The following is a 72,089-nucleotide window of genomic DNA, read 5'->3' on the forward strand; positions in this document are numbered from 1 at the left end:
AAAGTGCGACAACATCTAGTGCCTAGGAGATGAAATTCAGCAAGTTCAGCTGTAAGATGTGGTTACTATAAGATCTAACTTGGACCACGTTACAGTCACATTTAGACCACCTTACCATTTAAAAAAGGTCCATCTTTAACAAAGGAATATTTTAGCTATGATTGCATATTTTTAAAAAGAGTCTTTAATTGAAAACCAAACTTGAATTTGTCTAGTGAAGCATAAAGATGTGGGATATTCAGAACAGCTTATTAAATAAGCATCTCTTCTAGCTTTTTAATTAATAGAGTATAAAGCCAAGGCTGATAAATGCTAACAATTTATTGATGGCTAGTTGCAACTTTGATCCTAATTGAATTCACTTACTTGTCAAATGATACATGAAAGAGTGGCTATGTCTTCAGATGACTTCATTATACATGGGGTTTATGAGAGTACCACTAATAATTCTGTCTTTCAAGACTCAGAGAGGAGAAAAAGGATTCGGTTCTTCTTTAAGATCAACAAAATATAATTACTCAATTCTTCATCACATTCTGGTTTTAGGGGGTATTGTCTTTACTGACAAAGCATTAGTCAGATAAAAAGGGCTGGTAATTTCAAGAAAGAATTGTTTTGGAATCCTCTGTAAGCTAAGCCAAGACAGTTTCTTCATGTTCTGTATGCCTATACTATGTGCCTATATTAGGAAATAGTTCTGTTAGGAAGAAATGGTTCAGCTTCTGAGTTCCTGTAACATCAGTATTTGTTGTCTACCAAGAATGTGTCAGTGGTACTCCTTGTATCATTTCTGCTGCACCTGCCAGCTTCTCTGAATATCTGATAAAAGTTCTTATCGTAATTCATTGTCTTGAATTTCACACTGTAAAGTATATCATTACTGCATCCATATAAATTCTTTGATAAAAAGATTGTATTACTGATTTCTCTTTAAAAAATTTTTAGATAAGTAGTTTATTAATATTTTATTAGCAACACATAAGTTTCACTTTTAAGAATCAGGAACATAGCATTGTGGTCCAAGCCTACCAGCATAATCTAAGCAAATGACACTGTTAATCTGTCTTTAGAAACAAGTTGATAGCTGAATCTTCTGGTGCTTTTATAACTAAAACTTCACTTGGTCCATTATGAAATGATTTACAGCATATTTCTTTTGTTGCTTTTTGTTCCTTCCTCTACTCATCATGCAATTCTACTTGATTTGCCTATAGGCAAGTTCTACTTCCAATGCATGGCAATCTGTGTGTTTAAATAAGCTTCTGTTTCAAGCAAAATTTATTTTTTTTTTAAATTTAGGTAGCAACCTATTCCTTTTCTCTAAAGACACTTTGAACACATGACTTAGCATTCAGTTGGGATAAGTGAAGCAAAAAATTACATGCTCAAAGAAACAGGAGAATAATTCTAATGAAAATGTAAATAAAGGATTATTGCTCTGTAGTTGTGCCTATGAAATATAGTTTACATGCTACTTTTTTGCAATTTATCAGACTTTTTATGAATTCAGGGAGAGGGATTTAAATTACTTTCTAATGCACTATAAATTAAAAAAAAAGTAAATGCCTGAGGATTGTTTCTGTGCTACAAAAAACCATCTTTTAACAGCATTTCCTGCCTGCTTTTGCTTTCAGAATAAAAAGAAAACTTAGAATGAGGATGTCTTGGGTTTAAGCGCAAAGGTTTTAGTGGTGGGTGACTGCAGGGGAGCAGCATCTATGGGGAGAGACAGGGCTACCCCATGATGGACATAGCCATCTCCAGACCGTTCCATCTAACCTGCTGCAGGGCACAGCTGAGCCCCTCAGCCAAGCTGGTGGCACTTCACTGAAAATTTATTAAAGAAAGGGGAAAAAACACTGTGAGAGAGAGGAGTGAGGAAAAAATGTGAGGGAACCAGCCCTACAGACACGTGTGAAGTCCATGAAGAAGAAGGTGGAGGAGGTATTCAAAGTGCTGGAGAGGAGATTCCACTGCAGCCCTTGGAGAGGACCATGGCATTACACCCCAGGTCAGAAGCTCCACGCTTTTACCAGTTGTACACCTTAATCTTAGACTTCAAGAAATTTTGTTCACATGAATCTTTGCAAAGTCTTTGATTCTTTGATACTTTGAATTCATGTCCAGAGAAAAACTACGCATTTTTCTCTAAGACATTTCTTTTAAATTGGTGACAAATTAATTTGGCATTTTGGCAAAAAGGATTTTACAGAAACAACACGCAACTTCCCAAAAGCATTACAACAGATTACTCGGACTAGCAAGCATTGCTATGGAGTAGAAAACCTTTGTTACACCCAGCAAACATAAACTCCATACAACTTAAGTGAAATACCCACAAATTAAGTGAAATACCACAAATTAAGTGAAATACAGAAAATAGGTATTTGAGTTGTCCACAGAAGTAAAGGAAGAGAGATTAAGAGAAGAAAGAACAAACAGAGAAAGAGAGGAGAGAGACATATTTACCACTCTGGAGGTCACAGGTTGACAGGTCAGGAGGACAGAGGCCAAGGGAAGATGGAGACCATGTGTGTCTGTTTATAGACTCTGGTCACTCCCACTAGGCGGGACCTCTGACTCGCTGTCCCCCCAGCCAAAGTGAGGGGTTCAACAGCCACTTAGAGGCTCCAGGAGGTGTGGTTTGGGTGGGCCACCAGGTGGCCTTGTTGATTGACAGCCTAGCCACATGGCTTTCCCTGCCATGTGCTCTTCATGGGCACAGCCTAGAAGTTAATATTGGAAAAGCTAGTCAGCTATAATTCCTTCTTAAAGAAGTTAGTATGTACTGAGTGTAGACTGTGTGGGATTCCTAGACAGTCAAAGAATAGATGTTATCTTTTGGTAAGGTGAATAAAAAAACTGCAAAAACAACAGCACAGGTCTAGGATAGTTAAGACTATTCTGTACAAGCTTTTGAGAATAATGTACAGCTAAAAGTTTTTGCCATGTGGCTTGTCACACTCTAGGACAGAGTACAGACCTAGATGGACTTTTAGTAAAATCCAGTATAATTGGTTCTGTGTTCTGGAGGTGTTTAGATTTTTCCTGGATTACAGCCACAATCAGATAACTAAGTGGAATAAGTGAAGTTTGTAGACTTCATCTGTTTGGGTGATTAAGTTATTAAGTGCCAGATGTTTTCATTTTTTGAACAGAATTTCTTTGGGATTTTATTGATTATGTTGTCAGAACTGAAAATCATCATAACTCAACAGAATTCAATTGATCGGTTCTTTTCAATTAAGTGTAGCTGCTATGTACAATATGCATAAATTTTCCTAGATGGATTTTAGGGAATAATGCTGTCTGAATCTAAATTATATGACACAGATTAGACTAGTATACACAGTTGTAAAGACCCAACATGAGGTAATTAGCCACTTACTTATATCCCTGCAGCTCTATTAAAACCACTAATACTCACTTACTATCTCTGAAGAGATCATTTTACCAGGTGTCAGCTCAAAAAATATTCATAGCATGAAAACAATAGCTGGAAGCTAATTCTAATATATTGTGTGTGATTCTTCTCAAAAGAACATGCAGCGAATATTTCCATTGAAATCTATCACGGCCAGGTTGGACGGGGAGTTGAGCAACCTGGTGTAGTGGGAGGTGTCTGTTCATGACAGAGGGGTTGAAACTAGATGATAATTGAGGTCCCTTTCAAGCCAAACCGTTCTATGATTCTATGACAAGTACATAGGCATTACTTGTGAGAAAAAAAATAACTCATTATACATAAGTCTAAATGAAGCAGAATTTACTAAGAGTTTAGTTTTAGTATTTTTCCCATATCATGATAAGCTCAGCCACTATTTGTAAGTTGGGTAATAGATCATCTCTACATGACTGTATTGTGGTCCTGGTATTGCAACATGTCTCTTAGATCTTCTAAATTGGGATATAAAGCCGTTCTGTAGACCGATGAACTGAGAGGATACCTCTCACACTCAATGTCTATTATCCTTTGTCTTGGTTGAAATTAGTGTAAGAAATAGAATAGAATACCTCTATTCCTAGAGGTATGACTAAAAACAGTTTGTAGTGGATTAAAAATTTAAATGGAAAATATATTTGACATCTCATTAAATGCAGTTTTGCTTCTCTTGTGGAGGTGACATAAAATGATGGCAGGTATAATGCCATATTTTCTACTCAGTTCTCTCTGAATCAGCAGGTTGCATTCTCTAATCAAGTAGGAGAACGTGAAATTGGTAGTACTTACCTAGGAAAAAAAAAGGGTTAGTTCTTTGCTTTGGCCTAGAAGCCAAGGTCATCAAAAAGTATTACACTGTAGACTTAAAGACATCTGATTTGAAGAGAATAAGATATTCCTATTAAAGGCAAATTGACTGCAGCCCCAGAGATGAAAGGCAAGTGACTAATCATCTCTTTCCCTGAGTTTATTTTTTTAAACTATTAGTAGAGAATCTGCACAGCATAAAAGCAATAGCAAAGATGAAGGTCAGTTGGAATATTGTTATACCACCACTTATAAAGAAAATAGCTCCAATGTATTTTAAAAAATCAAAGGCTTTTATACAGTCACTAATAAAAGATGCCAAAGTGCTGTTAGTAACAGATTTAAAGTGACTTTTGCTTGTGGTGATTAAACCCAGCAGGCGTGCTTGTTTTACAAACAGTAGCTTTTGTGTGTAATTCGTGGAGACACATAATGCATTTTCTATCACAGACAAAGAAATACAAGAGCTTTAGTATCTTTCACACAACAGATCAGATTTAGGAGATGCTTATAATGGAAGGTTTTCATCTGACTGACCAAACCTATTAAAGTGAGGCTCTAGTCTGCTGTTAGCTTACATTCTTCTCCTACTTTGAGATATTCTAATGGTAATACTGAATTAAATTAGTGCAGACTCAGAAATCTTAAAAAAAAAAGGAAAAGAGTGGATTTTGAGGAAATAGTACTTAATTCACCCTGTCTTTTCACTGTGTCTCTGCTGACCAGAGATATGTAAGTAATGTTGACTTTCATCTCTTCACCTCAGAGATACAAGAGGACAGACACTTCTTTGCTGTTTAATTTCTGCCAGGGTATTAAAACGCTATTACTGAAGAGGAATGTTCATAGCATGAAAGTTATAAAGAACATTCTCAATATATTAGGTACACAGATACACTGGCTTTCCAAAAATAGTTCTCAAAAGTAGTTCTCAGATCCTACTCTGTCTTTGTAATTTGCTGTACTGGCTTTCACCCTATATGACTCTTTCTGTTCTTGACTGCAGACCATATGGTTCATGTCAAATGTATGCATTACGGAGCACTGTGTTTGCCTGTCAGATTCTACTTTATGGATTTTTACTTCTAATCAGAAGCATATGTCTTATGTGAATAATGGCATTTCACAACTATTTGAATGCTGTCTATAAAATCACGTCTTTTTGTTATTTTAAACATATGTTAAATAATCTAGCTCATATTTTAAGGGTAGATATTGTATAGCCTGCTTCTTGAGATGCACACATGTACAGGTTTCAGTGTTCAGAGCAGGCTTTCATGCCCACTGCAGTGCATTAGTGTCTTAGCTGCCACAGTTGTGCTCATCTATTTCAGTGGCATATGTGTTCACTCAGTGGTTGTTCCGCAAAAGTAAATTAGATTGTTAATTCTGTTTCTGGATTCTACTCTCTTTTACTGCTGTGCATTAATTCTATTAACACACCCGTTGAGAAACTTTGTGGCAAGATGAATAACAAGCACAAATGAAAGATAGTTCTGTAGTTCATTAAATAGGTGATAAAAAGGCAGACTGTGTGGTAGGCAATAACAGTGAGACGGGAAGTAAACAAACAATGTTTATCTTGGCAGAGTACTAGCTGATACTGCAATCTTTACACAGTCTTTCCAATTTATCATGATAAAATCTGTCATACAGATCTCAGAAAAATCAAGGCTACATTTACAGAACTTGTTAGACACATAAAAGATACCCTTCTGATGTGTAAAATCCGGTGCTAGTCTCCATGCTTACGCACTCTCGTGTTGTTCCCAACACTCCCAGTAACTGTAAATGGCAAGAAACAGACCAAGCACGAGACCAACCCCAGATCATAACAACCCAACATTTAGGATCAAGTAGAACACATGGTCTATGAACCAACCTCATACATGCTGTATGTGTATTCCCTGAGAAAGGACAGGTGGCATACCCTGCATGACTAAGAAATTCACAGGTTCCCATAACTCAGCTTTGAGTATGTAATAAAGCCAGGATTCCTGACCTAGTCAGGTGACTCCTGAGATGCAGAAAACAGAGTAGTCTCTGTGGGCTGCTCTGGTCAGCTGCATCCATCCTGGGGACTGCTGGCTATGTTGCATTTCACATTTTGTAATGGGGAAAAAGGTCACACACATTTTACAGAAATTCAAGAACTTGTTAGGGTAAATTCAATCTTAACAATCTAAGCAAAACCCAACATTACAACAGCTAGTCTGATATGGTGATACTGACATTCACAATCCAAAATATTCAATTAATGCAAAATAAATACTAATATTAATGCAGTTAAAAACTATTGCACAATTTTTTCCTGCTGTATTGCTTTTCTTTGATGTCGTGCTTACTGTCCAGGTACACACTACCAGTATTCCTCAAGAAGAAAGAATGAGGAGTTACATCAAGGTGTCAGCATCCCAAATTCTTCACCTGGATGAGTGTGGTGTTGATGATGGCATTTTCTCTTCCTTAGTCCACGATTCAATTGGGACTATTTGTGTGTATTTGCTAAGACAGTTTTACACCTTGCTTCACACTTTGCAAGTCTAAAGGTCTACATTACAGACTAAGTTACTATGTATGGTATATTTTATGTGTTAGGTACTTGCTCTTTGTTAATTTTGTTACCCTTAAAAACCTCTTTGTCCAGATCTAATATCTTTAACTGACTGCTAGTGAGTTGTTTATATTCCCAATGTCTTGGGAATCTGGGGAGCTCCCATCTGACTGAAAGCTGGCAAAGGTTGTACCAATTTTCAAGGAGGTCAAGAAGGAAGGCCCTGGAAACTACAGGCCTGTTGGTCTCTCTTCAGTGCCTGGTAATGTTATGGAGAAGAATGTTCTGGGAGGTGTTGAAAAACACCTGGAACACAAAGCAGTCATTGGTCACAGCCAACATGGCTTTATGAGAGGAAAGTCCTGCTAATCTAACCTGATTTCCTTTTATGACAAGGTAATTCACCTAGTTGATCAATAGAAGCTAATTGATATCATTTTTCTGGATTTCAGTAAAGTTTTTGATACTGTATCTCACAGGACCCTTCTGGACAAAATGTCCAGCACACAGCTGGATAAACACATCATGTGGTGGTTGAGCAATTGGCTCACAAGTTGAGCACAGAGGGTAACAGTGAATGGGGTAACATCAGACTGCTGACCTGTCACTAGTGGGGTTCCACAGGGCTCCATCTTAGGCCCTGTGCTCTTCAACATTTTCATAAATGACTTGAACGGAGGACTGGAAGGGATACTAAGCAAGTCTGCAGATGACACAAAAGTGGGAGGAGCTGTTGACTCCCTTGAAGGTAGGGAGGCCCTGCAGAGAGACCTCAACGAATAAGAGGACTGGGCAATCACCAACCAGAGGAAGTTCAGCAAGGGAAAGTGCTGGATTTTACACCTGGGATGGGGCAACCCTGATGTTTGTATATACTGGGTAATGAGATGCTGGAAGCAGTACCTTGGAAAGGGACCTGGGGGTCCTGGTCAATAGCAAGTTGATTATGAGTTAGCAGTGCCCTGGCAGCCAGGAGGGCCAACTGTGTCCTGGGGGGCACCAGGCAGAGCATCATCAGCCACTCGAGGGAGATGATTTTCCCACTGCTCTGAATTGGTGCAACCTCACCTTGAATATTGTGTGAAGTTTTGGGCACTGCAATATTAGAGATATTGAGCTCTTAGAGAGTGTCCAAAGGAGGGCAATAAAGATGGTGAAGGACCTTGAGGGAAGCCGTATGAGGAGGGGCTGAGGTCACTTGGTCTGTTCAGTCTGGAGGAGACTGAGGGGAGACCTCACTGCAGTTACAACTTCCTTGTGAGGGGAAATGGAGGGACAGGCACTGATCTCCTCTCTCTGGTGACCAGTGACAGGACCCAAGGCAATAGCCTGAAGTTGTGTCAGGGGAGGTTTAGGTTGGATATTAGAGAAAGGTTCTTCACCCGGAGGGTGGTTGGGCACTGGAACAGGCTTCCCAAGGAAGCAGGTCATAGCACCAAGCCTGACAGAGTTCAGGAAGCATTTGGATGATACTTTAAGTCACATGGTGTGGCTCTTGGGGATGTTCCTGTTCAAGGCCAGGAGTTGGATTAGATGATCCTTGTGGTTCCCTTCAGCATATTCTGTGATTCTGTGATTTACTTCTGGGGAAGTAAGGGAGAGGGAGAATTGCTAGAGAAACACACATTAGCATATTACCAGGCTAGTTTATCTCAAATGTTAACAAAGAACAAGATTTTTTTTTCTTCAGAGAAAAAAGTCTCAAAATAGTCATAGTTGCAATGTTTGCAAAGACCTGTCTTAAGCATATGTCATCACTCATGGAGATGCAGATATTATGATGCACCTTGCAGATAATTAGCCTGTGGAGAAGCTGACTTCTTAGCAAATACACAGAAATATATCTTTTTGAAGACACTTGCTAAAATTGGGAGCAAGGAGAGGAAAATAGATAATATTTTGCCTTTGTTATTTTCAAGAGAAAAAGAACAAAAATATGTCACTTTTCACAGGCTTAAAATCCCCTGTATAAAGGTTGAAAAGTGCATTGCAGTGTTCCTTTTATCTTTTTAGGAATGAACACTTGTGCCCATAACATAACATGAAGTATTGCAAGAAACTATAAAGAAAAGTCAATATTATAATTGAAAGGGAAGAAACTTAGCAGGGAACCAATATCAAAGATGTAAGACTTTAAATTATTAGTGCTGGAAGCATAGAAGTAATGTTGATCTGTAGACAGGCCTCTAGTTGAACAGTACGTTCCTCAGAATGTAATGGAAACAAGAACTAAATGAAAGAAAATGAACATGCTGAACTAGTGCTTTTATTGTGTCATCTAACCCTCAAACCACTAATAGTCATTACCTTATTTTTGCCTCATCCTGTGTCACATAAATTTAAAATCCCATACAGGTAATGTTCCTGTGAATGGTTGACAGAAGTTATACTTTTAATCACCATTGCTTTCTAAAGGTGATCTTAATCCTGGAGCAGCTCTGAAATGACATGCCAAATCATACATGTACCATTTTTATAGCTGCATATTTTGCATATAATAACAAATCTAAATTACCATTTCAAAAAACAATACCTATAAAGAATTAATTAGATTATTTTTGTGAATATATGCTGTGTAAGTACTGTGTCTTTAGGTCACTGAGGAAAGCCACTTGGGAAAAAAGAACAGACATCTATTCGATAAACAGACTGAATTAGACTCATATTGCTCATAGAAAGACATCACAACAAACAGAAGATAGAGCCACATAAATAACTTCAGTTGTTTGATTCCTTCCATTTTTTAGTAATTTTACAGACAAAAATACTTTAAAAAAAAACCTAAAAGAAAATAAAATATATTTCAAATAATTTTATTTAATGTATTAAAAATATATTTAAAATCATTTTAAAAACCAAAACGTATGGAATTTAAAGTTTGGAAGTAAACTTTGAAGTTTCCCTGTGTAGTCATTGGATTTAAGAATTTTTCCAGGTTGTCAGAATCAGCACCATGCACAGAAAGAGTACATAACCCTGGTTTTGAGGAAACAGGTTTTAAATTGACAGTGTGACTGCAACAAAAATAGGAGAACTCTAGTAATGGAGAAGACCTTGGCATAAATGGGATTACTAACATAACTGGATTGTCAAGAATTGATACTGTATTACCTGAAAAAAAAAAAATATATATATGTATGTATGTATATATACATAAGTATACACAACTGTCAGTGCATTCCTTTTTCAAAATATCTAATCATATAAAATTTCATTATACAGTATTTAATCAATTCTGGTAAAAATCCTCTTTGAAGAATGCTATTGCATGCATTTATAGAAATAACTGGCCCAATCTGGGGAAAAACAGAGTTGAAGGAAATCAGGCAGTAAGTAAATAAAAGTAACAACATATTAGAAGTAGTTAAGTATGAACTAAGTATTAACTAGTCAAATACTAGTTAAGTATCGCTAGAGGACAGGGTCTAGGCAAGTAACTATTTCACAGCTTAAAAAAATTATATTTCTGTGGTACAGAAGACTAACAACATGACTCAAAGAGGAAGTTGTATTCAGGCCACTAAATAATAGGCAGCCAGACAGATCAATCAATCAAATTATTGATCAGTTCTGTACAGTTGCGACAATTACCAAAATAGTTAACGTTTCTCAGAAGTTAAAAGGTTATATTATTTCATGGTGAATATTCACTTTGACACCCCAAAGGGGAAAGCCTCCTAAAGAAAAAGGACACTGAAATGTCCCCTTACAAATATACTCTCTGATTTATAATTAAGGCAGAAAAATATACTACCAAATGCTATTTTTTGAAGGAGATATTTCCAAAAGGAGATGTTTCAAAGATGTCTTATATAAGTTGTGATAAAATGTGTGCTTGAAAAGCCTGTAAGGAAAGAAGTAGGGTGCAGCCTGATACCTTAAGGCAAATCGTTTTTGCTGTGGTGTGGAACAGCCACAATTTCTGTTAAGCATCTGCAATGACATCCAAGAGTCTAATTCCCTGCCAGTCAGTCTTGATGCTGCCTGCAACCACATGACAGAAATCTGTCTCTTACATAAAGGACACATGCTGATGAAAAAGACTTTCTTCCTGAGCTCCACTGACAGAGCAGAGTAGAAAAGATGACACAACAAATATACATAATTTTATTTTTGACACCTTTCTTTAATATTTGGTATTTAAGGAACTATACCTTAAATAAAGAACCTCACATGAAACAAATGGTGTAGGGTGATCTCTTAGAATCATAGGATTCATCTAAGAACCAGAGGATTCTCCTTTTCAGTATCAGAAGAAATTGCCCAGGGAGGTAGTGGAGTCACCGTCCTTGCAGGTGTTCAAGAAATAATGGGACATGGCATGTGCATTAGCTTCTTACATGAAGCAGCAAAGTTACACATAAAGCTGGAGTATCCACATTTCCAACACAGGTGCATACAGGTAGGGGACCACACGAAATGGGATGTCTGCTTGTAGCCTATATATTCTGTAAGATCTTGTGTGTGTGTGTGTGCACATCTGTGTGTATGTGCGTGTCCTGATAAGCATTTCTTGGATTTATGAAGTGCTTAGAGTAGTGTTTAGAAGCTTGCTAACACTGTGTTACCATTTCAGGTGTCATGGCTTGCTTGTTCCATTACTGAAATTGATTCTGAATGTGTTCAAAACTCAGTTCACTGATTCCCAGTGATTTATGTGCCATAATAAATTAAGAAACAGCTTCAATCCTGAGTTGGCTTAAATTACGTGACTATTTTATGTGAATATTTATGTGAATATTTTTTTATTAAGGAAGACAAATAGGAAAACCCCTTGATATTTTCAGAATTTAAGCCTCGGTAACTCCTTTTTAGTCATATATATAACTTTTATCCCTTTTAAAGAGTTTTTTATTTTTTAGTACATTACTTACTTAACTGAACAGTGTGAGAGGGTACAGATAGCACTGATATTGCATTTTTTACTCCTGTAGTAGCAACCTTGTTTTTTAGAGAGTCACAAAACAAGCTCCATGGCAAACACAGGAGCCTGCTGTTTACTAGCTAAATCACGCTAAAATATATACGTTCAATCTATCACATCCCAATCAAATCTGTTGTTAGCCTTGTTGTTAATCCTTCGAGCTCCAAATTGGGCACCAAAATGGACTGTCATGGCTTAACTCCAGCCAGTAACCAAACACCATGCAGAACTCACTTCCCCACTGGAGGGATCAGGAAGAGAATTGGAAGTGTAAAAGCTAGAAAACTTGTGGATTGAGATAAAGAGAGTTTAATAGGGAAAGTAAAAGCCATACAGACAAGCAAAGCAAAACAAGGAATTAATTCACTGCTCCCCATGGGCAGGCAGGTGTTCAGCCATCTCCAGATTAGAAGGGTCCCATCACATGTAACAGTTACTTGAGAAAACAAACTCCATTACTCCAAACTTCCCTACCTTACTCCTTCCCCCCTCCTCCATTATATACTGAGCATGTTGCCATGGTCTGGAATATCCCTTTGGTCAGTTTGAGTCACCTGTCCCAGCTGTGTCTTCTCCAATGCACCCCCAACTTCCTCACCAGTGTGGCAGTACGAGAAGCAGAAAAGGCCTGGGCTCTGTGTGAGCACTGCTCAGCAATAACAAAAAACATTTCTATTATTCTATTATTATGTTCAGCACAAATACAAAACACAGCCCCATATCAGTCACTGTTAACTCTGGTTAATTCTACCCCAGCCAAAACCAGCACAGTTCTGCTTCTGGAAACTATGCTAAAATTATTTTTGTCATCTCCTTTGTCTGCATACTGTTTTATATATGACAGCCATGATGAACAGTAAAGAAACATCTTTGTTCATGAAAATTACTAAATCATGCAAATCCTTTATATTCATGGGAAATATTCATAGGAAAGTTACAGAAAAAAAAGAAAAACAAAACCCAATAAACCTCCAAGAAAAAAACACATTTCTTATCTTTTACCTAAGTTTTGAAAGGACTGTTACTACTGCAGTCATCACCAAAAAAGAGATGCCCACTTGTTATTGAAACGTCCTGCTTCAGGTTGTGATTTTTGTTGTTCTGCACTTATGCACTAAATATAGCTAGACACAATTAACTACACATTACTTACCTTAAAAGGTTGTATCTATACTGCAATCCAAATACAAATTACTTTAGATAAACCACAGATGCTGTTTAAAAGTATCTTTTAATGTACTTTTTTCCAATTTCAATGGCAAAGTCATTATATAATATCCTTTAATAATGACTAATATATATATATAATATATAATATATTTATCTTTACATTATATATTCTATATATTGCATATTTATACTGTATAATGCATATTTTTATCAAAATTATATATTTTTTAAAACTACAAAAAATCCCCAAACCCTAATCGATCAAGAAAGACTTAGTATTCCTTGATTTTAAATATGTTATAAAATGTAAATAACTGCTCTTTGTGATTGTGCGTTCATCTTAAAAAATGATATATTTTAGGTAAAATGAAATACTTTCAAACATAGCTGTGTCTCTCATTAATGCCTACTCAGGACTAAATACTCACAAATATTCTTTCAGTTATTCTCAGAGCTTTACATCATTCTGTCAAGGTTTCTTCTTGCTAGTCTCGCAAGAGAGTTTGGAAAATTGTAGGACACATATTTGTTCCAGTGCTTAGAGCTATAAATTGTGTACATAGCTATTGTACCTCTGAAGTAAAGAATATTCACTCTCATACATGGACAATATTTTCAATATACTGTGAGGGGGGCATTGTACTGGGTTTGAGTGGCAAGGTTTTGTAGTGTGGGGCTACCAGGGTTGGCTTCTGTGAGAAGCTGCCAGAAGCCTCCCCCATGTCTGACAGAGCCAATGCCAGCTGGCTCCAGGATGAACTTGCCACTGGCCAAGGCCGAGCCTATCAGTGATGGTGGTAGCGCCTTCAGGATAATAGATTTAACAAGGAGGGGAAAACATCTGCTGCACAACTGCAACCACAGAGGAGTGAGAATATATGAGAGAGAAACAGCTCTGCAGACACCAAGGTCACTGAAGGAGGGGGAGGAGGTGCTTCAGGAGCTGGAGCTGAGATTCCCCTGCAGCCCACGAAGAAGACCATGGTGAGGCAGCTGTCCCTCTACAGCCCATGGAGGTCTACAGGGGAGCAGAGATGCACCTACAACCCTGTGGTGGACCCCACACCAGAGCAGGTGGATGCCCAAAGGAGGCTGTGACCCATAGGAAGCCCATGCTGGAGCAGTCTCCTGACAGAACCTGTGGCTCCATGGAGAGATAAGCTCCTGCTGGAGCAGGTTTTCTGGCAGAATATGTGACCCCCATGGGGGACCAAAGCCAGACCAGCCAGTTCATGAAGGACTGCATTCTGTGGAAGGGACTCATGCTGGGGCAGTTTGTTAAGAACACTGGAGAATTTCTTGAAAAACTGTCTCCCATGCGAGGACCTCACACTGGAGCAGGGGAAGAATGTGAGGAGTCCTCCCCCTAAGGAGGAAGAAGTGGTAGAAACAATGTGTGAAGAACGAATGCAACCTCATTCTTTGTCCCCCTGCACTGCTCTGGCAAAGGAGGATGAGAAATCAGGAGTAATGTTTAGCCCATGAAGAAAGGACGGGTAGAGGGAAAGTCTTTTTAAGATTTGCTTTCTTTTTCTCTTTACACTTCTCTGATTTGATTGGTAAAAAATTTTATTACTTTCCCAAGCCAAGTCTGTTTTGCCTGGGACAGTAAATGGTAAATAATCTCACCCTCTCCTATCTCTCCTTGTATTTTCTTTCCCCTGTCTGGTTGAGGAGGGAGTGATAGAGCAGCTTTGGTGGGCATCTGGCACCCAGCTAGGGTCAACCTATCACAGCCATTATAGTGAACCATTTTCTCTTGTATTCTTTTCCCTGTCTGGGTTTCAAAGGACAATCGTGAACAATAATCATTATACGCTTTAAAAGTCAGTAGTTCAAACATGAAATACCAGTCATGCCCCTTTTGTAAGTAATTCAATAGTTCACCATTAGAAAAATACAGAAGGAAAAAATTAAGGCACTGGCTCATTTTTGCTAAATCAGTCGGAATTCTACACTGAAATAATGTACTGAGAGCTAATACTGCTCTGCAAAGTTTTGACTGATTCACCAGTATCATCATGACCCAGTTCAAACTCTTACATTCAGGAGAAGCACAAAAGAGAAAGTACATTCCTTACAACAGAACAGGCAGACATTTAAATTAGCAATTGAAAGAAATAAGTGATCCCTTAAATGGGAAGTGTTTGGCAATTAGCATGAAATTATGTATCATAGAAATATATTTTAATTTGATGGAATTGCCTGCATTCTGTTAGGGTCTGCATTCTGTTAGATTGTCTTCTTTGTCTCTGTTGAATGATCTCCCACTGGTGGCAGGAAAAGCACCTCAGTTCTCTCCTGGTCACAGAAGGAAGTTAGCCATATCAATGATCAGATCAGCCACACATTTGTCTTCCTGTTCAAAGCTGAACTGTTTGAGAGGAAGCACTGAGTAGCCTCAATTACATGGTTTACTTTACCTTACAGTTTCGCTTCTCCCAGTCCTAAAAAAACAGCTGATCCTCCCTCTGTCCACTGACCTTTGTTTTACTGATTTTATATCCAGCATGTCATAAATTCCTAGTAAGCCAGCATTGAACCATGCCCTATTTGTCACATCCTTCTCCCAAGTATTCCACTTCACCATCTGTGAAGTCTGAGTGTTTCTTTAGGTTTTGTCTTACTAGTTTAGTCCCAGGTCAGTCTTGACCAATCAGTTTTCCCCTTCTATGATCTATGAGTTTCTCATATTATCATCATCTTTAAAGTTTAATTTATGGTCATGCACAAGTGTTCTTACTATATTAAAGTCTAAAAAAAAAAAGTGTGTACTTGCATATCAAGGGAATGGAAGAAAGCTAGAGGAAACATGAGACATTTTACCTGAGAACTGGGTAACATCTCCCTCATCTTCCCTACTTACCTTCTGGCTTACTCATTCAGTTCTCATCACTGACATGTTCCAGCTCTTCTCACGCTGCTTCAGTCTGTGTGCCCAGATATGGAAAGCTACTTCTTTTTCTGTCTGAGATGCAGCTCTGCTTCCAATTTTACAGTTCTTGAGAGAATTGAGCTTTCCATTTGAACTAAAAATAATGAATATTCTGAAGTGATCGGGAATCAAAACTTATCTCCATCATTTGCTATAGCTCATTTTATTTCTCACTCTTCAAACAATGAAAAGAGGTATTTCAATTGTATTTCTGTCTTTTTCATTATTACCTCATGCTTTTGTCTACATGACAGTGTTCATTTAAAGACCACAGAAATTCACATTTTCCTTCATGTCTCAGCTAGTTTCCTGAAATATCCTGTCTTTAACCCTCATAAATCCATGACTTTTTGACCCACTCCCCATTGGACTCAAATGTGGGGTCACCTTAACTAAAAATCCGAACAATCTAATTAAAATAGGGTAAATGGTTATCCTTAGTCAAACTACCCTTTTTGTCTCAAGTTATTCCCCCCATTGCAGCAGCCCTCTGAGTCCTGAGTCAATGGAGGTGGCTTTCCCCAGACAAAATGCAGCACCAGGACTAAGCAAGCTGTCAGCAGCCTCAGGGCTCTGCAGGGCGAGGTATGTCAGTGTTCATGGAGGGAGCTCCCCCACTTTCTCCTGAGTCAGCAGTTCTCAGGAAACTAGTAGGGTACTGGCTTTATCCCAGCTGAAGCCTGGAAGCAGATAAGAGCCAGACTAAACTGAGAACGGTGCAATGGTTTGCTGTGCCATGACTCCCTCTGTTGGTCAGACTTGGCCACAGACATTCACAGAGTTTCACCTCAAGTGATTATTTGACTGCCAGCCAGTTGAAACAAACTAAACCAGCTCAGGCCACGGCAAGCCCAGACCTACCCTGTAGCCCCATGCCCGATCATTGCTAGAAAAAGGCAATGGACTTCTATATTTTGACAGAATATTGCCTGGCGTACTCCGCAGTGTATTCATATATATAAAAGCACAAGTACTGATGTCCAGACTAAAGGAGGAACGAAACAGAAATGTTGACTTTCAAATAAATGCAATTACTGTTAAGTCAGTATCTTTGTTAATTAGTTGTTAAACAATTATATGCTTATTACTGTAAAGGCAAGACAGCTATACCACAGATGAAGGAAGAAGGAAATGTATCAAGGTTTTCAAGGAATTGTTCGGATAGTACAACAAATTCTAATTCAATCACTAATTTGTGAAGTTAGTGATTCCTCCAATTTCCTCCAATAATTTCATTCAGAGTACATACTAAGACAGAAGTCCTGAAACATCAGTCTTGTACTCTAATTCTCACTTTGAGTCATATTGCCGAATTTCAGAACCTTTAGGTCAGCCTGAGGTGAACACTGTTGAGGTCCTTGAGGTCTTGGTGCACTTCCCTTGCCTTATCCTAGTTTTTATTAACTTTCTGTTTTATTCCTATTTCTTACTCAGCTTGAGTGATGGCAGCCCTACTAAAGATTAATTCTGCAATTGCTTTAAGTTTGTTGTCCCTTCAATACCTACCTTTTCTGTTCTGGTGTTCCAAAACATCCATTTGGGCCAGTTAAGTTCAGAAACATCCACATCTCACTTAAAACCAGAGATAAAACAAACAATTCCTCTGTGACTAGTGCCACACTACATACCGATACCTTCCTTTCGTCTGCCACTTCTTTTCCCTCATCCTCCTTCCACACAGAAATTCCAGCTCTCTTAGCCTTTGAGAAGCTGCTTCTCCAAGAAGTTCTCACCAGGCTACCTAGTTATTCACAGCAGATTTCTTTCTTAGCTGGTTAGTTACTTTTAAAAGTTCTTGAGTCTGGAGTCTCTTTGTATCTTCTCCCTCTTTAGCATTCTCCATATGTTATGCTAGTTGTTGCATACTATATATGCATACTATATGCATATTATATATGCATTATCTTTGGAATAGAAAATAGAGTGTTATAAAATTGAGAGTTCATTTTCTGAATGAGAATTATCAAATGTGGTTAAAGATTTTGTACTTCCCATTTTTGGTGGTCAAACTGTAGTATTTCAAAGTATGGAGAAAATCTTAATTTCAAAGTCTCAGAAATTCAAGTCTATTAAGATGTTTCAATTTGAAAGAAAAAATCTGCAGTGACTTTTTAAAAAAATTAATTCTTGCAACAGAAATGCAGTTCTAGATAGGTTGCAAGATGTTATAATGAGTTGGTCACAATAGTAACTGCAACTGCAGTAACTAGGAGTTATTTTTTAAATTTTTGAGCTATGTCAAGATTTTTTTCATACCATGAAAAGGATCTGAGTTACTGGTTACTATTTTCCTCTTTTATCTGTCATAATGAATTGAGCTGTGGAAATGATGTGGTCAAGGTTAAGAGCTAGTAACATAACTGATATGTAAGGAAAATTTGAAAAGAAAAATTCAAAAAAACGCACAAAGCTTCATCAGCTTTTAGCTCTTCCTAATTTACTGTTTGTTTACTAAAGAAGAATATGTTATAACTTATAGTAATAATAAAATTAAGAAAAACAGACATCACTTATGTTGATACAGCAGACTCTAAATATGCCATTTTCTCTGTGCGTTAAAACACTGATCAAGAAATTTATTTGGCAATTCTTTGGGAAATACTGTACAAATAATCTAATACATAAACAGGATGGATGCTATCAAAAGTCATAATCTTTTTTTAAGTTCCTATCACAATGCCCAAAGGCAAACATTTGAACCTCTTCCTTTTTTTAAATTTTCTCTCCTAAAAAATAGACATAGTTTTTGAAGAAAGGGAGAAAACAAAAGTTTTCTTTTATTAAAATATAGAAAAAATAATGTATTTTTAAAACTGAATTTAAGGACTTTAAAGAATAAACTCAGAAAATATTTTCTGGTGATAAACATTTCTATGCAATATATTTGGTCTGTAAAGCAATTTTTTCTGCTTAAAAAATACCTTATTTTTTTTAAGATAATGATGTGAATGCAGAAGTGATTCAGCTACTACAATACAACTGGTTGAATATTAATGAGTTGTTTCTTTGGATTCAAGTTTTCCACTTGTTTCAGCTACACATTAGTGGTACAATTAATTTCACAACACTAGGTTTTTGTCACCTAACACTTCCTGAGGAATTCTACTATGGTAAGTATTCTTCAATTAAACCTTTAAAATGTCATCAATGTTGCACACTACAGTTGAAATGTAAAAATACCTTCAAGGTCCACAAAATCTTTAGTTTCAGTGAGGAAAGTATTAGGACACAGACATAGCCTCTAGGCTGATGATTTTTAAGTCTGTTTGGCTTGAAAATGCTGCAAATAGTTAATGAAGTGCTTTTTACAATTTTACTATGAAAGCTTGGCATTTAAGGATTATCAAGGTGAAACAAAGCAGCTAATCTTTTATATTCTTAGTGTTGAAGACTATCAGATACTTCAGATTTCAATTGAAATCTGAAAGTCTAAGCATGGGACTATTCCCATTCAAACTGTGATATTCTTTGAAGGTGGGAACAGAAATTAAATCTCCATCTGACTGTGCTGTGAAGTGCAGGCTGCATATACCATTTGTAAACATAAAAATAGTTGCGGGTTTTATTATTTTTAAAAATATATCAAGTTTTATGACCTTAACCTGGATGTTATAATAATTTTCTCTTTCTTCCAGACAACGGGAAAAAATTTTATTAACTGTACTTCCATGCTCAGCAGGTCAATGGAGTTGATTCTCCCCCTCCACTCTGCCCTTATGAGATCCCACCTGGAGTACTACATCCAGCTGCAGGCTTCCCAGCATAAAAAAGGACATTGACTTGTTGGAGGGGGTCCAGAGGAGGGCCAAAAAGTATTTCTCCTATGAGAAAGGTTGAGACCATTGGGATTGTTCAGCATGGAGAAGACAAGGCACTAGGGAGACCTAATAGCAGCCTTTCAATATATAAAGGGGGCTTATAAGAAAGATGAAGAGAGACTTTTTATCAAGGCCTCCAGTGACAGTACAAGGAACAGCAGTTTTAAACTGAAAGAGGGTAGGTTTAAACTGGATGTTAGGAAGAAATTTTTTAAGATGAATGCAGTGAGACACTGGAATAGGTTTCCCAGAGAATTTGTGGATGCCACATCCCTGGAAGTGTTTAAGATCAGATTGGATGGGTCTTAAATACTAATGGTGCTATTTTTTCTGTGTCAGTATTTGGTTAAAATATCTGAAATACTGAGCACCACCTTATTAATTTATTTATTTTATTATTTTCTACTTTAAATAATTTGTCTGAACACTGTTTTTCTTTGGATAGAACAGCATCAGTCCAGAATGTAATCAAGTCCATTCTTATTCTAAGAACCCTCTATTTACATATTTGGTTACATCTTAAAGATGGGACTACTAAAGATGAGACTGTTATACACCTTATCCCACTTTGCACTTAAAACAAGTTTGTTGCATGTCTTTCCTAGCCCACCTCTACCAAATGTGCCTACCATTAGACAATTAACACGGCATGAGTTGACATGGATAATATATGAGGTATTGAAGTGTTGTTCTTACCATATGGAAGTAAAACTACATTAATCCCTGTTACTCAAATCATCAAAACAGATTTATTGATATTCATATCTCATTCTTTTACTCACTCTGGTCCCTTCCAACCTGACTGATTCTGTGAGTCTGTGACTGTGACTTTCAGCATAGACTCTCTCAGATTCATTGTCTGAAGTGTCTGGGTAAGAAAATCATATCTTCAGATTCAATGGTGTCAAGGAGTTGGAATGTTAATACTACTAGATGCCTAAAATTTGGGTCCAAATATTATAAAGATAGAGAAAAGGTAGAGCTAGTGCATGAAATATTATCCTAGACTGGACCTGTCTTAGTATGATCTACAAGTTTTTAGAATTAGGCTGCTATTTCTATTAGACTATGGCAGATAGATGCACTTCACAAACAAAACATTTGCTAAACATCTAGATTTCCAAATGTTTTATTTATATTCATACCTGAAAAAGAAAATATTCGGAAATAAGAAACCAGGTAAGAACTACGAACTCTTTGGATAGAAGACTTCTAACCAGACAGATATTTTCTGATCTTTCCTCATCCTTACTCTAGGCTTCACATATCTATTCTGTTCTCAGTCACAAAATGCTCAAGCTTCAAAAAGACTTCTTTGAAGCAAGCCTTTGAGATAACTAGAATAACTAACTTTGAGGTGGTTATTTGGTCACAGAAGAGAGAAAAGTGGTCACATTCTTTTTCTTATGCCTTCTTTTTCTTTAGTCCGTTAATATTTCAAAGCTTGAAATACTGTTCTTTTTGTAACTTACTGAGTGAAAGATTCATGGCTTTCATTTGAATGATATCATTAGTCATAAAGGAAAAAAGTGACTAAGACAAAAAGAGAGATAGTTTCATGGGGAATAAAATGTCATTATAACCTAGCCACAAACTTTTCTAATCTGAAAGAGTACCTACAGTACCCTACAGAAATGCTTGTGAAGTGCTCAGTCCTATCAAATCTCCCCATGGTTGTCCTTTGAATTCTTTATTTTCAGCTTCTCTTGTATGCATATTTAATCAGACATCTCACTTCTGTATATGCAAAGGAAATTTTAAATAAAATATGCTCTATAGAAAGGCAAAGAACCCATTAGCTCACTTTCAAAGCTGATGATTAAAAATTCAGAAAATACCTTATCTGAAATGGAGCTAATCATAATAGTGTCCCATCAAAAAGATTCATGATCACCATCTTGTGCCACTGAACAACACATTGCAGCCACTGTCTCAATGTTTAACTAATAAGAGTAGTTTTATCTAAATATTTAGTAAATATTTTACGCAGTTTTAATGAATACTAATTATCCTGTGCAGTTTGCTCATTGTCATTTGTAGATGGCTTATAAAGCGAAAGACAATACAGAAGATATAAACTAGACTTTTAATACCAAGGTGATTCATTTAGAAGAACTATTTACCTTCATCACCAGACCAAAGTCCTCATGATATCTTCACGTATTTATCCTTGGGAAGTCGTTCTCCATGGTATTTGACACAAGTTAAAAGGGAAGCTGAATAACACTTCTTGTCATTCACAGAAACTTGAATAGTTTTGAGATTCTACAAGAAAGCACATGGAGCATGGTCTAGTAGTTTCCCTTCTTTAGACCTGCACTAAAAGCTATCTCTCCAGGTTCTGAGAAATCCTCATATCACATATAATCTCCCATCAAATCCCTTTTTTTCTTAAGTGGAATTGGAGGATGATAGGATAGTTCTGTTTGTCCTGATTTTCTTAGGTATTTTGCCTTTTAGCTACACATCTATTAGAGATCAGAAGAGAAATGTCCACTGCACTTCAGCAGTTTAGAAATTTTACTTTGAGGGGGTAGACCCATACCTAATACTTCTCTGATCATGCTGTCACAAATATAAGGCCAAATTTCCACCAAGACTCATTCTGAGTAACACATTTAAAATGAAGAAGGTGATAAGATCCTGGTTGTAGAGAGGAGAGAGTATAGAAGTGTTTCAGGTTTTTGGACAGGTGGGTGTACCCTTCATAATCTTCATACTTCTAGATTTGAAAGCAGCACCTAGGTTTCTTGCAGCTGACAAATCCTATGGCTACAGAAAAAGGAAGGGATAAAACAGCCTTTTTAGTAAAGATTTAGTGACATTAGACCAATTTGCAGTAATTTTGACTATTTTTATGAATGAACTATTCATTCACTAAGCATTCTAAGTGATGCCGATTTGGCAGCAATGAGATCCAAATACTTCTTCTTTACAGTGCATTACTTAGAAACTAGAAAATATATAAAGGTATTTCAGTACTTTTTTTTGCTAGTTTATGATATTATAATCCCCACAAATACTGATTCTCTAATTTATTCCTATGTAGCACTTCATTAAATTAAAAATTTTCTATGCAGGATCACACAACCAGTTCGAGATACACTTTTTTTTTTAGATTTGCTCAGTTGAAGAGCCTTGTAGTCCTGAAGATGAAGCCAATGAAGAACAAAGCCTCAGCAATAATAATAGTGCTGCCTTAGACTAGTAGAGTCAGCACCTGTGGGAACATTACTTGTCAAACTACCATCACAAGACCAAGACAGCAATTTCCATATGAAATTATTTGCTGTGCTAGGTGTATTGTATCTCGTCCTGTCTTTCAGTTAAGCAGTCTGCCCTTTTTGAGAAATCCAAATTAATGTATAATAAAATAGGTGGGTTTTTTTTTCATATAGACCATCTGTTTAATATTTATCATGGACTGCTTTCTTCAGCACCCATGGAAATCACTCACAGTCACTGTTCATGTCAGTGAAAGATAGAATTAAGACTTATGATCCATTGATGTCTTCATTTTCAGTGGAAAAATGGAAGTAAAAAGTAATTTCTGTAATTTTAATAAATATATAGGGCCAAAAGATATTGTTTATCATCTGGTCCTATTCCCATCTATCCTAGTTATGTATTTCAGCATCTATACCACCTACTACTTGTTCTATGTGAATTTAACTGGTTGTAACTGACACACTTGCAAGTTTGTTATTGATCCTGTGCTATTTTTCTTTCAAGCTGTGGCAATAATTTTAGTTCTATTTTCATAAGAGTTGTAAGAACTTTATATAATGTCCTTAATAATATTTTATTAATTCCTCACCTTTTAGTACACTTATTTTTCCTTTTAACACTATTCTTGTCTTTTTCTCTAATTTTTATTCTACTCAAGTACTACAAATTTACTAGACTATTAGTTAGTTACTGGTTAAAAGACTATGGATACGGGATTAGTCTCTTATCTACAATTTCTAATTCTTTTGAAATTTAAAAATTATTTTTGCCTTAAAAATGTCAATAAGTTTGCATAAACAGCCACCTTCCATAGCTTCCAGAATTTTTCTGTGCCATTTTTTTACCAGATACTAATTCTTTAATCCTGTCATCATTGCTAGCAGAACTTCTCATGTCACAAACATTAGAATATTTATAGTGTAGGCAAACAATTGTCACCATGGTAAAGGCATTGCTGATTTCATGTTGTGGAAGAGCGAATGAACTGCTCTTGACACAGTCTGTCATTATTATATGTGATATAATGGCACCTTTATTCTGGACTTATAGAGGTGTCTGATATTTCCATCATGGAGTGCTGAAATTCGACTAAAAGAAACACTGTATTACTGAAAACTGTAATCAGTGGTTGGTATAGAGCTAATATTACCAGTCTCTGATAGTGGTATTAGTTTTTCTTTTGTTTAATGTGTGCTCTTGTCATGTTGTATACATGCAGGTGTTACCTAATGTAAAATAAATTGACACACGTTTTACTTCATTTCTAATCTTTATTTAGTTACAGAAAAGGAATGCATACATAGATATGTTGATCTGCTTTCAGGAGTACTTGTCTGACATCACTAAAAGAACAATTGTTATTGCAATACATTAAAATATTACCAAGTTTTGGAGAAAAATGTAAGTTTACTAGAGCCTGTAGCTTCTGTAAAACAAAGATTGTGGGAACTAGACTTTATAAGTCATTGCTATTGTATCCTGCAAATAAATTAAAACAAATAGTTACAGTAATAGCTAATGTCAACAAAACAAAACAACAAAATAGTAAAAGAAAAGTGCAATAGTCATAATTGAGTACTAAAAAGATTTTAAATTATTTTTTAAAACATTTTAATTTATCCAATTAAAGTCTCACTGCCTACAGTGATGACTTAACCCCATCTCAGATCTTACATACTGGTAAATTTCTAATAAACTGTATTTATGTGAGTATAGGTATATATTCCACATTCTTTAAAAATCAACCACTTTTCCAATTATTCATTAAGAAGTTGGGAAGTGTGATTTGAAGGGTCATACAATGTGCCTAGTCTATTTTTTACAGCTATAAATAGTAGTAATATGTATTTAGATTTTGATAAGATTTTATGGTAACAGGGATATTTGTACACTTACAATAATTTATTTGCATGTTATGATTGTAACACAAGATTTTATTTTTTAAAAGTATTATAAACAATGTTAAACTGTTATGAGGAAATAACAATAGGTGCCATACTTCTGCCTTTAAATCATGATAAAAATTACACATTCCAAGGATTTTCACATTTATTTGTTAGATAAGCGTGTACGAAAGTCATACAACAGAAAAAAAAGACTATTTGCTATGCATATATGCAAATTATTATTAAATAATAAAGGATAATTTGATAGACAGTTCTACCACTGCCTAAAAGACATACACTTTAAAAAAAATAATTATTCTCTTCATTTTGTTTCACAAACAGAAAAAAAAAAGAAAAAAAATCCTATCTCACAACTGGAACAACTCTAAGAATGTCTTAAATCCATCTTCAGAAAAGTTATTGTGTATTGCATTTTATGTTCTTTGTACTTTAGAAACCTATTTACTTTAAAGACTGACCCAAATCTTCATTGTAAGAGTCAGCTGTGAGACATTTCTCAAGAAAAATACATTTTTTAAGCTGTCAGCTTTCCTATTCTTCTCAACATTATTAAAATCTCATTGTTTGACTTAAGTGGTCAGCCTTGAGAATGTTCCAAAAATTGGTGTGTGAATATGCAATTTTGCTAGCAAACAGGCTTATTTTTGATACTTTTTATTTTTAGTGATTTAATCTGTTATGTGAAATATTTTTTTTTGATGCGTTGCATATGTAAAAGTGTACTGATACTTTATACTAATCAGCTGTATAAAGTAATTCACAAGCATAACTTTTATTTGCAAGAATACACTCCACATTTAAATGTAAGAATGAGTTCTTCTGTTATATGACCCCTAATGGTTCAAATGTCTCAGGGATTCTTTTTAAAACAATTATACTGCCGGCTGCTAAGAAAAAGTCAACAACTGGCTCTGCTTGTCCAAATTATATTTTTAAGCACTTAATTGAAGAATTCAGTTAGAAGCACATATGTTCTTAAATTACATGACTTTTTTATCAATAAAACATGCCTTGATTTGAAGCCCCATTATTTTTGTAGTGCTACAGCATCATGAAAAATGAAAAAGGACGTCTAATTCGATGATGTCACGAACTGACATTTTTGTGTAGTGTTAAGTTTCTTAGAAAAGACACCTACTTAAATATTGGCTACTTACAACCTGATCTTAGGTGTTGCTTACAATTCTGAGCCAAATGCATGATCTAAATTCAAGTTCAAGTTCATGAATCAGGAGGTTCTTTAAATTTTTTTCAGTATTATGAAAGGGATGATTTTGCCAGTTTCAGCTCTATCATAAAGACCATGTATGCCTTCAGTATGTTACTTTAAAGTTGATAATATTATACTCCTGTCAATGAATTGCGGTAATTACACATCAAAAGATGGCTACTGAAGTCATGACCATATCTAGTTAAAAAGTGAAAAAACACACTTCATTTGTGAACTAAAACAATAACATGATTTTATTCTTATTTTCTAACAATATCAAAATTCACTGTCTTTTTACATGTTCCTTTTATTGAAAAATATAGGCACCTAGCTGGAAGGATTATAACACTCCTTTTGACAGTAAATCTCTCTAGTAACATGCACTGCTCCTGCTTAGGTTGCTGACAGTTCGTACTGTTTCTGATCATAATCATAAATATCCACTGAGTTGTTTTCTACAAAGTTGTTTCTGGCTTGTCTACGCTGTATCAAGGACTATAAGTAAATATGGTCTCAAAATCAGGTATTTTAAAAGAAAGGGGGCTTCTGTAGATCAAACCTTCTTTGGTTTTGTCTCTTTGGTTTTTGTGAATAATCTGTGTATATCAGTGATGAGACCGGGCAATATCTTTCTACTGTTTTACTCTGCGAGTCTATAAATGAGAATGATCTAACAACCTTAAAGGCCTTTTAAATTTTTGCAAATCAAAGGTATTCCCCCTAATTCCAATAAAACCCCGATAATGTGTTATCAATTTTTGACAGAAATAATAAATATTTTTTTCAGATTACTGTACTTCCATTAACACATCTGAAATGTAAAAAAATTGGACTACATCACAGTTAAAATTTTAAGACTGACTATTATTTAGTAATAATTTTCACAGGCATTTCAACAATTTCTTGGATTTCAAATATTTAACTCAATAATAGAATGTCACAATTCCTCCCCTCAGCTTCTCCTTTTTCTGTGGAAATGGCAATGTATTTCGATTGTGTAAGCTGCAACAGTTATTCTTCATACCATTCGTAACTCTGTTAGAGATGGGCTTGGTAGATTAGAGAATGGTGATGCTTAAACTCTGCAATATACTTGTGTGGTGTCCTAATCAACTGTTGTAATTTTAAAAGAGTTTCAAAATACATTTATGATTGTATTGGACTATGCTTTGAATTTCAGAGTTCACTGTTTACATATTAAAAAATCATAAATAGCCACATAACTTTGACCATCTAAACCTTTGCTGCTAATGATCTGTAAAGCATCTATGCAGCTCTGGTAGCAAAACAAAACTCACTCTGTTACACACTGGGTCAACAGTTCTTTCCTCTCTCTTTTAGCAACACTTCTGAAGTGTGAAGAATGTAGGTAGAGTTACTACCTCCATTTTGAGTGTTTCCAAAGACAAAAAAATATACCTTGAAATCAATTGCATCTATTGTCCTATCTACATAAAATCCACGTTTAAGAATGTCTTCATTAAAGCAAATTACCTCCAAAGATTTTTAATATCCATATTCCATCTACATTCCATTTCTTTTTATATTTCCTGTGGGGGAAAAAAACCAGTCAACATTTATTGACTTAAACACTAAGGTAAATTTAAAAGATTGATACTCCTTTATAAAAATCAATCATCTTGAATACATATTTCTCTTAAACATTTGCAAATTCCTCTCTGTGGCAAAGATTTTAAAACACAGATGTCGGAAGACAGACTTCTAATTGAGCATGCAGGTTACAGCCAATCTACAATGTATTTTGATCTTGAATAGAGAATGAAATTTAAAGATGGGTGAGATGTGTTCAACCCCTCTGAGACTTGTATTGTTCAGTTGCTGTCTATAAGAGCACCTCTGAGAAATGTAGCTATTAGAATTTAAACAGTTATCTCTATAGAGTAACAGCTTTGTAGGGCGGTAGTATTTCATGAATACCATTTTTGTAGAGGTTTGGCCAGATGTTGCTCTTTCTTTCATGTGACTCTGTTGATTTAAATAGAAAAGTCATCTATTCCACTGCTTGATGCAACCGGGGAAAAAAATAAATTGTTGCTTTGCAAGTTCCCTTAGTCTAGAGTTCAGCATCCTCTGCTGTGAAGGGAGTTTGAATTTCAACCTATAAAAAAAATCATTAACTAATAAGACAGTTGCCATTTGAACAATAGAATGTCAAAATCTGCCGTATTAACATTATTATAAAATATTCAACCCTGAAGCAGTTCTAGCAAACTTTAAATATGCTGAATAGGAAATGTAACAGAGACCAGGTGGGCTTCCAGCAGCAGGAGGCAATATAGGAGAAAAACAATCAGAAACTTAAAATGTATAGTTTAGGATATTTTCTACAGAGATTTTTTTACAACTCTCTGAAGTCAGCACCTGCAATTTTCTCTTCTTCAGCATTTACTGAAACTTCTGCAGCGCTAGTAAAGGTAATTATTTGATTTGAAATTCTTCCACAATCTCCAGTGTTCTTGCTGTTATGTTATCACTTTCGCCTCAGCTCTTCTGTTAAGGAGCCTCTTGTTTATTATGAAGAAAGAGTGTTTCTAAGAACACCTTTACTATGGTATAGTAAGTATGGCACTTAGTATATCTATTTCTTTAGTCTCCTTTCAGTGACTTCATTATTCCTAATTATTATGTACTGAGAGCTGTGAGTGTTGTTTATGTGGTTGTCATAACATAGGCATTATAGAAAGTGAAAAAGGGCCTGTCAATGAGGTATTATAGACCTATACAGGTTATAATGTGGATATAGTGATTAATAACATTTTACTTTTCTCCACTAACATAAATAAAGGAAAGTGAAGCTGCAATAGATATTCAAAAATCTTTTCTTGGTGGTGAAAATAAGATCAAGTTTCTTCAAATAAAAATATAGAACATGAAAGAAAGAAGTAATCTCAATCATGGATTTAAAATTCTTATAATGTAATAATCCAGGGATGTAAAGATAGAGTCAGACACAACAAAATAAACCCCTGAGGCAATAATCCATATTTTTCAGGGAAATGCTTCTTTTTCAAAGTAAAGAAGAACATTCTGCTCAAACCTTTTCAAATCTGTCTGAGCATTATACTAAGAAGTATCCAGTACTGGCAGGAAAAAGAAAGGACTTTTCCAACTCACTTCATTCCTTCCTGAATAAGAATTCAGATTAAGCACCACCAAAAGTTTGATATGAAGATTCTATAAAAGTGACAAGAGTTCTACACTTTTTCAAAAAATGTAGAATTCACATTCTACATTTTTTCAAACACTAAATTGGCATCCAGATAGGCTTCATACCACTGATCACCATATTCTGAGCCTAGCAATTTAGCCAGTTTTCAATCCACTTCACTGACTGCTCATCCAGCCCATACTTCACCAGCTTCTTTGTGAGAATGTTATGGAAGTCAGTGTCAAAGACCTTCCTGAAGCCTAGGTAGACAGAATCCACTGCTCCCTACAATGCTGGTCACTTCATCATAAAATCATTTAGGTTAGAAAAGGCCATCAAGATCATTGAGTCCAACCATTAAGCTATCACTGCCAAGTCCACAACTAGACTGTGCTCCTAAGTGTCAGATCCATATATTTTTTGAACACTTCCAGGGATGGTGTTTCAACCACTTCGCTGGGCAGCCTGTTCCAATGCCTGACCACCTTTTCAGTGAATAAATTTTTCCTAATATCTAATCTAAACCTTTCCTGGTGTAACTTGAGGTCATTTCATCCTCTTACTTGTTACCTGGGAGAAGAGATAAATGCTTACCTCTCTACCACCTCCTGAGCTTCCCTTTCTCCAGCCTAAATGACTCCAGTTCCCTCAGCTGCTCCTCATAAGACTTGTGCTCCAGGCAATCCTCCACCTTTGTTACCCTTCTCTGGACATGCTCCAGCATCTCAATATGTTTCTTGTCAATGAGAGGGGTCAGAATTGAACACAGGATTCAAGCTGCAGCCTCATCAGTGTCAAGTACAGGAGGACAATTGCTTCCCTAGCCCTACTGGTCACACTATTCCTGATGCAAGCCAGGATGCTATAGGCTTTCTTGACCACCTGGACACACTGGTGGCTCATGTTCAGCCAGCTGTCCACTGGTACCCCCAAGTACTTTTCCACTGCTCAGCTTTCCAACCACTCTTCCCCAAGCCTGTAGCACAGCATGGGGCTGTTGTGACCTAAGAGCAGGATCAAGCACTTCACCTTTTTGAACCTCATACAATTGGCCTCAGCCCATTGATCCAGACTGTCCAGAGCTTGGGTCAACACTCCTGCCCAGCTTGATACCACCAAGAAGTTTATCAAGTTGGTCAAGCATAGCTTCTGCTTTATGAATCCATGTTGACTACTCCTGATGATTTTCTTGTCTTTCATGTGCCTGGAAATGGTTTCCAGGATTACATCCATCACCTTCCCAGGGATCAAGTGAGGCTGAGAAACCCATATTTCCCCAGGTCCTTGTATTGCTGAAAGTTGAGTTTTGTTCTTCATTTTGAAAGATGGTGCATTGATATCAAAACCAGAAGAGTACTTAATTTTACAAAACTTGGCTTACAATAAAAACTTTCTTTCATAGGGCACCTTCACCTTTTTTTTATTATGAACAATGAATTATGGATACAGAGTAAGAGTTCTGTCACACCCCAATTACCTCATTTCCAGACGACTACTCATGACTGCATCTCTGACTGAATTAGAAAATATCTTGCAGGTTAATGAGATCTCTGAAGCTGGACAAGGGAAACCATATTTTTCCATATTTAATAAAAGTATATTTAACCCATAGAAAAGCAGTAATGGGGATTGTTTTCAGATGCTCTTTGGATTTTAAAACAACGAATGAATTTCCTTTCCTATGTCAAACTCACAGTATCACTAATTCAAATTTTATCTTCAGGAGGAACAATGTATTTTTTCCTCCGTTTTAGAGGACTTGTAATGACAGAATGGTACGACATTTGAAAAGTATAAAAAAATACCTGTAAGTACCAGGTATTAATGCTCTGCATGTCCTGATATATAAAAAATGTTCTTTTCAAATAGAACATTATAACTTTACCTGGAAACACTAGTGTTACAGAGAAATAGGAAGAAAACTAAATTAACTTTCTAAAATTAATCTAGGAAAAGTTCTCTTAGTTTCTTTTCCAGAAAAAAAGCAAAAGGAAAAGAAAAAAAAGATAGAACATTGAGATGTGGAAATTTCAAGGAGAAATTTCATTTCCAAGTACCAAAAGGACTAAAATTATAGCATTCCCATAATTAAATAAAAAAGAAATATATAAGAAGACTGAAAATATGTAGTAAGGATGTTTTTCCTTTTTCAATTCACTCAACATCTTTCTACTGTGATATTAGATTGACAAAAAGTAGAACCATAGAATCATCTGGGTTGAAAGGGACCTTTGAAGGTCATCTAGTCCAACCCCCCTGCAATGATCTCCAACTAGATCACATTGCTCAAAGCCCAGTCCAATCCGACCTTTAATGTTTCCAGGTATAGGAAATCTACAACCTCTCTGAACAACCTGTTTCTGGGTTTCACCACTCTCATCATAATTTTTTTCCCTGATACTTAGTGTGAATGAACCCTTTTAATCTAAAACCACTACTCCTTGTTCTAGCATTACAAGCCCAACTAGAAAGTTTGTTCCCATGTTTCTTTTAAGCCCCCTTTAAATATTGAAAGGTTGCAATAGGGTATCTTTGCAGCATTCTGTTCTCCAGGCAGAGCAACCACAACTCCCTGAGCCTTTCCTCACAAAAGAGGTTCTTCATCACTCTCATCATTTTTGTGGCCCTCTGGCCCCTCTATAATAGTCTATGTTCTTCTTGTACTGAGGACTCCAGACCGAGACACAGTGGTCCCCATGGGGTCTCAACACAGTAGAGGTGCAGAATCAACCTTCTTTTCCTACAGCCCTGGATGTGGTTGGCTTTCTGTGCTGCAAGTGCACAGTGCCAGTTCACATTCAGCTTTTCATACACCCAAACCTGCAAATCCTTCCTACCAGGACTGACCTCTACCTACTCATCCCCCAGCCTCTATTAATACCAGGGGTTGCCCCAAGCCAGGTGCAACATGCTGGGCTTGGCCTTGTTAAACAGCATGAGATTCACATGGGCCCACTTCTCAAGCTCGTCCGGGTCTCTGTGGATAGCATCCTATCCTTCAGATGTGTCAACCACTCCACTCACTGGTGCCATCAGCATAGGTAAGAATGAATAAATTATCATCTTTGCTTAACAAAATACCTGATGACTAAGAATCTCAGATAAAACCCCTGGAAGTGAGAATATGTGACATTTTACAATGCCTGATTTATGTACACGTTTTACCACAACTGAGTTTGGCATTATCAGAACAGGTGCTGTTGTCATTACAGATAACAAAAAAAAAAAAATTTTCATAAATTCTAAAACACTGTTACAGTGAATCAATTCCATTTCCTCTAAAGCTATGCAAGCACTCTTATTCTTGTGTCACTGTAGTATCTGGTTTAAATATGAAACATCTCGTTGTGTTGTCATGGTTCCTAAGCACAAAAAAATATACGTTATCTCAAGTATTAAAGAGAAGAGTACACATTTTTATTTGAATATATCAGTACACAATGACAAATAACAGCATTTTATCTAATAAAATTTAAATTGCTTCTTCCATGCTGAGAATTTAATATTAAAATGCTTTTTCTAAAAACTAATATTTCTTATAATATTTCCTGAAGTGTTTGCTTCTTAGAATGAATCAAGCTAGCTCATTTAAAAAAAAAAAAAAAAGGAAAAAAAATTAAAAGTTTTACCACATTTGGAAAAGTCAGATACTATTTTGTTTTGTTTTTTTAAAAGTCCTTATTGTCATTGAGTTGCCTTAAAAAAAAGTGGAAATTTTATTGACACTCTACACTTGCAAAAGTATTGTTCAGGATGAGCATTCCAGTCTTATTACAATCAAGAAATACTGTTCCACCATAATCCTGAAAACTAGTAAACAGATAACCCAACTTTCAGCATCAAAGATTAGGTCATCAGATACCAAGCCTTATGCATCACCATCCACTCAAATTATCATTTGTTTTCTTCTATTATTATTTCATCAACACCAAATCCAGTTTAAATCAAGGACACATCTGTGTTTTCATTAGTCACATTTGTCAGTAGTCGATGAACTGACTATGACTCTCCAGACATTAGTGCAGGGTCCAGAACCTTCATGACACAAGACTACTAACTCTCATGTAATTTCACTACAAAACTCTACTCCACAGCTATCTATACCTGAGATAGCTGTTTAAAACCAACTCTAGGTCTACCAAAAGTAATGATATCCTGCAGTAAGTGTTATGTCTTCTCTCTAATTCATATATCCAATTCCCTAGAAGGATTTAAATGTATACAGAAATTATTTATGGGCATAAAGTGTACACATGATCAGTCATGATCGATTTCTGGTATACCATGAAAGGATTTAGCAGATGTAGTTTGGTAAAGCAAAAAACTGTGCTTGAACCACAAATACAATAACCTCACAATATTCTGGTGCTAGAAACTCAGAGACAGTATTTTAATTTTAATTTTGAATGAAAAAACATTAGGCCCAAACTCTTTTATGAAGTAATATTGACCTTGGATACTCCTGGATGTTGGGAATATTTTCATATGGAAAAACTTCTGACTCCCACAGAAGTCAAAGTTTCTCATTTCAACAACTTTGCTTAGTAAAAAGGCATTTTTTGTAATTTTCTGTTTAACAGAGATCTGAGCGGTCAAAGTGATATTTTGAATTAAAAAATAATCACGATTACAATCTAGGATTTAAAGCATCTCAGATATGACAGAAGTTAACCTTTTCACTTCATTAACCCTGTTACTCTATTTTGTTATATTTTTTAAAGCCTCAGAAAAGTTAGCCATCAAGGTGTAAAACTCTAAATTTGAGGTAAAACTCTAGAGGTCTTAATACTGCTCTTGTACCATTTTAGGCATCTGTAGAAATGAAACCACAGAAAACAATAAAAAAATGAGAAATAATTACCTTTGTAGAATAAGGTTCTAGGATTACTGTCAATTCTCAATGATTAATAATCACAAGGTTTGGGCTTAACATATATGGATAAGGTAAGCAATTTAATAGGTATATAAGTGGAGTTTCCCAGATCTAAATTTTTATTTTATATTCTCACAAAAAGTGATACATAATAAGAAAGAAAAAACCCAACCCATAAATAACTGTAAGAATAGACTTGCTTACAGATCTTTTCCTATAAGATTACTTGACGATATTTGTATTGCTCTATATTCCATCAGCAAAAGACAATGGAAAAGGAAAACATTGGCTTTGTTTAAAGTATAAGCACAAACTATACCAGCTGGTGCAGTCTGTTGGGAACTGATATGTGGGTCAGCACATTGCATTATCAGCACTTCTTCAGCAAATCCACCTGCTTGAGTAAACAGACAATATGGGGCCCCAGTGTAGCAAATTACATTATTAAAGAGATAACTTCCTAAATTTGTGGCCTTCTTAGCATTTTATTCCAGATAATATTAACCCTCCTTGAATAAAAGTATTTAATTTTGTAACTAGCTTGAGTGAGCTGATAGGTTCTTTGAAGATAGTATAAGGCAAAAAGTTACTTTGGCAATATGGCTATAGTGCAGAAAAAATATGAACACAATATTAAGTTTATTTACCTAGATGTTACCTTCTACTAAAATAATTGACAACTATTTTATTGTCCTAAACAGAGTCTGAAACAGATGTTGGAAGGTTAATTAAAAGTTCTTTTACAAAAGAATCTTCCCTATATCACTCTAGATTAATATATAGACAAAAATACCTGAGACGTGACCCATATTAACATACTTTAAATAATTATGCATTTAGTTTTCCTGCTCTATCTTGGAAGATGCTTAATTCCAGGGGAATCAATTCTTCTTCATCTGAAATGACATGCCTATCAAAAAGAGAGGACCACATCGAAAAAAACCACATGCAGTCATAATAACTGAAAGCAGATGGGATAAGCTAAACACAGCATAAGCATAAATGAAGACTGAAAAACCTCACGAAAATCTGAAAGTCAAAGCTTGTCTCTTTGGGATAAACTGCTGCAGGTTGGCCTTCAATGAAAGCTCTTGATGTTTCGAAGGGTAGTTCAAGATCTATGCCTTGTGAATTAATCAGCATATTCATATTTTGGAAAGGTTATAGAAGGCATAATGTTGGCTGAACATTAATTTCTGAAAAAAGTAACTATTTCTTCTCGGGAAATGAACTGTTTCATATTGAAACAAAATGCGTTTTAAATTAAAAACTCAGAAGCTATTTAAAATATTCCAGCAATATTTCTGTTTTATTTTTCTTGTAATTTCTTTTTTGCATTTGAATTTGCATGTCTAAAATCCATGTTGGTTGATGCTGTAAATATTCAACAGAAAATGTAATAGAGAATGTTCATCTTTTATACTATATTATACTGTATAATTTTAGCTAAATGACAGGTGTTAACTGTCAGTTTTCTGGAGGTAATTCAGAAGTGTACCCTCATAAATTCTCCTGATTAGTGCAGATATATATCTCAAATAAGTATATTTTTGCTTCTTTTTCTGAAGAGATACAGAGAAATTGTTTTCCCTAGATTATGCCCACACACAATGAAATTATGTATCTCTGAATTCATTATAGTTGGACTTTTTAAATACAAAACATCAGCAAGTGAACTCATATTAGAACTGACAGAAAAATTCTAAAAAATACTGAATTTAAGTGGGTTTTTCATTACTGAGAATAGCCATCCACATATCAGAATTCAGAAATAGAAAACTGCATTACAAAGATGTCCTTTAGAAGCTGTGAGGACAAAGCAAAACAGTATTTAAAGATAACATGTTGAGGGGAGCAAATTTTGATGCTACCATGTTTAGTTGATATGTCTACATCTTCTGAGAAATAGAATAGTAGGAATGGGGAAGATATTTATAAACACAGACTCTACAATCAGCTGGATTTTAAGTACTAGAAGACTAATTAGATTCCCACAGGGTTCTATTGTGTAGGTTTAACAAGCAAAATTCCTTCAACTTTTCTTCATACATCATGATCTCCAACACTGCAGTCATCTCAGTGGCCATTCCAAAAATCCTGTCAAACTTTTCATCCTCTTTCTTGAATTGGGAGAGCCAAAACCTGATACAATATACAGGATAAAAAAGCCTCGTACATTTTATATGTAACTTAACAAGTGTAGAGTCACCATGGCTAGGCTTCACGAACGAAGATTTGGGAAAGGCTCTACCCACACAAGTGTAAAGTAGAGAGGGGATGATAACATCATCTGATCTACTGACTATACTCTTGCTGATACAGCTCAGAATAAGGTTTTATTTTGTTGCTGTAATGATGCACTGTCATTTTATGTTTTTATATGATCTATATGTAACAAAACTAAGTGAAATGTCCCCTGTTAGCAGATGAGTTTCTGGCAAATAGAATGGTGGGGTTTTTTCTATATTACTTAATTTTCTCACTGCAAGACGAAAGGCTGTTTTTCTTGTGTGACAGGATGGCAGTGCAAGGTGTGCTTGGTGGGTGGTTCTCTTCTTCCTCAACATGTCCTGGATTTCTTGATTGTTTTCGTCAAACCAGTCCTTGTTCTTCTTGAGGGAGAACCTTAAGGATTCTTCGGAGGATTGCAGAATGCTGTTTTTAATATGGTGCCAAATTGTTTCAGGGGAGGAATCTGCAGAATCTGTGGAATGGTTTTCAAGTCTAGCTTGAAGGTTTGCCTGGAATCTGTCTCTTACTGTGGCTGATTGGAGATTGTTAACTTGGAGTCTTCTCCTTGGGATACTGCCCCTTTTAGGTTTGAATTTGAGATAGAAGTTGAGTTTGCAGCACACAAGCCGATGGTCTGTTTGGCATTCTGCACTGGGCATCACATGGGTATGGAGGACATCAAGAACATCTCTCCGTCGCACCAGGACATAATCGATGAGGTGCCAATGCTTAGATCTGGGGTCATCTGGGTCATCTACCGCCACCACCTGCATCTCCTAGAACGCTTCCATCAACGCTGCCTCCGTTCAATCTTAAACATCCGCTGGTCAGATTATGTGACCAATACATCTGTTCTAGAACAAGCAGCAGTCCCAAGTATTGAGGCCATGTTGCTGAGAACACAGCTGTGATGGGCAGGGTACGTCTCCAGGATGAAGGACCACCACCTCCCGAAGATCTTGCTCTATGGTGAACTTGCCACTGGGTGCCACATGAGAGGAGCCCCGAAGAAAAGATACAAGGATTCCCTGAAACAACATCTCAGCCTTGGCCATATTGATCACCATAACTGGTCTACTCTGGCCTCCAATCGGGAGGTCTGGAGACACACCATCTATAACGCAGCTGTCTCCTTTGAGAACACACGCAGGATCACTCTCGAGGAGAAAAGGCAACGCAGAAAGAACCGTGTTTTGCAGAATACACCATCTAAGGAGTCTTTCTGCTGTGCCTTTTGCAATTGGATATGTCTGTCTCGTATTGGCCTCATAAGTCACCAACGTGCCTGTTACAAATGTGGATAGAGCCTTCCCAAATCTTCGTTCGCGAAGCCCAGCCATGATAATTTTATCACTAATTAGAATATTATTCAAACACCTTTAATCCTACTTTGGAGATTAGAAATCACATGTTTAATTGTTTAAACATTCTCCTTTCTCATCTCTGGCAAAGCAGACATTTACAATTATATGTAGACAACACTTGGTCTAACCAATGGACATGTCCAGAGAAAATCTTTTATTTTTCAGCCACTAATATGTGTCTGCAAAGTATTGCTTAAGGCATCAAGAAATTGAAAAGCTTTGTTAGGAACTGAGATCTGTAGAGCAAAATCTGTGTGAAAAATAAATATGTATTTTCTTCTGAAGTATTTTGTAACAGCTAGGTAAAAAATGCCTTATAAAAAATTTTGTTAACAATATTACCCATTTTTGTTAGCAAATAAAAAATAAACATCATATTTTTATTTATACACAATTTTAAGTCTATATGCATATTTTAGCAAATTACATCTCAGCCCTAAATGTTTTGATGGAAGGTTTGCTTACCTGTCAATTATGTGTCTCTTATTCAGTGCAACAGATAAATGGGTCACAATGCATTTCACTTGTCCTCTTGGTTGGATAAGGTAAGCATCCGAAATAATCTCTATTATTTCCACCATCAGATATGTTCGAGATTTCCCCACATCTCTCTTAAAATATATGACATTTGTCGTTTAGTCAATCTTTCATGTACAAAAATATCTAAATATGGACTGAATTTGTTTAACGTCTTCCATTGCACACACACACAAAGTTAATCTGGGACAATGCTCCTTTATGGGTTCTGTGAAATATGTGTCTTGTATGCTGTATCAAATATTTGCAAAATACAAGTGACACAAACAGTGTTGTTGAGCACCATAACTCATTTGTTGACTCATTGGTGGTGCAACCTTGGATCCCAGCAGTGTGAAATGAACCATGCAAAAAAATGTTACAAGAAGCCACGACAAGAGGTTCTGCACCTTCACTGTGCAGTTGCATTTAAGCTGAAGCCCCTGCCAGAACCCTTGCTTGAGCTATGCTGCAGTCATGTCTGTGCCTGCCCATGTACCTTCCTGATCTGAATCCTGATGTCTTGATCTCAGACCTGCCTCATTACTGGGCCTGCTCTGATGGTATGGACTCTTTTATAAACCAGATGTCCAGCAGCACCCATACTCTGCTCTTCTTGCTTGGGTTCTCTGTGGTTACACAGCTTACCAGTGAGTCTGAGGCTGACCCTACCAGTCTTGTTGCTGCCCTCAGCTCCTTACTCACCTTCCCATGAGGAGCAGCCCCTTCCTAGTGCTGTCTGAAGTCTATGGTGAATATTTACACCTTTTGTACTTTCTGAAGTATATATTTATAAGGGCTCATTTATATTTTTTTCCTGTAGGAGTTTTTTGGGGTTTTTTTTTGGTGGTGGTTTTGTTTGGGGTTTCATTGTGGGTTTTATTTGGGTTGTTTTTGTGAGGTTTTGTTGTGGTTTTTTTTTTTTTGGCATAGCTTTTTCAACATCAATGTTTCAAAGACAAAACACATACTTGTATAAAAAATTTGGGCTCTGGTCTTGCTTACGAGAATTCCTCCACTTCTTATGGCTATCTGTACCTTTTCAACTAGAAAATGGTCTCCCCCATGTCAAAGCATCACAGATGTTGATGGCTTATGCTTTGATGGATTTTATGATGTTAGGGCATTGTTGCTGATCTTGTACTATTAATTATACTCCATAATGAACATTACAGAGATAACAATGCTTTCTGATTCAGTCTTTTTCACAGCAGAAAACCCATATTATTCAAATATATTTTTGGACAATAATTTTAAATCCAAAATGTTATTATCCCATAGTCTTGCACTGTCCTTGATCAGTCTCACCTGCATTGTTCTGAATCTGTTCTCTAGATGAAAGCCCACTGACCACACTTAGTGTCAGACAGATTATATACATAACCCTTCATTATCAATTTAATTCCTGATAAGATTTAATCAAGACTGGTTTTAAGCCCTGCATAAACTTTTCTGAGAGAACACTTGATCCAAAGAATGGATTACTGTTTTTAGTAAAAAAAGAAAAAAGATAATAATTTGGAAAATAATATATGTATGCCTGCTATTTGGTGCCACATGACATCCTTCTCTCCATACAGCCAGAGAGTTGGGATCAATGACTCTATGACCAGATGGAGGCCAGTGACGAGTGGTGTCCCTTTGGACATTGTCCTAGGACCAGTGCTCTTTAATGTCTTAAGCACTGACATGGACAGTGCAATCAAGTTTACAGCAAGTTTGCAGATGACCTGAAGCTGAGCTGAGCAGTTGGCACAACAGGAGGAAAGGATGCCATCCAGAGGGACCTGGACAATCTTGAGAAGTGGACCCATGGAAATCTCATGAAGGTCAGCAAGCCCAAGTGTAAGGTGCTGCACCTGGGCTGGAGCAATCTCAGACCTGAGCAAAGACTGGGAGGAAGAATTAATTGAGAGCAGCCCTGTGGAGAAGGACTTGGGGACCCTTGTGCATGAAAAGTTGGACATGAGCAAACAGTGTGCACTTGCAGCCCAGAAAGTCAACAGCATCCTGGGCTGCATCAAGAGAGGAGTGGCCAGCAGGTCGAGGGAGTTGATTCTTCCCCCTTTACTCTGCCCTCATGAAATCCCACCTGAAATACTGAGTCTAGGTCTGGGATCCTCAACACCAGCTGGACCTGTTAGAGCAGGTCCAGAGAAGGACCACAAAAATGATGAGAGAGCTGGAGCACTTCACCTATGAAGACAGGCTGAGAGAGCTGGGGTTGCTCTGCCTGGAGAAGAGAAGGCTTTGGAGACACCTCATTGTGGCCTTTCAGTACTTAACGGAGGGCCATAAAAAGGAGAGAGAGCAAGTCATTTTTCTGAAGACTTGGGGAACTTATGACTTTGAATATAGATAATACTAAAGAAACATAAGAGATAGATTATTTGTAAAATGGAGAAAAAAAAAACTTGTGTCAAATAAGTCTACTCTGACAGAGAGAAAATTGAATATTTGTTTGCCTTTCTTCATCCAAAATCCATCCCTTTCCTCAATTCTGTCACCCTCCTACTCTCCAGTGTAGCACAACATTGCATAAGATTGATGGGTATGAAAAAGAAAATATAAATATACATATATACATTCAAAAGGAAAGTGTAAGGTATGACATTAAAAATCAAAAAGGTATGGTGAAGCTATAAATTATGTTTTGTTAAAATGCATACATTTCGTTTCACTACAATTCTGAAGGTACTTTCCAAATAATAAAATACGGCTGAACTTTTTTGTGCCTTTCTCCTATTAAAATAATTTCACCTTCAAGTGTTGTTTGTTATATAAAAACACATTGTTTGTTTAGTTGTCTCTTCCCCTGTGTGTGTCTCTTCCTGATTTGTATGAAATCGTTTTGTGGGTTGAAGGAAGACAGCTCTGTCAGGCATAAATTTTCTTTTGAAATATAGAGGTAGTAACATGCTGTCAGTATGACTTCTGATGTTTAGCTATCCTGTGTATAATACTGCTGCAATTCTGTTCTCAAGCAAGCATGGCAAATGGGCCAGCATTTTTTCTGTTTCTCCTGAAGTAGATTGTTTTAGCAGAGTAGAAATATGCCACTGCATCCAGATGCCAAGCAAGACTTGTCTGTCCTTCACTGTCTCAATGCTTTTACCAGAAGAAAAGCAGAAACATTCCAAGCATCTTATGTAAGTGTTTTGTGGCAAAAATTTTGTAGTTAAAGGCCCGCCAGATCTCAAAGACTAATCTCAAAGTCCATCAGACTCTAGTGGTCCATATGGTTTTACAGTTAGGGAGTATAGGCAGGACACCACCTCTGCATTTGCTTTGATTCCCCTACCTAAGAAAAGGGAATAGGAGAATAAAGAGCATAACAACATCCTTCAGCCCTAGAGTGATTTAAAACTGAAATTAGTAATAAGAACTTTGTGATTATTCACTTCACTCTGGCATCTATCCATTCTGTCTATGTGAATACATATTGAATTCAATTAAGAGAGCTCCTTTTATGTTTTGATTTAAATTTATTTGTTATAGCGAACATCATAACCCACCCAGGTTTGCAACATTGACCTTGATTATTTTCTCAAGCTGCAACACTTTTTTTTTTTTTAATGTACTAGGAACTATAAAGAATTTCTTTAGGGACTACTGTGCAATGAGTATATCTTTTGAATAATTTATCCTATTTCTACTGGTTTATTATATTTCAGTACCCTATAATAAGCTTTTATTTTTCTTATTAAAACCAAAACCCAAACCAAACTAAAGCAACCAACCAAAAACCTGATAGTTTTCCTATTATTATTTTTTTTTTAAATTCCACCTTTCATAAAACTGGTATGATTTAAAAATCAGAGTTCTAAAAATAGTGTCATAATTTTGATGTCTAATAATAGTATTCTTTATATATTCTCTACAAAGCAGAAAAGGAACAGGAGATCAGGAAGATCAGGTATTTAAAATATGAAAATAAAAATTCTGAACAACAAGAAGACACTAATAAACTACTATACATCATTTCCTCAGTTTTATTTTATTATTGGAATTAATTAGAACCACACAAGACCTTTTTGGTTTTCAACTCTTATGAAAACTGTAACGTTCATTCCTACCCTGAATATGTCAGAAAGAAAATTTTCCTGGTGCAAACAGACTACAATGTATAAACCTGCTAAAATATTGATCTTATTAAGAATCTGCTGCCTATTAAAATTCTATTCTATACACATAAAAAATCTTATTTTTCAATAATAATTTTCTGTTTATGTTTAAAAGTACAGTTTTGCATGGAATATAGATGTACTCTTAAGTGTAGGAAACTATTTCCTTAAAACTTGTCCTTAATTACACATTCATTTTCATTCTTTAATGTAATCTTTAATTCTTTCATATCTAAATCTGGATTTATTTTTCTTATAAAAAAAAGGCAATCATCCTAATCATGATCACTATAATGGCAAGATTCAGTACACTCAGAACTTATCCATTGCTGTAAGAATTTTTGCACATCTCTATGTCTGATTAATGGAAAAGAACCACATTTAACAGCATTACCAAGAGTAGACTGGCAACCCTCCCTGAAAATACACTTTGGTACTCCTGTCTCTGAATCTTGAAAGCGTAAAAAACCCCCAAACCCCCACAGATCGAAATTATGCACAGATCCATCTGATAATATATAAATATTGAACCAAAACTGCTATTGTGGAAAATTATAACATGTCAAAAAGATCATGTTCCCTGATTATAAACACAGCTGAGATCCTCTGGGGTAAAAGTGATCAAAGAGATAATACTGTCTAATAGTGTTTCAGTAACATTAAATATTGAAGACACTAAAATCCTTGCCAAAATATGCATTTGTAAAAACTTTTAAAAGAGTACATAAGTTACGTCCTTTTTAAAAATAGAGGATTTAAACAATTTGCAGATGGCAGAATATTAGTGTGATATTGCATGGTCCTTTTCACTAGTGTTTTATTTTTAAATATTCTATTATAAAGGCAGGAATTAGATTAGTAATTTCTAAATACTCTTTTCTTTCTGGATTGCCTAATATATGCTGTAATTTTCTTAGGGGATCTTCAAGACCTATCTAGATCAAAACCCTGGATAATATGGTCTAACCTCATACCTGACCCTTCTTTGATTAGGAGTTTGGACTAAAGACCTGCTGAGATCCCTTCCAACCCAAGTTATCCTATGATTTTATTGGTACTAGCAGGTTAAACTCTGTAGCTATTTTATCTCAGTGACATATAAGGTCCCATAATCATTCTATCTTTTCTCTCATCACTGTAATTTGTAATAGCAATTGGTTGGTTCCCTATGAATGACAGACTTGAAGTCTTTTCCCCCCCTTTCCCTCTCTCTTGTTCTCTGTTTTTCTCTTCCTAGAGTGAGTGATTCAAACATTAAAAATAACACAACAAAATGCAATAACAAACAATAAAATAAACAAAATCCCCACATATTCAGACACTGATATAAAGCAAACTCCTTCCTGTACAGTCCTTCCTGTACAGACCAACAGCTCAGTTTGGTGACATGTTGTACTCAAAGTGTGGTCCTTACTCTCTCAAGCAAACTGCTAAATTTTGCTATGGTGTTAGTCAATAAAAATGACAGTAAACTGAAGCTGTTCAACATAATTCATCTTGCAACATTCTGTCAACTTGGATGTAAGCACAAGCCTCTACAAATGTGAACTAGAGGGGTTGGCTGTTGCTTTTTTTCTTTCATCCTGAACAAAGCAGTGGGAAAATATGAAGAAGGTATTAATTTGTTCTTAAAAAGGATGTGTACAAAATGTGTCCTGAAGTTTTTGCTTTTCCACATGTGGATAGTTTGTACTCATAGAGATTAAACGAATAACAACCTAATTCCAAGTACTGTATAAATGAATGGTCCCCTTCTTACCCCTTGACAACCTTAATTATCTCTCTCTGGATACTACATTTAAAGGTATTAACTACAAATAAAAAGGCTAATTTAGAGCTCTTGTATTCAGAGTACAAAAAAATAAATTAGCTGGTATTTCTACCTTTAAGAGGTTTTTCACTAGAATTCATATGTTCAGAAATATTTCCACTCCAGTGTGTTAGATATCAGAATATAATTGCATTGTTTTGTAACCTGGACTTACATATATTACATAAAAATATATAAATATATTTGTAACCTGGATTTCCTTCAAAGGTATGTAGCTGCCTAAATTTCTAACTGCATGAAAATGTAGTTTTAGGGAATTTTTACATTACCATGCTGGAACCTAATAAGATCCAGCAAAAGCATAGTATTGCATAAAAAAAAATTTGTACTTCATATTCTATCTATATTAAGATGAGAAATTACCAATTTTTTAGGAGTCACTTCTTTTCATACTTATATCATCAAAAAGAACAGAAAAAGCTGTGGTCGTTTTGTCTGTTTATACTAATGTTAACAATACATATATTATTGTCTGAAACGTTAATTAAAATTGGATTAATCTAGATGAGAAAAAGTATACAAAAATACTGAACACTTTCATAAGTCCAGCACATTTTCCTGCAGATTAATATTTATTCTTCTTAAATATTTGAAATTTAAGTAATCTCAATCCAAGTGCATAATTCTGAGAAGGTAGGTCTGTAAATGATGCATCAATTGAACCTGCACTTTTAGGCAGTGATCCATACAATCTACTTCAAATATCTACCCTGTGATGATTGGATGCATGCTTAGTGATATTTTTCTTTCTCCTGCTATAGCAGTAGTTTAGCTGATTAGATGAAACAAAATAAGAGACATATAATTATTAAAATTATTAATTTAATTTATATATAGTAAATTTTGAAGAATAAACAGGAGATTAGGCAATTAGGAGCATGACTATCCACATTTACTCTTTTGAGGCTCCAGATGGTTCTGACAAAGTATTGAAAGATGCCAACTACTATTGTCATAAGGACTTTCAAATCTTTCTGCTTTGCAGAATGGAAAATAAACAAACAAACAAACAGACAAAAAAAAAACAACAACAAATATAAGCCCTGCCCCCCAGAAAATTAGTTTCCTGTAGAATGAAAACCCTAGTTTTTTTAATTAGCTGTTCAGGGTATATAGTTTTCCAAACTGCTTTACTACCATAACCAACCCAAACCATCTTTTGTAACTGTCTTGCACAAATGCGTCATGCATTTAAAGTTATGGAAAACAGATGCCAAAAATGCTTCCAAGACAAATTTGACTTTTACTCACAGAGTAGCTGCATGGTATCTGTTGTTTGTTCACTCTCCCTGGTTGTTAATGCTGTGAGAATACCAGTACTAAAGAATCCATTTACTTCTTTCTAGTTTTTATTACAGCAGCACTTCCTGGCTTTAAAAACCTGCTTGATCTACTTTTAAGCTGAAGCTGCTGGGCTTTGATAATTCATTCTACTCCCAGGAAAGGAAATAAGGGATAGTATCTTTAAAGGAAGTTACTTTTGCTACTTAATTGATAGTTATTACAATGATGTGACTTAATGGGAAAAATGTACTGTATCAAGTCTTATATGTTCCTACTTGGCAGCTTCCTGTGAATGCCACCTGCATATTAATTATAGCACAGTGCTCACCTTGGTTTAATATTCTGCTTCTTTTACAGAAAATGAAAGAGAAGAACTGAATGTGAGAACAGTTGTAAGTTATTCAGAACAAAACTACAGAAACTTGCTCTAGACCTGGCAGGGCTATATTAACTTACGACAAGAGTGAGAAAACTGTAAAAGAACAGATTAGCAAATCCCTTGTTGCAGACTACTTCATCAAAATCAAGGTAAGTTCTCAGGCAGTTTTTTCAAGGAGAATTCAAGGAGAGAGAGAGAAAGAGAATCAAGATATAGGTAGCAGGTGCATTCAAGTAAGACAGTTTCTGGGGTTTATGGGGATTTTTAGCTTTCTCCATGTGGAAGCCTTGTGGCAGCTGATTTGCCTCTTCAAATGTTCAGCAGTCACAAGAAATCACATTATTTTCAAGAGAAGAGAAGAGAGCTTTCATAGAAGAAGGAATTGAGATGTGGAACAAACATGTTTGTGAACAAAGAGGGTTCAGTAGTCCACAGGAAAATGAGTTTAAAATCAGAAATAACATTGTGACATCCTTGGAGAAAGTATTCTAAAAGTTGCCAAATGCACTGGAAACAAGTCCAGCACCTACACTGGGAATTTTTACCTTCCCTAGTAAATGCAAGGTACTGAAAAGACAGGGAGACTGTAGTGCAGATATTAGAAGTAAGATGGTGTGCTGACAGCTTGATACCCTGTTAAGAAAGGAGATGGAGTTTTTTTAGAAAAGTATTTCTCTGTGACATGAAGTTTTTTAGAAAAGTATTTCCCTGTGACCTTTCCAACTTTCAACTCTGCAAACAACAGCCTGTGAAAAAATGCAGTGCTATTTTTACACATATAAGAAATGGGACCATAACACTTCTGCTCTCTGACAACCTCATTTCTTCTTTATTTAACTGAAAATTATCAGTCTTTCTCTCAGTACTTTTTCAATTCAAAATATATTTACTTTAGAGAAGTAATCTTGTGATGCTGATCTTGAAAATATTTCTGCATATTTTTTTTCCTTAGGATCTGTAAAAGATTCTCTCAGATACTCACAGGTAGGTTAAAAAATTATGAACTATTTCTAGATATATAAGAAGTGTGAGTGTAAATTTCCTTTCTGACAGATGTTTAGTTACTAGTATGTCATCTTTTTTCTACAGGAATTGTATTTCTACAACAGTCATGTTGAAAAAAAATAGCACACTGAAAATACCAGTCTTCTAAAGGCTGTAAGGGAGGAAGGAAGGAAGAAAGGAAGGAGGGAAGGAAGAAAGGAAGGACACCCTTTTTGCCACTAGATTTAATAATGTTTGTATAACAGACTTACTCAAGGAATATGTGGTTCTCAAATATCCTCATCTTAAATTTATCGGTACTGACTGTTTACATCAGTTTTCCTTTCAGCTAGATCCTTTATTTACCTATGTAAGTCTTGCCGGATGGAATATGGAAAGCTACATAATTTGGACTGAATTTGGGCCTTTTTCTTCCTTCTTTTCTATTCATTTTTTTAGGAAAACAAGATCTCTTATATAGTCATGTTATCAAATAATTTTGAAAACAAGATACATACTTCTACAGCAGTCATGTAGAAAAAACAGTGCACTTCACATACCAATCTTCTGAAGTCTGTAATGAAGCAGACAAGAACACTTTCAAAGTCTCTTTGAGAAAGAGAGGATTATTATAATTTTTATGGCATTGAATATCTGAAACAAACAAACAAACAAACAAAAAATCTGAGGGAAGACCTTTACACTGTAAGTTGTAGGTGTAAGGGACACTGACTAAGAATACTTCTTTGCAGTTATATAGTTTTACAATTCCTATTATTTGCTCTGTATAACTTCTAACAGACAGACTGCACCTGGACTGAATTATTTTATGTTTCTTATTTGTAAAATTATACTTTCACATTTTTTTTTTGTTTTACAAAATATTATTAATGTCACAGTATTTTTATTTCATAAAACGAACAATATTTTGTATCAGATTTGGGGAGGTCAACAGTTTAAATAATGTTTGAAACACTCTAATTTTCAAATAATGTTCCTAAGGTGAGAATTCTTATTAAGATATAAAGTATATCCAGTAGATCCTTGTTACTTCCTTCTATATAGGGATATGGCAAACAGAAACTGACTTGTTTCTTGTTGTTCCTTTGTTAAGCAAAGCAAATCACTACAGATTTGAAAATTCTTAAGATATACATAATTAAAGTTGTGCGTGGTTACCAAGAGTACAAGTTGAAGGGGAAAGATCAGTGTCACAGAACAAATGTTTGACCTCATCTTCTAAGATTGTTGTGCTGTTACTTCTCAAAAAAGAAAAAAATAATAGCCCTTTCAAAATGCATAGCACCTGCCAGCTCAACAGAGAAGGCTTTTATCAGTGCTTTGTCATATATTTTGTTCTCCTTGAATCCATATATTGCATTAAATTTATGAGCTACTTTAAAAAATAAATTTTGAAGGATTTATAATAACATTATTTTTCATAAGGGAAATTGGAACACAGAGCACAGGTAGCCACTGTCCATATTTAGATACCCCTCCTAAACAGCATTTCTTTTTCATTTCTATGTTTGTTTCTTTTAACATACTTTTCAGTTTGTCATGTCAAAAGGAACACAAAAATATCTGCTTCAGATATACAGGCAGAGAAGCAGATCAAGTCACCTGTCTTTGACCCTAATCCTGCAGTAACTTTCCAAACACATGAAAAATCTTCACATTATCAATGCTGTGTGTATGTGTATTGTTACATTCCAGTGCAGCATCTACTATATGTCACATCATTGTTTACTTACAGGTGGAGGTCTGAAGGATACAGATAGTCATGATTTCTGGGCAGTCATGGATGTGCATATTCTTGGAATCTGTGGGATGATTAAAATAACCCTTAACTGACAATACATATGCTCTGATTAAAGATTACATTTTTTTTCCATTTAAAATCCTTTGCAGTGAGAAAATATCTATGAACAGAGGATCCAGATTTTAATTACCATTCTTCTTTTAAACAGGACACCATTAGTTCAGTCTTTCCCTGCCCCACTGCCCCCCATAACGCATGTAATAGTTGCCCTTGTACACAAGGAATAATATTCTCTGAGATTTATTTTTTTTATCAGCTGCAGAATACTGAGTTTTGCAGTCATAAATCCTTTTTGCGATTCAGAGTAAAAAAACCCTATTCACTTGCACTTTTCCTCCTGCTGATCATAACCAACCTGTAATTATGATGAGAAGAGTGACATCAGATCAGAGTCTGTTACTCTCTTTCTTGAGTTTCATCTACTTTATTTAGTAGTATGAAGAAAATAAATCCTTTCCAAGGACATAAACAGTTGCATGACTGCACACATTTTTAATTTTGAGGGATTTGTAAAAAATTAAATTTACAGATCAAAAATACATCTATCCACTCATGAAAATACAGCATGTTATTCAGACTACTGCAGAGAAAAAAGGAAAGTTTAGATGTTATTTTCTGAGCAAAAAAAGAATACAGGAATGCAAATTCTTAGAGTCTTTATCTGCTGAAGTCAAGAACACTAGAAATCACCTGCTTATATATCTATGGAATTTGGATTTCTGTGAACTTTGCAAAAACAGAGGAAATCTTCAAAAGCTTGTTTTCTAAATTGTTTCCTGTCTCATCACTGAATAGGCAGTGTCAGAAGCAATCTTCAGAAAAAAAAAACCAAACCTTTGGTGGCTTTAAGTGTGCATACTGAGTTTGTACGGAAAACCTGTAGAAAATTGTTTCTCTGTAACTAAGATGAATATGTATGAGGACAACATAGGATAAGAGTTGTTCTCTTCCTAAATGTTTGACACTCGAGTCTATTCTTATCCACTTAGCAGTTTGGTAATGTTGCTGAAGAATATTTTTCAGTAATTAGTCTCTTTTGTTACCATTTTATGTTATTTATCTCTTATTTTGGGAGTAAAATTTGAAATATCACAGATGTAAAATTCATTTATGAGTAAGAAGGAAACAGAAACAAACTAGAACGTAATTATAATATTTAAGAAATTAAAAATAAACCCAAAATAGTCTGCTGACTTTTAGAGTCAAAAAGAGGTTTAAGCTCCATTTCACATAGCCAGCTGGAGGTTACACTCCTGGCAGAGTATGAAACAGAAATTAAACAACAGGTATAGATTCCATCCTAAATAGCCTGTCTCTTGTTGATAGTTTTATCATGACATTAATTAATTTAGAAACAAGAAGAACTACTCGTGTGTGAAATTTTGCAGGACTAGATATTCATTAACATCACAGCTGGTAGAAAATGAAACAAAGAAAAAGTTACTTAAGTGTTTACAATAATGATGTCCTTTCCCTAATCCTTCAACTGCCTCTAAAGGAAATTAGTATTTTCTTATTTGATGAACTATCTTTAGTCTTTTTGAAAACCATTCTAATGATTAGATGGCAGATGCAGCACAGTCTGACAACAAAGTGGTAAAACTAGCACTTCCTCTCAAAAAATCCTGCTTAGATATACAAAATATGAGGTTGAGATAAAAGATCTAACAGTTCTGAAAACCTGCCAAATCTTTTTCACTAAATAAGGTTAGAAGACATGCCTTCTCACTGAAGCAACAGAAAACAAATAAAGACACAGTTTAATACTTTTAATGTGCCATGAATCTTCTTGAGCATTCACAGTATGATTCACAGCTTTGGATTATGATATCTACTAGCATTATCTGAAATTATTGGTTTATATTCTTGCTTCTAAGCTTATGTGGGGTTAGCTTCTGATATCCATATGCAAATCAGTCTGAATACCCTGTGATATATGAAATATCTTTAGAATTAATATACTTTTAACAATATTTTCCTATGTATAAATTAGACATAAGATTTCTGGAGTTATATTTAAAATGTATGCATATGTGATTCATAGAAAGGCTTGGTTGGAAAGGACCTCAGAGATCATGTAATTCCAACCCCCCTACCATAGGCAAGGGTGCCAACAATTGTGTCAGGTTGCTCATGGCCCCATCCAACCTGGTCTTGAACACTTCCAGAGAGGAGGAGTCCATAACCTTTCTGGGCAACCTCTTCGAGTGCCTAACTACCCTGTGTAAAAAGTCACTCTTCCTCTTTATAAACTCCCTTTAAGTTTCATTAAGGAAGACCACAGTGAAGTTTCCCCAGAACCTTCTCTTCTCCATGCAGACACCAAGTCTCTCAGCCTGTCTTCATAGGGTAGGTGCTCTAGCCGTCTTGTCATCTTCATGGATGTCCTTCCTCTGGACTCACTCCAACAGGTCCATATCTTTCTTCTGCTGAGGATTCCAGGAGTCCACTCTCCACTCTTGCATGAGACTCCAGGTGGGGTCTCACAATCAGAATAAACTCCCTTGACCTGTTGGCCAGGCCTTTCTTGATGCAGTCCAGCACAATGTTGACTTTTTGAGCTACAAGAGCACATTGTTCGCTCGTGTCCAACTTTTAATCCACAAGAACATTCTCCACAGGGCTACTCTCATTGGTTTCATCTCCCAGTCTGTACTCATGTCTGGGATTACTTCCAACCAGGTGAAACACCTTGTACTTGCACTTATTGAACTTCATGTGATTTTCATGGGCCTACTTCTCAAGTTTGTCCAGGTCCCTCAGGATGCCATCCCTTCAGTCTGTTGTGTCAACTGCACTGCTCATCTTTGTGTCATATGCAAAGTTGCTGAGATTGCTTGAGTCTATGTCATTGATCAAGACTTAATGCTCAGAGGGATACCACTTGTCAATATAAATACATAGAAGACACTCTAAGATAGATAAACATAAGCTTTATGCTGAGGCTTCCTTGTACTTTGGCTTGACAAATTAGAAACATCATGTGGATTTGAGTACAGATTTTGCTTGCTGCTTTTACTTCACTGAATTGAATGAAAAAATGGAAAAATATTATTCTGTGATTACTGGTTAGGGCTTATCCACCTTGACTATTGTTAAGAGCTTCCTTTGCTGTATCTCATCCCTGTTGTCCATTTACCTAAGCCACATTAAAGACAGGGTTTTTTCTTTCTCTTTGGGTCTGACTGTGAAGTAGAGTCTATAAGAACCCAGTAGTAAGTCCCTATTTTTGTGACCACTACCGGCTTTCTCAAAATCTAATTAATCAACAGTAAGGCATATTTTATCAAATTGATAAAGTGCAAACCAAAGTACTATCAATATTTGCTTTGATTAATCTGTTGAGCTATGTTGATTTCTCTTCAAAATTATCAATTCAGTCTTTCAGCCATTAGCTAGAGTAATTTAAAAATAAATAAAATATGCCTTTCTAATTCAACTATTTTATATATATATACACACACATTGATTATCATTTTAGATTCTGATACTAAACTTTCTTTACACGGATGGTAGACACAAAATGTAGGAAGAGCTGCTACATCAGCCACTCAAGGGCAAAATGTTTTTTTTATAAATAGGTGACCTGTGTTTTAGCTTTCACCATGACTTTTCCATATTTAATGAGCTGATTAATTGTGTGTACACTGTAAATGATCGTGTTCAGATCACTGACCCACACATGACTCTAAAAAATGATAGACTTCAAAAATTACAATTACAAGGTCCAGATGCTCTGTATTGCCTGTATTAAGCATCTCAGGTAGGAAAGTTACACATTAGTTATATGACCTAAACTCAGGTGATATTATTTGTAATATTAAACTTTTGAGGGGAAAATATATTTATATATTAATAATAGTGTTTAAACATTTCATAAATTTGTGAAAAATCTGTCGTCTTCTTTTTTTCCCTGGCAATTGTCATTAAAAAATCATCACATCTATTGTGTCAATATTTTATAACTTTGCATACTCTTATGACAGGTGTAAATCAGATAAATATCTGTGAAGTTCTAAGACCAAATTCTCAAATCTTTGTCTTTGAAAAAACCCAAAAGCTAAGATCTGCTTTCTGCTTCGTTTTAAATTTCAAAGTGTACTGTATTTGAATGGCAAAGTTTTGGTAGTGGGGGGCTACAGGGGTCACTTCTGTGAAGAGCTGCCAGAAGTTTCTCCCATGTCTGACAGATCTGATGTCAACTGGCTCCAAGGGGTCCTTTTACTGGCCCAGGCTGAGCTCAGTAACAGTGGTAGTGTCTCTGAGATAAGAGATTTAACAAAGGGAAGAAAACTGCTGCACTAGACAGCTGGAGAGCAGAGTGAGAATATGTGAGAGAAATGACCTGCAGACGCCAAGGTCAGTGCAGAAAGAGGAGGAGGTGCTCCAGGCACTGGAGTTGAGATTCTCCTGCAGCCCATGGAGAAGACCATGGTGAGGCAGGCTATCCCTCTGCAGCCCATGGAGGTCCATGGTGAAGTGGAGATACACCTGAAGCCTGGGGAGGACCCAAATGGAGGACCCATATCGGAGCAGGTGGATGCCCAAGTCATTCTCCACAGTGCTGTTCTCAATGAGTCCTTCTCCCAGTCTATACCCATGTCTGGGATTGGCTTGACCCAGGAACAGCACCTTGAATTTGACCATGCTGAACCTCAAGAGTTCCCATAGACCCACTCCTCCAGTTTGTCCAGGTCCCTCTGGAGTTATGTGTGAGACACTGGATTATGACATTAATTATTGGCTTGGACCAACTCAAGTGCAAGGGTGGGGGGGAAGGGAAGAGCTGAGTTTCACCAATGTGATGTAATGCCCTATCCCACATGCCAGGCCCTGCAAGTCTCCTGGAAGCAGCTGCCAGTCCCTGGACACCAGGATCACTGCCCATACCATACCTCAGAGCCCCGACCCAGCCCCAAATTGGCTGGCACAACAGAAGTCCTACTTGGGGGCAGGGGGTGTGGCCACAGGAGAGTAAAAGCAAATAAAAGCAGCATCATGTTTTCTCCATGAGTTCAGACCCTGCCACCTCGTCACATGGAAGCTGGACTCTCACAGGGTTCCCATGATAGCTATAATTCTCTTTTTCTCTCTCTTTCTTTACTTTTTCTTATCCTAATCTCCTTTCTTAGTATTTTGGGTAGCTTGAGACTGGATGGTTTGGATTTTGCTAAATTGTATGGGTTAGTATGTGCTGAATCAGTGTTTTGTGGAACGCTTTATTTTGGTTGAATGTTACCTTTTAAGCTTTTGCCCAAGTATTCTTATTTTCTAAAGTTTACCAGTAAAAGTACCCTCTGAGAAAATGTGTGCAGTTTTTCTCCTATGTGCTCTCTATTAAGGTGTTAAGAGAACCGAAGGCTCTTCTAATAATCTGAAGGATGCATATTGTTGGAACCTCGTATATTTTTAAAATAAATCTCTTTTGGTGAGCTTGTAGCTTGGGGCCCACGGTCTTACATTATGTTATGTTTCCAAAATCTTAATAATATCTTCACCTAATACTGCTACTGAGTCTCTTATAAGTCTTCTTCAGTCTGAATATAGGCATCTTTTAAACAATGTAGTAAGGAACTATTCACTTTCTTACTAAAGAAAGTAGCCTAACACTTTTATGCTTAATCAAGAAAAACTAATATGTTATTTTTCTCCCTACTTATGTTTCCTGTGGTTCTATTCCTACATTAATCATCATTCTCTCTCACCTTTCTATTAATGAAAAAAAGTGCCCATCCTTCTTTCCTACACTTCTGCTTCTATTCAATTGCTTTATCTATCATACTTTTACTTTCTATCACATGCCTCAAGTGGTGGTTATTTTTTAATTCACTCCATCCTTTCACAGAATAATAATAAAGGGAATAGATTATTATTGGTTTTTATCAAATTATTAGTATAATTGTTATCAAGAAAACTTAGCAATATCTTAACATTTTCACCTATGTATTTTAATAGTATTTCACCTTTATTTGAAATTACTTTTCAAGAGTTAAAATCTGAGGCCTGGATTTAACCCTGTCCATAGTCATATATACTACACCACTGTGCTAGCATAGATCATAAGCTAGTACTACCTCTGATTGTGACTGCTACAAAAAGGTGGAAAATAAAAGAAAGAAAAAGAGTATTCACTTTCATTTAAAGTACTTCTTATTTCATTTTTACTGCCAGTAGGTTTTCTTTCACCCACCAATGCTGTAACTCTGTCACAGAAGGACACCAAATTTGATAGGCATGCAGGAGAATCTGCTGCATGATCTTGTCAGGTGCAGAGATGAGACTGACCAGCCTGTAGCTCCCTAGCTTAGCCACTTCCTTGGCCAGTTCCCTCAGGACCTGTGGGTGTATCTTATCAGGTCCCACAGCCTTGTACACTTTTAGGTTCCTTGGATGTTCTCAGACCTGGTCTTTTCCTGCAGCAGGTGGTTCTTCATTCTCCCAATCCCCGCATTCACTTTCTGTAACTTGGGCGGTGTGGCTGGAACACTTGCTGGTGAAGACTGAAACAAAAAAAGTCATGGAGTACCTCAGTTTTTTCCATGTCCCGGGTAAACAGCTCTCCTGTTTCCTTTCAAAGAGAGCCCACATTTTTCCTAGTTTTCCTTCTATCACCAATACTTCTATAGAAGTATCAGTTTGACCTGGCTCTCCTGCCAAGTCCAAGCTGTCTCCTCCCCTCCTCCTGCTCTCCCCAAGCGAGGAAAAAAATGAACCACAGGAAAAATAATAGAGAGCTAATGAATAAATATAAAAAAAATTAAATACTTCCCTGAGTGGGACAACTGCTGCAAGGCAGCAGCTGCCTCCCCCCATGCCTCCCAGAGAGACTGGAGATAACGGCAGGTCTGAGTAGCAGACCTTGGCCTATACAAGCAAAACCCATCTACGGAGAGACCTGTCGCCTTCAGCCACCGGAAGAGAGAAGAAGAGCAAACTCTCTTATCTGTGCCTTTTTATATGTTGTGTTACGGAAAGGAATAGCATGGAATACTTCCTTGGTCACTTTCCTAGTTCCTTCCTGGTTACAAGCTGGTCTCCAGGAAGGCCTAGGGTGAAAACTATCACATTCTTGTTTCCCTTGATGTTTCTGGTCAAGTTTAATTCTCTCAAGGCTTTAGTTTTCATAACTTGATCCCTGACTACTCAGATAATTTCTATGCATTCCTCCCAGGCTACTTGTCCTTGCTTCCACCCTCTGTAGATTTGTAGATATGAACCCAACTTTCTGGAAGATGACTGTTAATTTATTTCTTTTTCTTTAAAATCTTTTTCATAATGGCCATCAACTCCTCTTCCTGCTAATACTTATTGTTCATTTTTATGGGTTTTCAATCCTTTCCCTCTAATTAGTGTCCATTTTTAGAGTTCGTTTTGTTTGTTTTATTTAGTGTTATTTTTTACTTCATTTGCAATTTTTTGATCATTTCCAGTTGATATTTCAGCAGTATGCCCCGGCAGCCAGGAGGACCAACCATTTCCTGAGGGGCATCAGGCACAGCATCGCCAGTTGGTCAAGGGAGGTGATTGTCCTCCTCTGCTCTGCTCTGAATTGGGGTGGCATCATCTTGAATATTGTGTGCAGTTTTGAGTGCCATACTATAAGAAAAATATTGAGCTCTTAGAAAGCGTCCAAAAGAGGACCACAAAGATGGTGAAGGGCCTTGAGGGGAAGCTGTATGAGGAGCAGCTGAGGTCACTTGGTCTGCTCAGCCTCAAGAAGAGGAGACTGAAGAGAGACCTCATTGCAGTCACAACTTCCTTGTGAGAGGAAGAGCAGGAGTAGGCACTGATCTCTTCTCTTTGGTGACCAGTGACAGGACCTGAGGGAATGGCCTGAAGATGCGTCAGGGAAGGTTTAGGTTGGATATTAGAAAAAGGTACTTTACCCAGACAGTGGTTGGACACTGGAACAGGCTCCCCAGGGAAGTGATCACAACACCAAGCCTGCCAGAGTTCAAGAAGCATTTGGACAATACTCTCAGGCATATAGTGTGACTCTTGGGGATGGTCCTGTGCAGGGCCAGGAGTTGGGCTCGATAATCCTTCTGGGTCCCTTCCAACTCAGCATATTCTGTGATTCTGTGATAATAAATGGTGGACAAAAAAGACACCATTACGAGTATTTGTAGAAAACAACAAAAAGGCATTTCCCCAGAGTTTACTTGCATCTCCCTAGCGTCTGGAGTGGATGGATCTTCCATTACCTCTTATAATTTTACCTCACTATGTCTTTTTTTGTGAAAGAATCAGTAACTCTGGGAGAGGACACAACCATCACTGGAGCTTAACAATCCTCACTTTAAACCCTAATGGCGCCTGGTGAATGTTCAGTATTTTTCTGTGATGTCACTTATTTCCCAAAACAAGTAACTTAGATGGAAGAAATGTATTTTATTAGATCAGCAGCTAGATAAGAAAAAAAAATACTGTTGCTGTGTGGTTTAACCTCAGTAGATAGCTCATCCTTATACAGATGCTTTCTTCTCCCACAGTGGAATGGGAGAGAAAATCGGAAGAGAAAAAACGAGAAAAGTTGGGGGTTGAGATAAAGACAGTTTAATAGTTAAAGGGAAAGCATGCAGCAAGGCAAACCAATGTAATTCTCAACCATTACCGGGAAAGTAGGGCTTCATCGTATGTAAAAAGGCACTTGGGAAGACAAATACCATCACTCTGAATATCCCCCACTTTCTCCTTCTTTCCCTAACTTTTATTGCTGAGCGTGACACTATATGGTATGGGATATCCCCTGGGCCAGTTGGGATCAGCTGTGTCCCCTCCCAACTTCTTCTGAGCCCCTGGGCTACTTGCTGGTGGGGTAGTGTAAGAAATAGATTAATTTGGGAAAATAATGTTTCTCTCAAGGCTCTTTGGATAAAGACTTTTAAGATCTGAAGAATATTTGATAGCTAGTTTAGTTGGTGCAGAGCTAACCAAACTATAATCAGTTTTTCAAGCTGCTTCTTTCCTTCAGAGAGCTTTTCATTCAGATCTGAAGAAAGGTTTGTGAGTCTGAAAACTTAGATTATTTTTCCGACATGACAGTTGATTAAATAAAAGATAATATCTCAGTCCAGATATCTGTTATGCCCATGTTGTTAGAACTCTGTGAATGCACTAACCACTGACTTCTGTATGTCTTCCCTTTCACTGAAACTAGATATAATTTTTTACCTTGAAACTCAAGACTGATTTCTGGTTCCTAGGATTTAAGGAAACATTTGTAAGCAGAAAACAAAAAGCTGTCTATTTTTTTTCTGTAATTAAAAAACTACATGCTTAGATAAGAGACTACAGAACAGTACCTGCAGAAGACAATAGTTTTTCAAAGCCTCAAACCAGAATCCTACCTGCCAAAAAATTTTCTCTGCTTTGTTTTTAAAGCAAGTAGAAATTGTGTTAAAGTTTTTATAAATCACAAGCAGATCACTATTGGAATCGAAATTAAATTTTGTTCACCCAGACTACCACTTGCCCTAACATGGAAAAGATGACACCTCTAAGACTTTCCAAATACCTTCTTCCTGATGCTCAAATTATGATGTTAATTATGATTGCATGTAAACGGAAAGATAATTTGTCATGTTTGTTGGCTCTGCAGTTTCAGTTTATAAAAGTCCAAAGTGAAGCTAAATAATGCTGAAGTTGTTTGATACTTAAACATCTAAATCTTTAAAAATTTTAGGTATCTAGTTCTGAGGAGATGCAGCAGCCTGCTAACATAGGCCATACAGTCTAATAGCCAAGATTCTTCACATTACCTCCTTAGACCATCAGGCTACTTCTGACAAGAGTTTACTGCTCAAGACTAGATGTACAGTGGAATTTTTTACTGATTTCTGAATGAGTCAAGAGCAAAGTGTGATACCTCATTGTTTTTTGAGTATTTGCTGTCTTTTATACTCTCTTTTCTCACTTTTTTATCCCTTTGTTAAAATCTTTTTAAATCATCATACATATCTGGCTTACATTCTCCTACAGTGTATGTCTTTAAACCATATCTTTGTTCTGTTGCTGAAGCATGAAATAACAACACTGAAACCAACTAAGTTATTCTAGATGTATGCTGATATATCTGTTATCAGTATTGTTTTCCTTAAACCACCACCACAGTAAGAACCATCTATTTTAGGAAAATCTTTAGAATGGCAAAATTTATCATGAATAGAAACGGAGTGAGCTCTTTTCCCAAAAGAGGTACTTGTGAGATCAAACACACACTAGTAAGGCAGTGTTGAGAAACTGCATTGCGGCTGTCTCTGCCAGTCTGTTGTCTACATAAGAAATTGTTTGCTTCAGCCAACAATTCAGAACTTGTTATGAAGAGGGATTTGGTGCTTTTTTAGATCATGTTTTGAGAAAGGAAAGAATAAAGAATTCTCTCATTTCTTAGTGATTTGGATTTTAAATGAATACAGCCAAATGTGTCAACTTAATTCTGTAATCCTTAAATTACTGTAGACAACAGATGGTAGATGGAACATGAATGGGAAAACATATTTGATTACATTATAAATCCATTCAAGTTTGTCAATTTTTAAATTTAGTTATTAAGACAAATATTTCTGGGCACAACTTTCTGTATTTATCAGCTTCCAACCATGATATTATCACCCCTGGGTTTCAGAGGTCTACAGGAAAAAGCCTGGTCAATGACCAGCTCTTTTTAAACAATCTTCAAGAGACCTGTTGCTGCTAAGTGACTAGCAAAGTATTTTCCTTTAATATTGGGTCAGTCGTCTCTATTTCTCTTTCTTTATTCCTTTTAAGTCCTGTTTTCACTCCACATTGTGCATAATAACACCGAAAAGTAGTACAACATACTTCAGTATTCTGAATTCTGAAGTCAAAAGGGAAAAGATATTTTTGAAAACACATGGAAAAAGAATAAGAGATCTTCTGATAAGAAGGTTTTCAATGCTTCTTGTTTTTTTTTTTTTGTTTTTAAGTAGAATATCCCCATGAGAAAAAGGGAAACTACTTAAAAAAATTAAACCAGGAAAGATAAGATATTTTAATCTATTAATGATCTTAGAGTCATATATAACTCGTAATGGAACTCTTTTACTAGCAAACTGGGGGCCATTATAAATTCATGTTTTGTTCAGACTACAGTTAGCATTATTTACATGGCAAACTTATACTAAAAATGTATTTGCATTGTATATTTTTAATATACTTATATATGGAAAATAACACAAATTTTAAAAATAATGTATTGAACAATATAGCCTAACAGCACAATTTTGCTTTTTACATAATTTTAGCTTAATTTAAGATATCCTAACACATTCCTTCTGTTGTTGAAAATTTATTCTAGCACTACAACTGAAAAGAACTACTACAACTGTGGGATGTTATTTAACATTGGCAAAGGCAGAACTGACAGTTTGGGCAAAATGCAAATGACTGAGAAGTTTGTGATAGAAATGAGTGTAAACAGATGGTTTGAAGTGAGCTGAAGTATTGTTGACTTTCTATTTTGGGATAATGGAAGAACTCCTCTTTAAGAATTTTGTTTTAGTGGCAAGAAGCAAAATACTAACTTTAAAAAGTCTTCAGTATGCTAGATCTTGGGAACTGAATGAACCTTTTCATAATTCTTACTTGAAATGTGTGGCTAAGATCCTGCAGCTGGCCCTGAAATGCTGAGTGCATCTGTACAAAGCACTGCTAGGTTCTTTAGAGACCTAGAGAAAAAGTACCATGATCCTGGAAGAGAGCAATAAAATTGACCTCATCATCTCTAGTACTGCCCTTAAACACATTATCTTAAAGTGAGTTCAGTAAACACTCACTTGCATTTCCTTGGACTTTTATTGCATTCCTAGCAAATTCTACAAAATTTATTTTGCACAAACATGTGCACTCTTTCTAAAAATTCAATTCAGTAAGGCTGGATTTTACAGATCGTGATACATATCAAGCGAGTTTCTATTTAAGTTTATAATATTGAGTTACAATTGCATACAATAGAATATTGCTATGGTGATGTTCCAATTTTGTATAATTTTGTAGAAAATTGCTTAACATGCATGTATAGTCAATTCCACACAAATTATAATCAATTCAGAAACCCCTTTCTTTAGGGAGTTTAAGTGTACAGACCAAACTGAAGCATAATAGCCTTTCATTACTGTATTGTAATGTAGTGATGTTTCATAGAATTAGGAGAATTTCTTTGTGTTTTTCTGTTCTGAATCATAACCTTGTAAATAAAATCTAGGGAAATAGAATGTTAACTGGTGATATGTTTCTAAAATGTAAGCTGATAAAAATAATGCGGCTGAACCTTAAGTCTAAAGAGATAGAGAAGAAAAAAAAATCAACATGCGATTATACTTAGGCCTACAATAAGTTTAATCAAGATGTAGCTACACAGCTGAATACATCTAAATTGCATTAAATTACTTTTAGCTTACTGTTCTAAAGAAAATTAGTTTACAAAAATCCTAAGTGCTATCTAGATCTGTTTTAAATGTCAAACCTTAACATGAGAATTAAGTTCACCTCAATTTGAGGTGAAATTAATGTATGATGTGAAATTATTATAATATTTTTTCTGGTTTTACAGGACTTTTCAAGACAATTTGAAAACTTTGAATAGTTATTGCTCATTTCTGACCTGATTGAGTGGAGACAATAGCAGGAGAAATCCAAATAATTTCTTTTTGACTTTTGGACCTTGTACCCCACTATTTTTTAGAAGGATTTAACTTCTTACCTCACTAATATCATAATGGAAAATGTATTTTTATGGAAGGACACTGACATACTTTGTGTTGTAAATATTTCTCTAAATATCCCCTGAATATCTAAATTAAAGAAATATAGAAAGGAAAACAATAATATAAACAGGTAAAGCACAATACCAACAGAGGTCTCATAAACTATCAATTCCTTTTCAAAGCTAACACAAGGACAGGAATAGGAAAAGTAACATACACAGTGTAGGATTTCAAGAACCCATTGGTTTCGCAGCTTCTTGATATGTAGATTTTTGGTTTTGGTAACCTGATCATTCTGTTTTGGGAATTAAACCACGATCCAGTCCTTACAAACATTGAATCTAAGAAAGGGGAAATGGTCTTGTTTAGAATTACTGATACTTTCAGGGAAACAGCATATTTCTAATCAGCTTCACAATTATGAAGACTGATATCAAAGAACAATTCAAACAGGGTCTTCATTTCCATTTCCCCCTATAATTGGATAGTAAATACTAAAAGCAATGCCTAAAATATGAAATTATAAGGTTTGTTTAAAAAATTTACCTAGTCCATAAAATTGTAAGTCTGGGGAGATCTTCATATTCATGTAGCTGGGTAGGACTTAGTGGATTTTGAGTGAGACATTTCTAAACCTCACCTAAGGTAAAATCATACTATCATCTTCATGTTTTAAACAGAACTTCATATTGAAATTAATTTGAAAAAAATTTCCATTATAAAAATATTCCTTTGAAGTTTTTAATTTTTTAACCTTTTGGTCCCCAGTGTATACACTGAAATGTCATAAGGAGCCACTAAAAGTATTTTCTATTTAGACTTTTCAATGAAGACGAAGTTTGAGAGATGACATCAGAAAATAAAATTTCAGGGTACCAGACATCAGCAGATCACCATATAAAGAAGGTCACACACTTATGCTTTGTCTAGAATCTTCAGCAAATTGTATGACATTTCCAGACTTGTATATATTTTTTAATTAGAGAAGCAAAGTGGCAGACTCCATGGAATTAGCCATTTTGGTTAGTGATAAGTGTTGTAGCTTAGATTTTCCATATATAGACCATCATTTCATACTCACCATTAGAACAGACAGTTACATAATTTTAATTCAAAGGTGCTCTGTAAAATCTAAAACCCAGGAGTCAAAGTAAAAAAAAAGCCTTGGAAAGCACAAAATTGAGAACAATGCTTTTGATATTTTTAATTTCACGTTCATATTTTTGGTGGTATACTAAACACATTTGTGTGAAAGCATAATTTCTGTTCTCAAGTTGATCCTCATGCACAGCTTATTTCCCCTTAAGCTATAAACCTTTATTTGTAATATCACAAGTGGTTGCTATGGGAATGTTTGTATGGTCACAAAAGATTGAGTAAAAAATTATGAGGCGAGATAATCACAGAATCACGGAATATGCAAGTTTGGAAGAGACCCACAAGGATCATTGAGCTCAACTCTTAGATTATACATCACTTCATTAATTTGGTAGCTATTTATCTACTTTTCATGTGTTAATATATTTTTTTCTAATTTCCTACTATTTTCTTGTGTGTTTTGTGGTGGTAATTATCTTTCTTAAGGAGTTTTGATGGGTTTTGGTGGGATTTTAGTCCACCTACTTTAGACACTGAACTTGCAAGTTAATTTTTAACAACAGTTTAGCAAAACATCCTAAAATAAATGGTCGGGATATGTACATGGTCAGAGGATAAAGGCAGTTACACTTCTTTTAATATGTAAAGTTAGGCATTGGTTTAAAAAAAACAGTAAATCCAGAAAAAGATGGGTATTTTTTTGATAAAAATATGCAAAAAGAGTGCTTCCTTCTGATCAAGGTCTGTAGCAGAAAACAACCCTATGGTACAAGGTACATACTCTGTTGGTATGCAAAGATACAAAGGCTTTGGAAAGATCTAATGGGGGAAGTAAGGAAAAAGCAGTGAACACTGAAAAAAGCATGATGCTTTGAGAGTTGAATACTTGAATGCTAAAGTCTAGCATTTACAGCTGTGGCTGTGGAATATATAGCATGCTTTTCTTTTCCTTTAAAACTATTTGCTTGGGTACACAAAATTTGCGGACAGGAGTCTGAGACCTCATTTCACCTAAACCTCCCTATACAGGAACCAAATCCCCATCTGGAGGATGAAAGCAACCATTCTGAGTATTTTATAGTGATTAGCCAATTTGCTATCTTATTTACTCAGTTGTCATATACATTAAACACTAACTTTTAAAGCTTTTTTTCCCCCTGAAATCTACTTCCTGAAAGATGAGTGTTGTTACATTTTCAAAAAGTAACAGGTACTTATTTCGTTGATTAGTTGTATGTTATTAAATTTTAAGCCACATAATGACATGAATTACTGATCACTTTTTATGCACTGTTTGTGTATGAACTGAGAACTATCCACACTGTAGTAGGTAATTCATCAGTCTTCAGTCACCTGTACATCTGTTCATTATGAGTTGCTATAGAAATTTACTAAATAGTTGATGTTCTGATCAGCTATGGAAATGCAATGGGTAGAAAAGACTGACCCTACAGATTTCTTAGGGGGGGAAGAAAAAATTAACAACTAAAAAATGAACCAAGAAAAACTAAAAGGCAGAAGGAGGAGCAGAATGTATCAGTGCAAGGAATGAGAAAAAGAAACAGTAATATTTAAAAAAATATATGTCAATGTAGTTTTTAATGCTAATTTTTTTTAAGACACAATACCATACCAGTAATAAACATCATGAATCCCACTGTTTTTAATTATATTCTTTCTCAGTTTAGTAATGAGCTTATTAAAACCATAATACCATCCAAGCTTATTTAAAGTAGTACCACAGTACTGCTACTTAAAATATGTAAGTAACATGACATGTGTCATGCTAATCCATATTTTCAGAAACATTTAGTTTTATTCTGTCAAAAGTACCTCCTAGATAGTTGTCATAGGTTTCCTGGTTCTAAAAAGCCAAGCAGGGAATTTTTCTCTCTTTTGCATCGCTGTAAGGGGGGGATGCTGAATGGAGGAGGGTAGGTTTGCCTTGGCTGATTGACCTGTACAATAGAACTATGCAGCAGATCCACATTCCAAGCTGATGGTCCTCCGAGGACTGTGGGGAGGGGTGAGAAGTTGTTTTTTTTCTCTCTGCTTGGAAACAAGTTTTACCTTAACTCAGGCAAGGTGTGTGTTGGAGGTTTCTGAGGTTCACTTCATTTTTCAGACTGGTCATGTGGCTGTTTTTCTGACCCCAGATTGCCTCCATTTTTTCTGCGCCCAGATCTGCTTGGATTTCATCAGAGAGGCTTGAACCATCTGCAGAGGAACTTTTTGGGGAGGAGGTCACCCTTTCTCTCCTGCGCTCCCATGTTTGGCAGAAGTTTGTGCCCATCGACGAAGGGGGGGACATCCCGGCCACAGCCAGCCGCAGACAGCACGAGTTTCATGAGAAGAACCCCTTTTCTCCCCTTTTCCCCTTCCCCTTCTCGGTGTGGGGGGGAAATCTCTATTTTCGGTTTCCGTCGTTCCCCGGGGCCCCACACGGCACCAGCCCAACAGCGCCCCCTGCCGGAGAGTACAGAGCTACTGCAGACTCTGCTTCTCCCGTGATCCAACAGCACCCCCTGCTGATCGTGGCTAGAATTGCGCCAAAGGGCTGAAAGTGCTGAACTGTTTCCTTTTTGAAGGGGGTTTTTGGGTAAAGGATTATTGTTTGTTTGGGTTTTTGTGTTCTTTTTTTTGTTCTACCAATAGACATGTATCCTTTAATAAAGGGTTGGTGTTTTGTCTTTCTCCCTAGTTTCTCAATTGGAGCATCTTAATTTTGGATTTACAATCACTTAGAGGGAGGAGTTTGGTCTTCCTTATAACTCATCCTCCTTAGCAAAACACTTCAGTCTCATTAAATTGAGACAATAGTACTGATCACCTTAATTTCTAATTAAGTAAATAAATAAATAATTCACCTATGGAATATGATTCAAAGCATTTCACACAAGAAGTGTAAATAGGAACCTTTTTTCATTTCTTTTGAAGTTTGCATTGGTATCAACAGGATCTTTTTTCTTGAGCAATAGTGGATTCTCACTTGTAGTAGTGAGCATGGTATGAATCTGTGAGGAGAACCATGGAGAATTTGTGCCTACAGTGAGCCATGTGTCCTTCAGCATCCTGAATGGATGTAGCTGTATTCTGAAGGACTACACAGACGACTTCAAGAAATTTCCAGAAAATAAAAGTAAAATTTATCATCAGAAGGTTGTGTCCCTTTACAAGCTCTCTCAGTACTGGGGTTGACAGTGGGTTCTGAGTAATCAGAATATATAATTCTATAGCAATTCAGTAGTGGTAAGAGCTAAACGTCAACAGTCAGACAAAAAAAGGAGATGTGTCAGATCAGGTTAAACAAACCTCTAATAGTCTTCTTCACTTTTTTTTTTAATCTCTGAAGATTTTTTCTAAATTAATTTGAAATTTGTATACCTTCCAAATATGTGTAGATAAAAACATATTTCAATTTTTTTCTGTGCTGAAGGAGGAATGTCTGACATTTCTAAATGAGGGTTCTGTTAAATAACAGTTAAATAATATGTTGATAAATAAGTGGAAAACATTATGATTTTGTGTAAAACATTTGTGTTGCATGATTTCATATTGCGTAGAACTATATGCAAAACAGAATAAATTTACATCTGAAGTTTTACCAGTCCTCTTAAGTAGGAAGAAATGAGTACAATACAAAAATAGTCCACAGAAATCAGAGTTTCAACCACTAAAAAAAAATGTTTTGATATGAATAGCTTTATTAGTGGCTGCATACTAGTGAATTGAAAAGTTACCGTAAGCTATTAACATATTTTGAGGGTGTGAAATCAGAATTTTCCAAAAGATGTAATTCTAATTCACACAGCAATCAATTCATAGAATCACTATCACCTGTATTATTGAAGTTATGGGTATGAATGTTTATGGTTTTATCATCACTGAATCTACAATAAATAAAAAGACATTTTAGAATAATTTGCAGTGATGATTGTTACTCTGTTATTACCTTACACGACCCTACTTAGAAAGGAGATCTATGCGCACACACGGACCACTCTTGACTGTCAGCTTGGGTACATAAAAGCCAAGTGATTTTATATATGAAAAATACTTATTTGCTCTTTTCCTACAGGGCTCTTAGATAACTGTCACATTTCATACTGTGACAGACACAACCCAAAATACTGACTTTCTCTATCAACTCTTTTTTTCAAGTGAAAAGTAGACTGAGTGAAAATATGCAAGCAGCCACCAGCTCAGTGGGGAAGAGGAGGTCACTGTCAATCCATTATAGTTTACACGTGTAGAGAAAATATTTGCAGGAAGTAATTTTGTCTTTACCAAGATCACTTGTGTAAATCAGATCTCACCCTTGGATAGCTGAAAGCAATGGGGTGTCTTTTTGCAGATGACTGAGCATTAGCAGGAGATTGTCATAAAAGCAAACTTTCAAAATATTGCTTCTTCTGAAGCATATTGAGAAATGTCAGTTCTGAGTTCACCATTGCCTTAATGGCTGTGACCAACCTTACCTTGGACTGCCCCTCAAAACTGGTGATGTACCTTTCACTTTGCCTCTCTCTGGTCAAGTCACAGTCTGGACAGGCTTCTTGATACATGCAGGAATCTATGCCCATCAAATGAAGAACATAAAGTCATTGTAGAATCCAATTTACACAGTTGTGTTGGTTTCAGTGCCAAAATAATTTTTTATTTAATTATGTCTCAATGACCCCACTCAATACAAACTTTGTAAAAACAAGAACGTTAACTTGTCACATCTAACTCACAGATCTTCAGAGATAAACGGTTGTTTCCATATAAATTTGTTCAATATTATTTTATTTTACTATATTTTAAAATTTTAAACATTTTTCCACCATGAAACATTGTTTATTGTAAAATTGACATTTAAACTGAAAAACACATAGTAAATTGAAAGATATTTATCAGAGGAAAGGCATTGTCTTATGTTATTTTTTTTCTCAGGTTTAAAATCAAAAGACAAATAGTACAGGCAAGGAGAGGAAGAAGTATAAAATGGACAAGATGCAATCGTAATTTCTGTGTGGTGGCAAAGAAAGGCCTATGGTAGAACAGAATATATAACATTATGCAGAAGTGAGAAGCTTCTTTCCAGACAAAGAATGAACAAGGAAGAAAAACAAAGTTTGGGGAAAAGTGAAGAAAGACTTGACTTACTTTTCCTCTTATCCAGTACTATAACAAACTAAATTGAAAATTGAGATTAGTTTTTATCATCGCATGCAATACAGTTGACATACACTAAAATCCAACCTCTTATTGTACAATACTGAGTGAACTAGCTTTTGCAGCTATGTTAATACATGAAGGTCCTTCAGACTATTACTGAACATTGCTAACAAATAATGACTAACATAAACTAATGTAATGGATACATGGCAAAAGGAGGAAAAGTTAACTACAGCTATAAAACAGATCTATGTTTGTTTTGTTACAAATGTGAGGTAAAAATTAATAAATGTTGTGAATGTTGGACCATAATGGTGTTTATTTGGTACTTGTCAGTAGAAGAGGAAATTGATTTTCAGTAAATATGAACCTACAGTGCACTGTGGTAGCACATATTTGAACTTGATAGACTCCATGATAAATGCTACTTATTAAGTTTTTTATTGTTTTCACCTTTTTATAAATGCAGTATTGAGCTAATGAAACATACATAGGAACTGCCACGTGTCCATCCATAGATGCCAAATTTGATATTTTAGCAAATCATAATATTTCTTGTATAACAAAACTATTAATTCTGTAAAGTTCTACTATTTTAAAGAGAGTTGGGAATGTTCAGTATTTCGTATTTTCATGAATGTCTTTAGGATATACAATAAAAATTATGGTCTTCTGCAACATTACAGTGTTCCTTTGTGCTTATACATTAATACGTTAGAAGTCTCATTCTTGGCTTTTCACATTGCTTCTTAATAACAAGATCTCCTTTAGTAATAAATCCTAGAAGGTAAGATAATAGATATTCAAAAAAAGGTAATTAAATAGTTCCTAGAAGTCTGATAAAATTAGTCTAAATCCAGTGTCAATCAACATACACAAATCAGGAAAATATCTGAAGTATACTCTGACAGATGTCATTAGAACAGTATTTGTTAGCAAAAGCCTGCGAATGCAGAACAGGTAAGCTAACTGAAACCTGCACATGATAAATAATTATCGCTTATTTAAGTTTACTAAGCCTATTTTATTTATTTATTTATCTTAAGTAATGCGTAAATAGTTAAACAAATCCAGGTCTTATAGTAGTATTTCTGGGATAACAAATACTTTTTCATGGGATACATTAATTTTTTCAAGAAAATATAAAGGAAAATCTTCATAAATAAATAGAAACATACAGAGACTAGATCATACCTTTTTGTACTTGTATTTCCCCTGCCATTGCTGAAGGATGGGCAAGGTCCTGGGGTCTAGCTCTTTAAACTGCAGTCTTAGAGAAAACTTTATCAAGGTCTGTCCAGTAACAGCTTATTTGGTTTATATCTTGCTTCCTTTGTAAAACATTGCAACTCAGGAAAAGCTGTTATAATAGAGAGCATCAAACACATTCATAATATGCAAAGCAGTATAATTGAGGTGTCCTAAAAAAATCTATCCTTATGCCAAAAGGTGATTTTTGTAATTCTCAAGCAAACGGAGCTCGCAAATACCTAATCCAAATTGAGGCAAAGTATTACCTAGTTTTCAATTATATTTAAATGTGACTGTATCCTTTCTGAATTCTGGCATTAGTAGCATTATTTTCAAACAACAGTAAAAACCCCAGGACAAATAGATTTGTACTACTCAAATAAAGCAGAAATCAGTGTGCAGAACCAGGTCTCACATGGGCTTCCAGGTAGACTGAAACTTTGAAAATACTTTTTATTATTAGCCATGCTTCCTTCTTTTGTATTATGAATTGTAACAATAGGGATAGTATTAGATACTCATAATACATCTCTCATTAAATATGCTATTTTCATTTTAGCAGATTGCGCATTTTTTACATTATGTGATTACTTAGATATTTATTTGGCACCTTCATTGCAATGGAAATATGCTTAGAGATATGCTGAATCATTTTGCTATCTTTGCTGTTAACCTTAATGTGATCTTTTACATTTTTTTAGATTTTTATGTACAATATGAGTAAGAAAATTTGAGAAAAGTCTTAGTTTGTTGAGAAAGGAGGTGAGGGTTTAACAATTGTATCAAACTATTTTTTGCAGCCAGTTTTACTTTTCTGTCTTCCCAGTCAACAAGTGTCTTGATGCTGATTTGAGAAAAAGGATTGAACCAAATGTAAAGATTCTCCTTTACCTAGACACCATTTTTGAGGGAAAATATTCAACACTGCTTTTCATATTTTGGTTGTTTTTATCAAAACCAAAAGTCAAGATACTGAAAAAAAGTAAAGGACAAAAAATTTCAAACAGCACTACATTAGCAGCCCAAAGTCCTGTGGGAATTTTATTATGTGAATTTTGTCTGATCGTTGGGCATATTCACCTCACTCAATCCTAGAACCTAGTCTCTCTTTGTCTGATATTCTTCCTTGTATCAGAATAAAACATAGCTTAACATGTAACATAGCATAACATAACCTCTCCTACAACACACCTTTTCATTACAAGGCTTTGCTAGAAGGTGCTATGCCTTCATCAGTGCAATGACACTTTGATAAAGCACTAGTGCAATACATCATCAAGGAGCTGCATAGGGTGATGTATTAGTGTAATACATCAAAATGCCACTGCTCTTGAGAGGTTTGATACTGCTTCTGTTGAAGTCTGTAGAATATTAGCATTGAGTAAAATGAAAAGAAGGATCAGGACCATAATGTACTTCATACAAAATTATTTTTATATTCTTGTTTTTCCATCTTTTGAAAATATTTTTAACTGCCACATTTAGTATCTGAATTCTGCATTTTAATGAAGGTTTGCATTATAAGATTTAAGAGAGAAAGACAGTATATTATGAAATGTGTATGTATTATTCTTTCTTTCCATATTCACTGCAGATTTATGGGATAATAAAAGGAGAGGATTTTGAGTTTGTAGGGCTTGCACTGTGAGATTCAGAGTTTGTTGCAGTGGGAATAAACCTTAAGCACTGGCAATGTAAAAAAATATTTGTTGAAAATGCCATAAGAATCGGAGATTTTAAAAACAGCAACAATGGCCTGGGCCAAAAATCACATATATCAGCAGTATCTTGCCCCTGACAACGCCTAAATGGCCCTTTCTTAGACAAGAATGAAAAAAACCCAGAACAAGCATGTTGTTCTACCCAGTGTTTAGCACATTCAAACTCTTGCTATCCTTTGCCAGTTTTGTGCTCAACCTCACAGAATACTTTCCACATACGGTTTCACAACCTCCTGAGACCTACCAAACCCCCCTGGGGCAGCCCCTAACATTGTATGAAGAGTTTCGAGATGAGTGAGAAATTCAGAGTATCGTTGTTTCTTTTATGGTTGAACATAACACTTTCCTGCCATTCTCAGATGTTGGGAGGAAATGGTTAAAAGCAGAAGAAAGATGAGGAGGATGATAGATACACTCAAGCAACTTAGCAGATGGGAATGCCAAGGCCTGGAGAATATCAGTGTGGGAAATCCCATATATTGTGCTAAGTGCTGTTTACCCTCTGTCTGTTTTGACAAGTACAATCTCTGTGTAGATTGTTTGGAAAGACTTGAAGGCACTCTCACTGACATGCTTGAGCTCCCTGTTTTGGGAGAGAGAAGATCAAATCAGACATCATAAAAGCAAATGTGAGGTCACAAGGTGGTGGTAAAACTACACGTGCCCAGGCTCTTGACAGATTGGTGCAAAGAGCACGCCTGCTGCCTGCCAGGATTGGACTAAAGCTGAACCTGCCTGCTTTCTCACTTGTGTGTCTTCGTCTGGGTGTTACTTCAGGATCCTCCAGTTAGGGAGGTAATTAAATAAATTTAGTCTTTGCATTTCAGCCATGGTTTTCTGGTTGCTCTAGCTAACTGCCTGTGTTGACTCACACATTAGAGCATCTTTTCCTGGATATGTCACTTTAAAAATTTGTTGCTAAATATGTTTTCTCATGATATTTTCTAATATTGAGTTCTGGAGCTGTCTTTTTCCTGTAAAGAAAGAGAAAAGGATTATTTTTCTGTGGGCTGAATATTAGTGGTTCAGGGTCTTTCAAGTGGCATAATTACACAGTCCTTAGTGTCATAAAAAAAACCCATGTATCTTTTTCCTGGTGTAAAAACTTCTTCTGGATAGTTGTGTAATAATTTCCACCAAGTCATATCCACCGAGTCAGTAGAATTTTAGGGCTGCCCGTGATTCCTTGCCAAGATATTGAGCTGTATTTCTGATATGATTTTTAAATAATAGATGTATTATTTAAGTAAAACACATATACCTGAGACATAATAATAAAAACACATATTATTATCATGCAGTATAATTATGTATTATATAAGAAACCATGGAACATGACTCATCTCTGTCATGCTTTGCGCACTTCTATAAGTAAGACATAAGAACTTTTTAGCAGCAGATATCTTCTAAGCTATTGTAAGCTATAGTGAATACCTTGTTTCAGGATAGACTTCACTGTATTTTCTGATTTATGTAGAAGTGAAAACCAAAGAAAACAAACATTTTGAAAAAACAAACATTTGAAAAAAAATTTTTTCAAAGTTTCCTCCTAAAGTTT

Source organism: Manacus vitellinus, unplaced genomic scaffold (genome assembly GCF_001715985.3).
Source record: "Manacus vitellinus isolate BGI_N305 unplaced genomic scaffold, ASM171598v3 scaffold_0_pilon, whole genome shotgun sequence".
Classification (NCBI taxonomy): Eukaryota; Metazoa; Chordata; class Aves; order Passeriformes; family Pipridae; genus Manacus; species Manacus vitellinus.